Source organism: Arachis hypogaea, chromosome 12, assembly GCF_003086295.3.
Source record: "Arachis hypogaea cultivar Tifrunner chromosome 12, arahy.Tifrunner.gnm2.J5K5, whole genome shotgun sequence".
NCBI classification, from domain to species: domain Eukaryota; kingdom Viridiplantae; phylum Streptophyta; class Magnoliopsida; order Fabales; family Fabaceae; genus Arachis; species Arachis hypogaea.
Window position 1 is genome coordinate 92,670,026 of NC_092047.1, and position 72,089 is coordinate 92,742,114.

The 72,089-nt window shown below is 32.8% G+C and overlaps 4 protein-coding genes across 6 annotated transcripts; 3 read left to right on the plus strand and 1 right to left on the minus strand.

Annotated features, from left to right (window-relative positions):
* The first annotated feature begins 8,128 nt into the window (after positions 1–8,128).
* On the plus strand, positions 8,129–31,273 carry LOC112727719 (retrovirus-related Pol polyprotein from transposon TNT 1-94). Its single transcript, XM_025777595.3, has 6 exons — positions 8,129–9,332; positions 9,458–9,522; positions 17,996–18,058; positions 18,166–18,279; positions 24,372–24,456; positions 24,547–31,273. Exon 6 carries the CDS (start codon positions 26,551–26,553, stop codon positions 30,556–30,558), a length of 4,008 nt encoding a protein of 1,335 aa, XP_025633380.2. The 5' UTR covers positions 8,129–9,332; positions 9,458–9,522; positions 17,996–18,058; positions 18,166–18,279; positions 24,372–24,456; positions 24,547–26,550; the 3' UTR covers positions 30,559–31,273.
* LOC140172824 (probable disease resistance protein At1g61310) lies at positions 24,564–25,772 on the plus strand. Its single transcript, XM_072208339.1, has one exon. The coding sequence runs from the start codon at positions 24,564–24,566 to the stop codon at positions 25,770–25,772; it is 1,209 nt and encodes a 402-aa protein (XP_072064440.1).
* On the plus strand, positions 30,952–48,590 carry LOC112727720 (uncharacterized). 3 transcript variants are annotated; one of them, XR_011868724.1, is made up of 12 exons: positions 30,952–31,085; positions 31,397–33,065; positions 33,865–34,119; positions 34,299–35,015; positions 35,839–36,660; positions 37,319–38,056; positions 41,571–42,371; positions 42,545–43,285; positions 43,494–44,327; positions 46,932–47,007; positions 47,950–48,039; positions 48,334–48,548. XR_011868724.1 is itself a non-coding variant. In XM_025777597.3 (11 exons), exons 2-10 carry the CDS (start codon positions 31,431–31,433, stop codon positions 46,956–46,958), a joined length of 6,570 nt encoding a protein of 2,189 aa, XP_025633382.2. In that variant the 5' UTR covers positions 30,952–31,085; positions 31,397–31,430; the 3' UTR covers positions 46,959–47,007; positions 48,334–48,590. The 3 variants fall into 3 exon arrangements, 2 of the variants coding, with proteins under 2 accessions (XP_025633382.2, XP_072065586.1); XM_025777597.3 differs by lacking the exon at positions 47,950–48,039 and having other exon boundaries at positions 48,334–48,590; XM_072209485.1 differs by lacking the exon at positions 48,334–48,548 and having other exon boundaries at positions 47,950–48,198.
* Positions 48,591–62,544: 13,954 nt separating this feature from the next.
* LOC112727721 (uncharacterized) lies at positions 62,545–65,877 on the minus strand. The gene is made up of 5 exons (XM_025777599.2): positions 65,634–65,877; positions 65,409–65,505; positions 64,532–65,004; positions 63,523–63,802; positions 62,545–62,844 (listed from the first exon to the last, which is right to left on the minus strand). The coding sequence occupies exons 1-5, from the start codon at positions 65,637–65,639 to the stop codon at positions 62,825–62,827; spliced, it is 876 nt and encodes a 291-aa protein (XP_025633384.1). The 5' UTR covers positions 65,640–65,877; the 3' UTR covers positions 62,545–62,824.
* Between the last annotated feature and the right edge of the window lie 6,212 nt (positions 65,878–72,089).

The following is a 72,089-nucleotide window of genomic DNA, read 5'->3' on the forward strand; positions in this document are numbered from 1 at the left end:
TTTAAAAAGTTTATTTTTATTAAAAAATATCAATAAAATACTATTTTTTTTATTCTTTTAAGTATGTTTACTCTTAAAATATTATTAAACATATTTTTTTTAAATAATAAAAAAAATAATACAAGATATATGATTATTATTAATTGAAATAAAATATAAAAAAATATTTACTTATCTATTTATTTATTTTTGTGGATCCACAGATATGCAGATACATACATGAAATTCGCAATCCGATCCGATAATCTTGCGGATCGAATCGATATACGCAATTTTCAAATCAAATTTGGATAAATATCGCGGATATGCGATTAGATCCGATCCATAAATACCCCTAAGTACATGATAAATAAAAATTAAGTGATATTTAAATTGATTTTTCAAAATATTTTATAATATAATAAAAACATTTGCATAATTAAAGAAATTAATGATTTATCTTTTGAAAATTTAAACATTTAACTACTCAATAATTTGTTTTCTAAAAAAACTAAAGAATTATCTAAATATTATAAAATTTAAAGACCACTTTATCAGCTTTTTTGTTAAAAATTATTTATCATACACAAAACTTGTTTAAAGGCTAATTAAAAATACAAAAATATTATTTGTACACTAAAATTAGCCACTAGAATCAGTTACTAATGTATTTATGTATAAATATATGTGTAATTTAATTTATTTTTAATGTGTATTTATATTCCAGCATACATTTTACACTGATGACTGATTTTGGTGGCTGATTTTGATGTGCACATAGTATAACTCTTAAAAATATTACTCCAACAAATGAATTTTAGTTACTCTATTGGTCTTACCAAATTTTTAATCAAACTTTTAATTAAAAAAATATAATTAAATTTATATTAAAAAAACTTTATTTCTAAAGTTACTATCGTTATTTTAAATGAAGAAATACAATAATTTTAAAATATTTAATTTTAAAATATTATAATATTTATTTTATTACAATAATAAAAATAAATATTTAAAGAATATTTTATATTTTTTTATAAAAAATAATTACTAAAAATTTAATTGAAATTATGAAATTTTAAATGATAAAAATTTAATTAAAAATTAATAAAAATTATAAAATTTATTGACAAAGTAGTTTAAACTATTTCAGAAAGTAAAATTTTTTGAAAAGATATTTATGTTTTTATCAATTTATATTTGATAAATTAAAAAATTTATATATTTGTATTTGTAGGTTTTAAAAGATAAAAATATTTATAAAAATATTTAAAATTCTTTTCTTTAAAATTAATTTGTAAAAATCTAATTTAATTTTTTACTTTATCCTAAGAGTAAACACCCAATCCGGTCCCTGTCCAATTTTCATAAGGACAAAGCGATCCCTGTCCAAAAAAAAGGTACGTCCCAGCCCCTGTCTTTGCATTCCGTGAGACATAGCGGTCCTTCTGTGCCTTCCGGCGTTGAAAACAACCGGAATAAGCATACATGTCACTTAACGGTGATGAGCTGGCTGCCAAGTGTCCTTGAAGTGCCAAGCTGTCAATTTAAAAATGGACAGGGGTCGATCTGTCCCTTTCTCCCAAATAAAAACGCTGTCGTTTTGTGTGGGATGGGAGGTTCAAATGCTGCACTGCTTCACTATATACTCTGAAAATGTATCACTGTGTTTGACTGTAAACCCTAGAACAGCATGGTTCATAGTGAAGAACGTGGGTCGACATCAAATCGGCGAAGTGGGAGAGATGAAAACGAATCAAGTTGGAGTTTGAAGGTTACTGGGAGTGTGGGATCAAGGTGGAAGAAGAAGTGGGTTGCCCCAGAGTGTAATTGTGGAATTTATGCAATTTTGTTCATGTCTGGAACCGATATGAACCCAAACAGACTATTCTTTCGATGCCCATATTTTAAGGTAGGTTTATTAACAATTAAAATTTTGTTCACTTTGTTTCTCATTGATGGTCATACTTCAAGGTAGGTTTATCAAGAATTAAAATTATGTTCATTCTGTTTTTCAATAGATTCATAATAAAGAATATTATTTTGTAGACTCCAACACCTCATTGCAAATACTTTTATTGGCTTGATGATTATGTTGCATCATTCAATGAGGATGCTACGAAGACTCTTTTGTTCGGAGGTTTGAAGCTGAATCAGAATCATAAAGAAGATCATTTTTCTGCAGATGATAACAAAGTTAGGGAGCTAGAGGAAAGATTGGTTGGCTTAGAAATTGATTTGAAGAAAGCTAGATTGAATTTTAGTCAAATTAGATGCAGTAGTGTTGGATGTGTTATGTTGGCATTTGTTGCTGGAATTGTAGTTAGAAACCTGTTTAGTGGTGTAGTTTAGAGAGATCAAATGTTGCTTCTGGAGTACTGTGAAACATGGTGATCTTGGTTGCTAAGTTGGTTAGGGTATGGCATTTGTTGCTATTGATCACTTTTGATGAATGAATATAAATATAATTAAGGTGGTTTTGTTTTTATATGTTCGTTTATTCAATTTTAAAGACTGCAGTAGTATACATGATTTTGTAATAAAATAAGGAATTATGAATTTGTTGAACAAAGTAAGAAGCCATCTGTTGAAAATTGAAACTTAAGACATGATAACATAATAATAGAATAAGGGAATCATCATAACAGCCCTTAATAATATAGTTATCCAAAAGAGTATTCAACCAACTATATCACTGGTTGCATGTCTTAGCATCTAATTATATAATAACAAAAGCAAGGGCAACACAAGGTCCCTAATCAACATAGTTGTCGTAGCAAGTAATCTGATAACCAAAATAAACACAGTGTCCACAAGTTATTGTCCAAATTATCTATTCTTCCTAGTTCCAAACTTTTAAACTATATCAACTACTCAATTCTTGTCAGGAGGCCTAATCCCTGGAGTGGGGATGAACTTAAAAAGTCTTGATGCAGTTCCTGATGTTGCTGCAGCCATGGTCTCAGCTGATACTCCTGTTGATACACCTTGGTTCGTTGGAGCAGTGGGTCTCACAATTGGTTGCTTCTCCCTAAAGCATGGTGCAGAGTTGGTGTTGAATTTTGTTGCAGGCTATCCTCAGAGAAGATCATAGCAAAGGTCATAATTAAATTAAATAGAGATTACTAATTTTAACTTAGGACCATGTTTTACCTCATCTGCTTGGGGTGCAGACTGGGAGACATTAATTTCCTCCTCTTGACCATGGTTCGCTGATTGTCCTGTTGCAGATGTTTTGGGAAACTTCTTTTTGTTCTTTTTTGCCTTAGCCTATCATAAATGGTAACTGTTAGGATAACAAATAAATTAATGTTATGCCAAATAAAGACCCTAAATTAGCATAAACTCACAGCAGCATCTAATGTAGTTTTTTCAGCATTGGCAGTTGACTTGTTCTGTCCTGTTTGCTGAACCTGTTTAATCATCAAATCACAAGATTGGAACACAAGAAGGCTCAACTAATTAGTACACTTAATTCCTTAACTATATATATATATATATATATATATATATATATATATATATATATATATATATATATATAAGACAGTTAGCATATTAAATATATTTTGAAAGTGAGTCATCACTTGTTGGATTATACCTGCTGAGTGTTAGCTTGGCTTGACTCTACAAATTGCAAAGGCACTTTCTTTGCCCTTCTCTCTTTCTTTGTCATAGGTTTCCAATTCGGGTCTTGAGGTGCATTGGTACAAGTCTTGTAGTAGTGTCCTAGCTTACCACACTTAGAGCAAGTGACCTGAAAGGTTTTTCTACATTTGTTTGGATTCATCTCTTTCTCAACCGGGTCTGATCTTCTCTTCATCTTTGGCCTATGAGCAGCTCTTTTGATTGGAGGAGGAAGAGTCTTAGCAGCATCCGATTGTACCCAGTACTCTTCACTATTAACCGGTTTGATGCAATGTGAGTATGTAGCTCTTACTGCTTCCATTGTCAGCCACTTATGCACAAAATTTTCAGGCCTAAGGCCCATCTTAGACATGGCTGCCACTGCATGTCTACAAGGCATACCTATAGACATGAATTCAATTTACCACATGCAATCAATCCTCTGTAACAAATATACAATTTTACAAGTACAAAATAGTATTCAAAACAAGTTTACCAGTTAGCTGCCATAGGTTGCATGTGCATGTTCTTTCTTCAAGATTAACCCCAACCTTGTGATTTCGGCAGTGCACTTCAAAAAGAACTCTCTTACTATCTCCAGCCCAGATAGCTTTCCATTTTTGGCTTTTTGGCTTAATGAAGTCGTCCAGTCTTTTTTGTTGCACTGGAGCTAAAGCGCTAACATGTTTCTCTAGCTTCTTTTTGTGTGCTGCCATCTTTCGCATTAGATAACATCTTAAGTCCTCGCACATTGTCAGTATTGGCTTACCCCTGTATGCCACTATCTTAGCGTTCCAAACTTCGCACATATTATTGGTGATATTGTCAACCTTGGGTCCGGGACTAAAAAACGCCTTTGACCAAGCAGCTGGATCAAACCTATCAAGATATTCCCAAGCTGGAACACTGATCTGTTTCAGCTTTTCCATAGCTGCCTTGAACTCAATTTGTGTGGTGCAACGTGCACAATCCCATACAAGTTGTTTGGTCTGTTGGTCCTTAAATTGCTTGATGAAATTCTTCCAAATGTGTAGTACGCAATTCCTATGAAAAGCCCTTGGAAATATGTCCTTTAAGGCTAATGCCAATCCCTACCAGAAAACCAACAATGCAGGCCAATAACCCAATTTGGACCAACAATGCATATCAATAAATAAAAAAGGCCATCAAACAAGTTCAGTCCAACAAATCATATCAATAAATAATTAGGTATGAGATTCTCACAATTCAGACCAGCAATGCATATCAATAAATAAAAAAGGCCATCAAACAAGTTCAGTCAAACAAATCATATCAATAAATAATAAGGTATGAGATTCTCACAATTCAAACCAGCAATGCATATCAATAAATAAAAAAGGCCATCAAACAAGTTCAGTCAAACAAATCATATCAATAAATAATAAGGTATGAGATTCTCATAATTCAGACCAGCAATGCATATCAATAAATAACAATGAATGAAATGAAACAACTATTTTTTAATACCTTTTGCTGGTCCGATATAAAGTTCCAGCCCCTTTCCGTGCTATCACCTAAGTCATGCTGAAGTTGTGTTAAGAACCATTTCCAAGTGTCCTTACACTCATTCGGTACAACTGCATATGCAATAACAAAGAAATGGTTATTGCCATCTTGACCCACTGCAGATAGTAGCTGACCGCCATAATAGCCCTTAAGAAAACAACCGTCTAATCCAATCAAAGGCCTGCATCCTTCTATAAAGCCCTTCTTGCAAGCATCCAAGCTTATATATAGTCTATCAAACAAAGGGAGAGACTCTGGCTGAGGTATCACGTCTAATCTTGCAGTTGAACCAGGGTTTGTCCTATGCAGTTCCATCAGGTAATCCCTAATCTTACCATATTGTGCTCCTTCGTCGCCAATGACCTCCTCTCTAGCTGCCTTAAGTGCCCTGCTTATCATTTTACCACTCAGTTGGATGTTGTAGTCTTCAATCATGTATTCCATAGCTTGCTTTGGCTTCATGTCTGGCTGAGTAAGAAGCCTCTTAACTAACTTTGAAGTTACCCACTGCCTATCAGCAAGGTTGCTGCTGAAATCCCTCCCACAATTATGCTCATTGAACAAAGTTTTTACCTGATAACATCCATGTGCACTATTCCATGATGTCAATATTAGCCATGAACAATTTTCACTTGCACAGGCTGCCCTGACCCTCTGCTTCTCATTCTTTAGATACATAACATCTTTACCCTCATATACAAAATAATCCTTCAGCGCATTCTTGAATGCTTCCATTGTAGTGAAGGTTTGTCCAACTTTAAATTCAACCTCCCCGTACTCAGTTTCTTCATTAAAGGCATCATATGCAGTCCTCCCTTCATCCTCAGATGACACTGGGCTGTTGAAAGCTTCACTTTCATAATCATATGGCTTGTCATCATCCGAATCCAATTCCTCAATAGTTGGCCCAACACTCCCGGATGTGCCACCCAAACTAGTTCCAATGCCACTTAAACCACCACCTATAGTGTCAGTCTTACTTCCATTATACCTTTCATCTCTCAGAATATGCTTTCTTCTAGTGCCTTTATACTTCTTAGAAGGCCTTTTTTGGACAGAATTTTTCTTAGCTGTGTCCATACTATCCTTTCCACCTGAACCAGCCCCAACCTCCACATTTGGGCCAGTCTTATCTTGAACTTTTGGGCCATGTCTAGCTTTCTTTTTAGGTGAAAGTCTCTTCTTCTTCTTCTGAATATTTTTTTCCTTTTCCAAACTCTCATCACTGCTGTCTGTATCCTCAAAACCAGAAGGAGGAGGCTTATAAGGCTCATCTTCTGTGGTCTCGTATCCATCATCTGAAGATGATGATGATTCATTCAGCACAACATTATCACGCTCCACACCATCATCAACAACTTCAGGGACATCTATCGGGTGATCAAAGTAAAGATAAAATTCACTGTTGCCCTTATTTCTCTTCTGAGCATTCCTCAGTTCGTTTATCTCAGCATCACCTTTAATAACATGTAGCCCAGTTTCCATGTCATCAGCAATGTTGTCAAACCAATACATCTCCTTATATGTTGTATACCCTAACTCCTTAAATAAAATTTCTAGATCAAAAAAGTTAATATAGTCTAAATCCATGGGTGGATATTTATGTACTTTTCCATTAACATAACATAATACCCCCTCTGAATTTCTCTTGAAACTTCCTCCATGATAAAATACAGGAACAACCATAAAATCATCCATCTGAGATAAACAAAATAAATGATATTTTATATTACAATCTCTATATAAATAATTGTGATTTTAATTGAGTACATATATATTTTAATTGAGTACATATAGTTAAAGTAGGTATATATTCTAATGAAGTATTACATATATGGAGACACAAGAAAAAAATTTCAACATCACTACTATGCATGATGTAATATAGTCAAAGTATGTAGGTATACATTTACTGGTTTCTTGTTTCACGGAAAAATCAAATTTTAATAGAGTACAAAAATATTTTCTAATGTATATATTTGCCTTGAACTTTAATAGAAAATTGCTGTGAACTCTTTTATAAACACTAATCATAACAATGTTTATATATATATATATATAATATTAAAATTTGAATAAAGATAATATATTTGTCAGATTTGTTGTTATATATAGAGTTTGTGATTTTAATACAAGCAAATTGATGCATTTTGAATACACTTGCAAACTGTATATGAATTCCATTGAACCCTATTCTCTATATGAATTCCATTGCAGGAAGGGAAAACATCTATCTCTCTTGATGGTAAAATTTCCCAAAATTAGCAACATTGAGCCCTAACCAAACTCTATCTTTGTTAGGCAACACCAAGCCAGAAAACAAAAAATGCAAACACTCACAAACCCAAAACTAATTAAACAATACACAATGTAACTAATATTTTATTTGAATAATTTGTTACTTACCTTGAAGACTTGCACAAGAAAGTTCTGTCAACGTCGTCAGAGAGTCCGTTAGTAGTGCCGTCTGAAGCTTCACTTGGAGCGTTGTCAGCAACACTGTCAGCGTCTTACTCAGCTCCACAGCCAGGTAGAGCGTTGTCGTTTTGTCGTCTTCAGAGAGTCTTCAGAGGGAACATGAAAAGATTGTGGGTTTTCTGTAATTAGGAGAAAGGGAAGAAGGGTTAAATGGAAACCCAAGGCATGTACTCTACGCACTATTTCAATCCCCCACCTAAAACGACAGCGTTTTTATTTGGGAAAAAGGGACAGATCGACCCCTGTCCATTTTTAAATTGACAGCTTGGCACTTAAAGGACACTTGGCAGCCAGCTCATCACCGTTAAGTGACACGTATGCTTATTCCGGTTGTTTTCAACGCCGGAAGGCACAGAAGGACCGCTATGTCTCACGGAATGCAAAGACAGGGGCCGGAACGTACCTTTTTTTTGGACAGGGATCGCTTTGTCCTTATGAAAATTGGACAGGGACCGAGTTGGGTGTTTACTCTTATCCTAATTTAAAATTTCAATCTTGACACACATCTCGAGCAAGGTTTATGTTCAGTGTTTATTTATGTTCCAAGGTTTAAGTAAGTAAATCACTGAAAAAGAAGAAAGTTTGCCGTCGAGTGTTGTGCTTCCCGTTTCTGTTTTGAGTATCCAGAACTTTCCTTTTCAACTTAAACGTTCCACACTTCCACCATTGCTTCCTGTTTTCAGTTCTTAGTTCTTACAACCCAAAATCCCCCCTTAAAATTAAGTTTTTAATGCAATCTTTGGTGTCGTATTTCTCTTGATTTGTGTTGCAGAATTTGTCTTTCACTTTCTTTGATTCGTTTACCTGTGAGTTTATTGTTTCTCAATCCATAAAACCCACCAAAAAAAGAAAAAAAATTCTTATATTTTGAAACCGATCGTAGCATTAAATCTGTCAATCGTATTTTGTTTTGGTTCGGAGTTGTTTTTTATTTCACTCTTGTAATCTTGTTTTTACTCCCAGCTACTCTTTCGTCTGTTCTTCAGTTGATTTTGAAAAAGAAAAAAAAAAGCGTCTTTCCTTTTTGCTCTTTCAACTTTTTCTTGAGTTTATTGTAATTTTGTTTGAGTCGTCTTTTACATCCCTTTGTTTTTTACTTTTTAGTTTACTCCTACTTACATTTTCGTCTGTTCTTCTTCCGTTGTTTTTGAAAGAAAAAAGAAAAAGAAAAAGAAAAAGAAAAAGCGTCTTTCTTTTTGGCTCTTTCACTTCTTGGAGCTTATTTAACATTGTCCATTTTCCCACTGCAGTGTTTATATTACACGTTTTAGCATATCCCTCCGAAAAAAGAAGAAAAGTTTGCTGCTTTTGGTTTTGTTTCCTGTCTGTTTTTAGTGTTCATAACTTTCCCTTTTAACTTCTCTGCTCCTTTGTTGCTTCTTTTTATTCAGTTCTTACTACCCAAAATCCCCTCTTTAAAAAAAAAAAAAACTTTGGTGATTTTGTTCTCTCTTGATTTGCGTTGTAAAATTTGTGTTCCACTCTCTTTGTGTCTTTTACCCGTGAGTAATATCGTTTCTCAGTTCATAAAACCCATAAAACAAAACAAAAAAAAAAGACGACAAAAAGAAAACTTATATTTGGAATTTGGCAATCATTTTGTTTTTGTATTGGTTCGGAGTTGTGGTCAGTGAAAGTTGTTTGGCCTTTTGCTTTAAAAAGTCTTCATTGCTGCTGCCTTGTGTCGATTCATTTTACATCCCCTTATTTTGTTTTAAATTCCAGTAAGTGTTTCATTTGCTATTCTTAAAAAAAAAAAAAAAAAGAAAAAAACAGGAAAAGAAGAGTGTCTTTCTTTTTTCTCTTTCAGCTTCAAGAAACGATAAGTTATTGCATTTTTATTTGTCAGTGGTTTTGGGGTTCGGTGAAGGAACTAGAAAAAGGAATCCCTAAATCAGGACCAAGTCATCAGAGGTAACATATTTCTTTCTTTTTTTTTTTTTTTTGAATATAATTTTAGGTGGTGTTTAAAGCTGTTTCTGGATGGCAAAGTTCTTAGTTTCTTGACCAGAGTTTTGATGCACGACTTCAATAATTATAAAGTGATTCCTTTTTTTTTAGATTTTATATATTTAAATGTTTTTTTTCTAATCCAATCCATTAACCTTTACTATTAATTCATTTGTTATTTTTAGTGGTGAATAAAAATATTAAATAATAAATATTTTTATTTAATTTTAACATTAGTGAACTCTTAATTATTAACTAAAATGATTACTCTACTTTAACATTACAAAAAAAGGAAAATTATTTCTCTCTGTATCTCTAGAACACATGGTCCCTCTTAAGTCTTAATCTCTTACTGGTCTGGGTGAATGGCAGGGATGACAATACTATTAAAATTTAAAACTCACGGTACCATTTGTTCCTATTTGTTCAAGACGAATAATTATTGTTCTGGTATGAGATAGATTTGTGCGGAATGGGACGGGTCAAGATTAAATTTAGATAATACTTATCGCAGCATATAATATATATATAATAATTAATAAAAAAATTAATAATATTTTATTATTTTTAAATTTTTATTTTAATTAATATTATATATGTGATAAAGATTATATAAATTTTAAATTTTAATTTTATTTATTAAATTTTAATAATTATAGGAGCAAAACAAATACCTAAAAAATAGGGCAATTTTCCAAAATAAAATGATTGGATGAAAGCTTTACCAAATTACAACATTTGGAATTTGGTTACCAATTTGCGTTGAATCAATTTATATAGAAACCGTGGGAGCCAACCACGGATTCCAGATGCACATAAACCGTGGGAGGCAGCAGGGTTTTATGAGTTGGAAATGCACAATGTAAACCGTGGTAGGCAGCCACGGTTTACACTTTATTAATGAAAAGCAGAAACCGCTGGTGGTAGCCACGGTTTATGAAGAAGAAAAAGCATAAACCGTGGCTGGCAACCACGGTTTATGAAGGGCATTCAATGATCATAAAACCTTGTAACCTAGCACGGTTTATGTATAATGAAAATCTATATATATTCGAGTGAGAATGTAGTTGCTGAGGAGATCATTATCACAATGTCAAGTGAGGGAGAGAGTGTTCTTGTCTTAGTGCATTGCTCTGGAAAAATTAAAAAAAGCAAAAAATATGGTGTGAAGTTCACTGATAGAGAACCGTTGAGTGTATTTGTTAGTTCGTCAAACAGTTTGTCAGATTTGAAGAGCACCATCTTGCAGAAGCTTGGAGTTTTTGGGAGCAAGGTTGTGAAGAAGATCTTCTACAAGATTCCCATCGCTGTAGTTTCCAGCGGTGTGATGTATGATACATTCGTGTTAGGGGCTGACGAAGATATTAGGGTTCTATTTCATTGCGTGAGGAGTTTTCCTGAGCTCAGAATACACGAGTTGTATGCGAAGTTGGAGGTAACTCTGGATAGTTCTGGGGCATCGAATCCTGTTCATAGCTCGACTGCCGCTGGCGGTGCGTCTTGCTCGGCGCCAGCAAACCGGTTTTCTGTTCCGCAGGTTGCCTCTCCTTCTTTTGCGGCTGATCTGGTACCAGCGGTTGCAGTTCCAACTGCACGTTCCCCTAATGAAGGGGTCCTGCAACAGGCATTTCTGGGGGAATCAGGTCGTGCCACAGATGATGAACATCAAGAAATCGGGGTACCTGATCGAGTAGAGAATGCAATGCGGGACGATGACTCTGGCGAGGAGCCTGTAAATATATTTGGGGACAGCGACGATGACACTGGTGCCAATCCAGAAGCACAAGAAGGTCCTTCAAGTTCCGGCACACAGCATTACCCTCCACACTTCTCGACGTTAAACTTGGAGGCTCTGGGTGAACATACGGCCGGAGTTGCTACAGTAGGTGGTTCGTCAACCGAATTTCAGATTGGGCAATCCTTCCAGAGTAAAGAAGAAGCTGTTCTTAGTGTGAAGGACTACAGCATCCGTCGAGGTGTTGAGTACCGAGTGATGGAATCGGACCATTTGAAGTATCATGGAAGGTGCAAGGATTTCGGCAAAAGTTGTAGTTGGCTGATTCGGATTTCGCTCCGTGCACGGAAGGGAACTTGGGAGGTTAGGAGGTACAACGGTCCGCACACTTGCTTAGCAACATCTGTTTCCAGTGATCACCGTCAGCTTGATTACCACGTTATCTGTGCGAGGATTTTTCCGTTGGTTAGTGCGGATGCTGCAGTACCGATCAAGGTCTTGCAACAAGCGACTGAAGCTGATTACGGCTTCAAACCCAGTTACCGGAAGGTTTGGAAAGCAAAACAGAAGGCAGTTGCACAAATATATGGAGACTGGGAAGAGTCTTATGCCGAATTGCCACGTTGGATGCTAGGCGTGGAGTTGACGATGCCCGGGACAGTTACTGTGTTGCAGACGTCTCCTGTTATAGTTGGGGACCAGATTGATGAGTCAACAGTGTACTTTCACCGTCTGTTCTGGACATTTCCACCTTGCGTTGAGGCCTTCCAACATTGCAAGCCGCTTGTGAGTATTGATGGTACCCACTTGTACGGCAAATATGGAGGCACCTTACTGCTGGCGATTGCACAGGATGGGAACTCAAACATCCTCCCCATAGCATTCGCCCTTGTGGAGGGAGAAAATGCCGAGTCATGGGCATTTTTCTTGTCCAACTTGAGAAGGCACGTGACTCCACAGGAGGGTATCCTTGTTATCTCGGATAGGCACAACGGTATCAAGTCTGCACTAGAGGATCCCGTGAATGGTTGGCTGCCCCCACGTGCTTATCGGGCGTACTGTATCCGCCATGTGGCAGCAAATTTCAGCCTTTCTTTCAAAGGTAAAGATGCGAGAAGAATGCTGGTTAATGCTGCGTACGCAAAAACTGAGGCGGAGTTCTATTACTGGTTCGACATCATGCGTACAGAGAATCCGGCAATGTGTGATTGGGCGAACCGGATGGAGTATGAGAAGTGGACGCAACACCAGGATAGCGGTAGACGGTTCGGGCACATGACAACAAACATCAGTGAATGTGTGAACTCCGTCTTGAAGGGAACTCGCAACCTCCCGGTCACGTCGTTGGTTAAGTCCACATACGGAAGGCTTGCTGAGCTATTCGTTATCCGGGGACAAACAGCAGAGGCGCAACTTGGAGCTGGACAAGAGTTTTGTCAGGCATTCGTCAAGGGTATTGAAAGGAACATAAGAGAGTCAAGGTGCTTCACCGTCACGTTGTACGACAGGCACCAGTCGGAGTACACGGTTGCTGAGACTACACCGACTGGAAACTTCTCCTTGGGTAGCTACAGGGTCTCGCTGAAGGATCACACATGTGATTGTGGGTACTTTCAGGCCCTCCATTATCCATGCTGTCACGCCATTGCTTGTTGCGCCCACTCCCGGCTTAATTGGGCAGCATATGTGCATGAGGTGTATCGTATGAGTGAGGTGTTCAAAGTTTACAGTAACGGGTTTGTCCCGCCCATACCAGAAGGGCTATGGCCACCATATGCCGGGCCTACTATCATTCCTGATCCTAACATGAGGCGAGCCAGGGAAGGTCGGCCGAAGGCAACTAGGATCCGTGGTCCCATGGATCGATCTGCTGAGAACCAGCCCAAGCGCTGTGGGCTCTGTCGACAGCCAGGTCACACGCGGAGGAACTGTGGCCAGCGAAGAGATACTGCTGGCGGGGATCATTAGGTTGTATTATTTAGGTTGATGCTGGGTTATCAATGTATGTTTAATTTCAGTCTTATAAGTAGCATTGTTGTTATTCACATGTTTATGTATCGTCCTGTAAGAATATTTGTTTCTTGACTTGGTATATTAAGAAAGCCTAATTTAGTGTTAATGTCGTTGTATTGTTTAGACAAATAAAGTAGAAACGACTACATCATTAATCATACTTAATAGTAGGATACATCAATTTAAGATACAACACCAGAAAGCATAACAAATGTTTAAACATTAATCCAAGTACATAACGAAAGAAAGGACATAGACAAATGGGACATACATAGCTAACTAATCAGAGTCCTCGATCGTGTCACTGTCGTCATCCTGCAACTCACCAATAAGGTGACCTCCAGTGCCGCATAAAGGAGCACGACGAGCCCTCCGTGGTCTCTCATCCACCTGTGCCACCTGTGCCTGTGGCGGAACTACGCTGAAAGCCGAAGCTGGGGTACCTCCCAACGCGAACCATGGGTCCAACGGTGAAGGCGCAGGCTCGTTCAGGTCAACCGGCAAACCTGGCTGTACATCCTGAACATGTGGCTGGTGCTCGGCAAACTGTGAATGTCCCTCATCCATCTGTGGCCTATAATGAGTGCCATCATCCTCTCCCAAGATGTCTGCTATATCTCTGAAGAACTCTGACTGACTCACAGGATCATCAATGTCCATACCGACGGCCGCCGTAGTAAAGTCGGCGAACATCTGAGAAGAACCCCCCACCTCGTACGTACCCTGATCCATCCCAGTGCCCACAACACCAATGTCCTCACCAACAACATCCTGACCACTGTGATACTCTCCAGATGGTGCTCTACCACGGGCACGTCCACCACCATCCCGCTGACCATGTCGTCTGGCCCTACGTCTCGGAACACGATGATCAATATCACCTCCCTGACCACCAACACCCTGCCCCCCATCTAACTGGTCGGCCAGCCATCGCCACTCTCGATCCGTAGTACGTGTGCCGATACGCCTACGCCTGTCCACGCGGCGGTTGTCCGGTCTGTCGACAACCTGCACCATAGGAGGTGCCTGCGATGACCCTCTATGACGAGCCTCCTCAGTCAACACAATAGGCCTGGGATCCTGAAATGCAACCTCTGGGGATAGAAATCGGTGCGCCACACGACACCACCAGTCCAGGTACTCAGCTGATGGCCCAGGATCAGCAACTCGGTCAACGGGTAAAACTGAGGCATGCCGATCCTGCCAATGCTCATGCCACTCCCGATAATATGAGGGGAAACACCTATCTCCACCCCTGCCGTCCTTCGCATGAAGCCAGTCTATGTTAAGCGGCAAACGAGGGAGATGCTGAACCCCGCCGAACTGAGGCATAACCCTATCCACCTGGTGCCACTCAATCGCAGCAAAATAAATGAGACTGGTAACTGCCGTCCATAGCCTGCGGTGCTGGTCTAGTAGTATCTCTGGATGAACAATAGCTGCGACATCCGGAGTGGAATAGGGCTCCCACACGATCTACATCACGTAATGAAACTTTACGTAAAACAAATTCTATAACAGGCAAAACATAACTGAATGAACTACAAGTAAATTACTCACATCATGCACACGCAATCTATCCAAAGAAAGGCGTGCAGCCACCACTCTCTGATCTACTGCATCGTTCCTCGGTAGATACTGAGCCCACCTACAAGTTCAATTAAAAGAATGTCATAACATCTAATGGGACATGTAAATGAACAATTTCAAACTCTAGCATCATATTTCTTTACCTGGATGCAAGTGGAAACCCGAATATGTTGAAATCACTTGGCCTCAGACAAGGAAATCTCCAGAAGATCCAAGACTGTAGAAGCTGAAGTGGCCCAGCCAAGTTGACAACATTTCTGTTTGTTCCACGACAAAGACATCTGTACAACCACGCCAGCGCGGCCGAGCCCCAGCTATATCTACCCAAGTCATCCAACGATGCCACATAAGGCAACCAGCGAAGGTGGACACGGTTGGCGTTCTTGTCCGCAAACAGCTGAGATGACAACAGCATCATAATATAGGCCCTCGCGTATATACGCACGATGTCCTCAGTAGCATCTGCTGGCAAAACCCGAAACCGCTCATGGAACCATGTGTAGCACACTGTCATCTGCTTCACTTTATTCTGCGGAGGTAACTCCCCAAACAGCTCACGGAACCACACCCATGCCGGTCTTCCATTTTCCATGAAATTCTCAAACTCACTAAGGCACCCACTCACAGGCTCACCATCAATCGGTAAACCCAGCTGATAGGCCACGTCCTCCAAGGTGACCGTACACTCCCCAAAGGGCATGTGAAATGTGTGGGTCTCAGGACGCCACCTCTCAATGAATGCGCTAAGTAGAGGCTCATCAACCCAGAACCACTGACTGTTCAGCCTAGCCAAGTGATATAAGCCCGCCGTCTCTAGATACGGTATGATACGCTCGTGTAAAGGCATATTCTGTTGTCTTCTCACACCACTAATAACCCTAGCAGGCTGTAAAAAGAAAGATAGCGAACTCTCAACAGACAACAACAGCAACAATTTACAGTAATATCAATAAAAAACCCTAAGCATAACAATAATAGAGAAAATAACACTAACAATACTACTAACACGTAAACCTAAAAAATTATTTCTGCCAACAATATAAATTACAAATTCAATAAATATAAAATACTCACTATCATGATAACAGCAAAAAATTCTATTATAACTGTTAAAATATTAATTTAACATTTACCATTAATGATAAGAACATTAAACAAAAAATAATAATAAAAAGCCGGTTTAACCAACCTCTTGGTCGATAAATCCAGCCACATGCGCAACGCGGTTTAACCGGTACATCCGGTCTTCTTCTTTCATCGGTTCTCCACTAAACCGGTTCAACTTCTCAAACCAGCAACTTAACAAAAAAAAATTTTTTTTCCTCTCTCACCCACCAACCTTCCCCTCACTCACAAAACTCACAAATGATCCGCCCTCACCAGCCACGGCTTTGCTATTTATACTACTCACTCATAAACCGTGGCTGCCTCTAGTGGTTTATGTTCGAAAGCATTTACTCATAAACCGTGGCTGCCTACCACGGTTTATGCTTCACATTCTCTTCACGTAAACCGTGGCTGCCTACCACGGTTTACATACAAAATGGTTTGATCATAAAACCTCCCTACCTCCCACAGTTTATGTGCATTTGGAATCCGTGGTTGGCTCCCACGGTTTCTATATAAATTGATTCAACGCAAAATGGTAACCAAATTTTAATTGTTGTAATTTGGTAAAGCTTACATCCAATCATTTTAATTTGGTAAATTGCCCTAAAAAATATATTAGAATTTAAGTTTTTACTGTCTATCAATAAAACTTGATAAGACAAGTTTTATGTAAGTTATTGTAAGTTTTATTTATTAAATCCACCCCTTTTACCACCGCTAGTGAATGGTTGGAGGGAATCTTGCATTATTTGTTTTTTTTCCCTGTAATAAATCATTAGGGGTATTTTTTAAAATAAAAGTTATGGTAAAATTTTTTATATGCCAATAAAAATAAAAATAATTTTTAATAAAATTTATTAAATCAGTATTTTTTTTGAATTCATAAATAATATGTTCTTTAAAAATTTATGAAATGAAGAGTTTAAATAATATTTAAATTTTTTATATCACGAATATTTAAAGTACATATAAAAAATTAAAAATACAATCTTTTATAAATTTAAACTAAAATCCAATCATTTTTATTTTTGATATTTTATTTGAATATAAAAATTATCGACATTTATGTTCCATAAACTATTAAATTTTGTTAAGGTTTTCAAGTTCGTGCAGCATGGTAATTTATCCATGGCTACAGAACAAAATATTTATGCACTAGAATTTGTAGGGTAAATTGGTAAAATCCTAAAATGGTACGGGAAAGTGTATATCATTGACAAAAATATTCCATGAAATACGAATGATAAATAAACTGTTAATTTGAAATTAACAAAAAAAAATTAATAAATATTATAATTTTTATAATTGATAAAAAAATTTGTATTTAACAAAAATTAATCTATTTAATCTGAATTTTTGTGACAATAAAAAATAAATATTTAGGTGTCCAAAAAAAATGGAGCAATTTGATTTTTAAATTTTTTATTTTTAGAAAAACTGGGTCATTCATTATAAAATGTTTTTTTTTTAAATCAAGTGATATAAAATTATTAAATTTAAAGGTAAAAAATTTTTATTTTTCTAATAATATTTGTAAAAAATTATATCAAAATTTGATTTCTAAAGTCTGATTTTTTTATAAATAAATAAATTAAATATTTTATTTACTAATATATGTAATTTGAGGAGTATTTATCTAAGATAACATTTTAAAAAATATAACTTAGTATAATTATATATATTGATTTTGTTTACATTATAAACGAGTAAACGAGATATGTAGTATGATTTAAAAATACAAATATTATATAAATTATATATATTTATAAATAAATTATTTGATTTATTTATTTATAAAAACCCTAAAATCTTTATTTAAAATATATTTAATATTTAATTTTTTTAGTCACATTTTTAAATCTTTTATAATTTATTTATCATTTGCATTTTTTAAAATTATTTTTTGTGAATTATGTAAATTAAGTAAATTTTTGGATACTATTTTATAGTTTACTAAAAATCATAAAGTCTTTTTGCTTTTGGTTGCAGATTATTGGCTTCTAATTTTGACTCCTTTCATCTATATCGCCAGAGAACTGTGTTGAAATACCTGTAAGATAGCTCTTATTTATCAATATTCTTTTCTTCTATTATCGAAATAGATTTAAGAATAAATTACCATTTTTCAACCTCTTATATTGATTCTTTTAATGCAACAGACAGAAAAGTGAGTCTTGAATTGTTCGGTACTTCGGTCTTCCAAACAAATAAAAAATAATAGAAACTGGTTCCTCTTGGTTTCCCGGTCACAACACCAATTACCATAATAGAAGGTAATGGTTTTTTTTATCATCTGTATGTTTAGCTTAAATCACCATCATTATATCGTTTTATAACGTAATTATCTGATATCTATTATGTTGTGTCAAATATATCTTAAGTAAATTTGTTTGATGTGTATAATTAATTTTGTGATGATATTTTTTTGTCTAAAATAATTTAACGTGGAAGTATTATACTAAAATTCTCATTCTCACTTTTCACATAACAATAAAAAATAAATTTGTGTGCTCATCAGGATTCTAAAAGTCAAATATGTTATCCAACTGTTTTAGTTATTAGTTATTAATTTAGAGATTTATATTTGTAATATAATTAGAATAATAAAATTATAATAAAATAATTTATAAAATTACAAACAAATATAAAAAATATAAAAATAATTTAATATAAATCTTAAAAATACATGACTAATGTAAATATACAAACAAGTAACATAATAGTATAATACCAAAATTAAATAAATTAACAATTAATTCAATTGTGTATCACAACAACAATAGACAACAACAACACAAATTAAAAACTAAACGTCCAAAGAAACTCAACAGTAATTTCAAAACACTCAATAACAGTAAAAGGATGCTTGGAAACGTTCGAAAAAGAGAGAAAAGCACCAGAGAGGGACTACTGGCAATGAAGCAAAAAAGTAACAAAGACGAGGATGCTTGGAAGCACGACGACAGGAATCAACAACTGCGTAAGTCAAAATGGTGAAAACTCAATGTGAGAAGCAACTGAACAACGTGAGAGGGAGAAGCGGGGAGGATGACAAATTGAGATACTAAGAAATTAGAGTCTGACTAATTGTTCTCACTAACTCCCAAACCAGGGACGTGAGACAGAGCATTACAAACAAATATCAGTTAAACAATATCACTTGCAAAATCGAACTAAACCAACACCAAGCCGATTAGACCCTAAGGCTCAGCCTTGCCAACAAAAGAACCAAGCAGGGGACATAGAAAACAAACATAAAACAACAACTTAGGTACAAACAATCATCACCCACACTATCTAATGAAGCATGAGAAAACACTACTATAGTGAACAATTTTCAGCTTCATATCTTATCCAAGTTAAATTCTTCCCCTTTGATTATAAAGTTATGTCTAGCACGCCAAATGCACCAAATAACAATAAACAAATACTATCATCCATGCTTCCTTATCCTCCTTCTTACGTTGCCTACCCATCCATGCATTATAGTCAACCCAAATCAACAATAAAAAAATACTATCATCCCTTTCCTCCCGAGATGTATTAATTCCTTCCAAAGACTTTTATTCCTTAATAAAGCCACTTACCGCCACCCACCTTCCTTTCATGATATGTGTGTTTTCAATAAAATCCTCCCTCCATATACACAACAAGCCTCTACCTTGGTCCATCCTACATTCCTCCCACCCCAATATTTTCAACAAATCTCTTATCCACCGCATCTTTTTTATTTTCAATAAGGCCAATAAAGTCCAACTTATTCTTCCTACAAACTATATTCACCATGACACCATTTCAATCATCCCTCTCCCCTCTAACACTCTAATATTGATGATAATGCTAGAAAGGGGTTGAATTAAGTTAGTTTTAAAATTGAAGTTCTTTGTTCTGTCTTTGCGAAAATAGATTATGCTGGAGATTTTTTTTTTTGTTTTATCTCTAAAACCAGAACAGGGAAGAAGAGAATCAGACAATCATGTATTTTAGTTCGGTTTCTTTGTGCAATGAAACCTACATTCAATCTCCATCACAACCATGGTGTAATTTTTACTATAATCAAACTGATTACATATACCAATACTAATGAATTACAACCTAATTCATCTAGCATCAACCACTAAACTTCTAACCAAGCCTAGTCACTACCAAGTGCTATCTCAGCTTGACTAAGGAAAACAACCACCAAGTATTATCCCAACTTGACAAGGGGAATCAATCCTAGTTCAACAATAACCAAATACATAATTTTTTTTTTTTTGTCTTTTTTAATGTATCTCTCTTGCATTTTTTCTCTCATGCCGTTTTAATTTTTCATCTTACCATGATTTACCTGTTTCTCAATTACAGGAAGATAAACATCAGATAGTCATAACAATGAAATCTAAAATAAAGTACAAAATTAAAGGAAAATGATTCTACATGTATGAGATGGCCTGTTGTAGCCGTCTTCCTTGGCATGCATTGCTTTTTCATTTTGTTCCATCACTTCTGGTGTCTTTGTAGCTGCTCCACTAACCTTTATTGTTCATACATTTTATTTTTGTTCTACCAACTTCTGATTTTTTTATCCTTTGCTGTCCTTAGTATTGTTGTCCATGTTGTCTCTTGTTCATCATAATGTTGTCAAATATCTCATTTTTTTTTCTCTCTCTTAGCAAATGCAGAACCTTCTCTTTTTATATCTTGATTCCTATTTTTCTTCATATGCATTGGACTGATGCTTTTATTTTTGCATTGTAAAAGTTTGCTGAAGCAACATGAGGTGGGTTGAGATGAATATATTTGGCCTGCAATACTCATTAATCCATTATCGCACTTTTGGACTTTTAACCCAATAACAATGTTTGTCATTATATTATCAACTCAAAATTAATTCTAACTCAACAATCTCTTTCTTGATGACAAATATGATAAAAGAGGATAAATAAAATTAATTTAAATGGAGTAAAAACATTTCACTTTGATGATCATTTGAACTGAGTTAGAATGTGAAGTACTTTCTCTCAATGTTAGCATTTCTCCCCCTTAATCATGGTTTCTTTTTAAAATAGAGAATGCTCAAAACAACCAAAAACCATCACCAAAGAAATATAGCATAGCAAAAATAGCACAGAACAAAAAATTATTTAACACAAGTACAATTATGCAAAGGATGCAGCAAATTTAACAATGAACACTTCATGCAAAGAGCATCAAAGGACTCATAATAGATTTCTTTTCTTTTCTCCCCTTTTTGTCATCAAAGAAGAAAAACAAAAAACCTGCAAAAAATTGTTAGAGGATAATAAAAGTAGTCATAAGAAGTAGTCAAAGTAAAGTATTAAAGTATTTACAATCATCCAACATAAACAAAATAAAGAAAGTCTAAAAAGTCTCTAAACAAAATTAGAGAAAATTTGAAGTGTCTAGATTAGAGATAAGATAATTTAGGCATTAGAGTTGGAGTCATCCAAGGCATCATCATTCTCATTGTCAATAGTATTGGAACCAATTTCAATATCTTCAACAAAGTTTTAGAGAATGTAAATGCGGCCTTTGATCTTCTTGAGTGCAGTTTTCGCCATTTCTTCAGCTTTCTTTCAGCCCCAAAGTTAACCAGAAGATCAGACAGGTTCACAAATTCTTGAAGTACATCATTTATTATGCCTGTTAAAATCTGAATTTTGGCAGAGTTTGATTTCAAAACCAATGGTACAGGACATTGTTCATGATCTTTAGTCTTCTCATCAGTGCTGCATGCTTGCTTGCAGTTCTTTTTACTGCACCAACCCCTTTTATAAAAGTTATACTATCGAGAGATTTTGGCACCAAAATCAACATTATAATATTAAAAAATTTTAGTGAGTAGCATAGCGTAAGGTAAAGAAATTTTAGAATGAACACAGTCATGCATATGCCTTAACAAGAGATAAGCAAATGAAATGGGAATTTTAGAAAAAAAAAAAACATAACCAATGCATCGCAGAATGAAACAGGCTAAAAAGAGCCATTTTGAGGTAGGATAATGTGATTCACAATCTTGTGCAACTGGGCACGAACTGGTCTAAGTGATTTGTGAGTGGGAGTGGTACCCTCAAGAAGAGGAATATTGACACAGATAGTGCCTAGGGCTTCAAAGTAGGACATATTCGGAGACTCATCCCACTTTCCAATGATAAACACATTGATGTCTCGTTGTTGGTAATCTAGGACTTTACTAAGATGATATTTGTCAAGAATAATGGTACAACCCATAACAAAAGAAGTAATCATCTCTTCTTTGTAGGACATGTTACTGTAGAATTATCTCACAAAATCAGAGTAGACCTTTTGTACGAATGGAAAAGATGGGAATTCATCCTTAAAAAATGGGGTGTATGAGTGGAGAGAAGTGTGAGAGATGGTGCATGTAATGCTGCATTAATATAGACTGAGTAGTGCAAAGGTCTTAACTTAAAAAAATTGTAAATATTTAAAAAAAAAATTGTTTTTCAGCTGTAACCACAAGTACATGCAGCACACCGTGCATAAGGAAAATGCATTTAGTTAAATAAAATTAATGTAAAAAAAAATTAAATGCAGTTCAAAAACTGTACCAACAAAATCAGACAATCATGACCCATTTTTAAACGAAGAAGCGAACACAAAGGGTCCACAAGATTAAAAATGTCCACTGAGTTCCAAATAGCCAACTTAGATAATTAAATCCACTCATTATCTGTTCAAAATTATTCATAGCGACCTATGAGATAAAAACACTGAATCAGAGCATTAGAATGATAAAAAAAATGAGAAGAATTAATAATACCTAAAGCAGTACGCAATTTGTAGAATCTCTCTTCAATAAATGGTTTGGTAAAAATATTAGTTAGCTGATTTTTGTGATTTAACAAATTGAATATCTAAATTTTTATTTAACAAATTGAATATCTAAATTTTTATTTTACACATGTTTTCTAATAGAATGAAATCCAAATCTAATGTACTTAGTTCTAGAGTGCAAAGCAGAATTTTTTAAAATGTTTATAGCACTTATATTGTCACAAAGTAATGAAACATTAGAAGTATTCAGCTTGTAATCAGCCAACTGTATTTTCAACCATAATAATTAAGAGCAACATGAAGAGGCTGTAATGTACTTAGTTTCGACAGTGAACAAGGCAACTTGCCTTTTGCTTGACCACATGTGCTTCTTCTATTAACTCGATTCCCAACAAAATCTACATCGCAATAATTCACTAATAGAAAAAAATCAATTTTTAGATACCACAACCCATAATTAGTGTTACCAAGCATATATCTAATGATTTTTTTTTTATTGTTGAGAGATGAGATTTGTTGGACTTTAATTGGAATTTTAAGCATATACTAACACTTTAAATGATATCATGCCTTGAAGATGTAAGATACATTAAGAAATCAATCATTTTTTTTATATCTTGTCTCATCTTACATCTATAGCATGCTCATCTTTATCTAACTTGATATTTAGATGCATAGAATTTTTTATTGGTTTAGCACATTTCGGTCTAAACCTTTTGATAAATTCTTTAGGATAAGTAATTTTTTATGACATTAAAAGAAAAAGTTATATATATATATATAAAATAAATCAGTAGTACCATCGGTATTAAATTTCAACATCAGAATCAAATATATATATATATATTCTATATCAAATTATTAATTTTAAATTTTATATATAACCAGCTAATTAAATACATAAAAATTCCCAAAGTGAAATCAAAACCCTTTTTTCTTTTTATTAAGGAAACTCAAACTATAACACAAATATAAAACATTAAGATAACCTTACATACATCTGGATCGAGATATGTAAGTTTAAAATAAAACCAACTACGTTAAATTAAGTCTAAATATCGATATAAATCCAAATTAAAGTTTTATATAACAACAAACATATTAAACTAAGTGAAGATAAGTTAGAACTTTTACCAACAAAGTGTGTTCAAATAAATTCAAGCAAAAAAGGCGTGTAACAATATTAAAATTTAGGGTTTAGCCAATATGTATTTTAAGTAAATGTTAAGATTATTATTAGTAAAAGTGTTTAATTTTCTACTTTACTAAATGTAAGAGTTAATACAAGTTTTTAAATCTTTTACTTTTATAAATACGTAACAAATATTCTGATACTTAACTTTATACGTTTTCTATAAAATCTTTCTTTGATAATATTAACATTTGTTTCATAACTAAATCCTAAACTTGTGATTATGTAGTTTTTGTTAATGTAACTATGGTAATTGTTTCCTTTACTTGTTTCGCTTACCATCAATATAGATTGTTTTGCTTACCATGGCCATATCTATTGTCTCCGATTTGAAACGAGTAATGACTAGTGAGCATTTATCATGTGTAACAGGGAAAAGGTGTCTCTTAAAGTATTTGATTTTTGAAGCATATATCGATTACTGTCCGTATTCGCCCAATCTAACTCCAACGTAAAGGTACCCAGCGTTTAACATTTGTGTTTTTCTTTTTACAATGTTTCCCAAGAACTCTTTTCCTCATTCAAAATTTTTCTACTTTGTTTGTAGTTTCAACTCTTGAATCAATGGAAATTCTAAGCTCTGTTGCTGGAAAAGTAGCAGAGTATACTGTGGCACCCATTGGAAGGCAATTCAGCTATCTAATATTCTATAAAGCCAATTTTAAGGAGCTAGGTAAACGTGTTACAGATCTTGAGGGCAAAAGAGACGAAATCAAGCAACGTGTTGAAGAAGAAAGAAGGAATGGGAAAACAACTTTTGATGTTGTGCAGAATTGGTTGAACAATGTAGATGATGCCATTGGAGAAGCAAATCAGCTTCAAAATGATCCTCGTCATGCGAAGGTTGGGTGTTCCAGATGTTCATTTCCTAATGTGGTGACACGTCATCAACTCAGTAGAAAAGCTACGAAAATTGTCAAAAATGTTGTTGATATAAAGGGAGAAGGGAACTTTTCCGCAGTAGCTTATCTTCCTGCTCTTGATGTAGTCTCAACATCTACCACAAGGAGTAACAAAAACTTGGAGTCAAGGAAATCTATTACGGAGAATATCATGCATGCTCTACGAGACCCCAAAGTAAGCATGGTGGGAGTGTATGGGCTTGGTGGTGTGGGTAAGACCACTCTTATGAATGAAGTTGCTCAAATAGCTAAGCATGAGAGGTTGTTTGATGAGGTGGTCATAGCCACTGTGTCAAAAACTCCAGACATCAAAACAATTCAACGGGAGATTGCTGATCAGTTGGGTCTTCAATTCAGGGACGAGAGTGTTGCTTGTAGAGGGAAGCGCTTACATGACAGAATTAAAACAGAGAGATCAATCTTGATAATATTGGATGATATATGGGCAAGACTTGATTTGGAGATGCTCGGAATTCCTTCTGGCAGTGAACATGGTAGTTGCAAATTGTTAATGACTTCTCGAAATAATGATGTGCTGCAAGTAATGGATGTTCAAAAGGATTTCAAGCTTGATGTTTTAAGTGAGGAAGAAAATTGGATCATGTTTGAATCTCTGGCTGGCGATACTGTACATGATATCAATATAAAAGGAACAGCAATTGAAATTGCAAAAAGATGTGCAGGTTTGCCTCTTCGGCTGGTAACGGTTGCGAGGGCATTGAAAAATAAAAAACTTTATGCCTGGAAAGATGCATTAACCCGGTTAGTGTTGGGTTTTTCTCTCCTTTGTGAGGCCCAAGCCCAACATTTTGAGGGTGTCTCTTGCACCCATTGTGCCACAACCCTAGTTCAGATTTTTGGGGGTCATTGAGAGTGAGAGAGAGTAGCCACCAAGTGAGAGAAAAGGGAAAAACAGAATTCCCGTTTTTGCCCAAAGCAGTAAATTTCTAATGTCAGTTTCTGAGTTGTTCACCGTTGGATCGGCTTGAAATTTAAACTGCATGTTCCTATCATCTTGTTCTTCATTCTGGTCGGTGGAGATGTTGATTGGAGATTTGCAGTGAGAGAAATTGGCTTCGCAAGAGAGAAATTAGGTTTCCCGTTTTTACACAGAGCAGCAATTTTGGAACGGCAGTTTCTCATTCTTTCACCGTTGGATCGACGTGAAATTTGAACTGTAGATTCTTCACATCTTGTTCTTCATTCTGGACGGTGGAGATTTTAATTGGAGGTCTGCAGAGGGAGAAATTGGCTTCGACAGTAGCTCTGTTTTTTGGGTATATTTCATCTTCTTGCTTTTCATTTGTGAGCTTTGGTGCTTTGATGTTTTGGCTGGTTATATGCACATTTTTGTGCTTTGTTTGAGACTCTCTTGTACCTCATTTGATTATAGTGGAGCTATTTCATTGGTCTGGACGACTCGTGGTTTTTACCTCTCACATTGAGGGGGTTTTCCACGTTAAAATCTCGGTGTGTTCTTATTATTGCTTTACTTGCTATATTTGCTTGTTATAGTTGCTGCCATATTGTGTTGTGAGTGCTTCCATATTGTTCTTGTATTGGACATTTGTGTCGTTTCCGCTGCTAGGCTCTATCATACTGGCATCAGAGCTTGTTGGTATTTTTCTGGGCTTGTGAGTTTGTGAACAATGGAAGCTAATACTAATACTAGTAGGATGATCACTCTTAATGGTCCTAATTATGATTTGTGGAAGTCAAAAATGGAAGATTTGCTTTATGTCAAGAATTTTCATCAACCAGTTTTTGGTACAGAGAAGCCTAATGATAAATCTGATGATGATTGGACTTTGTTGCATAGACAAGTCTGTGGATATATTAGGCAGTGGGTTGACGATAATGTGTTGAACCATATTATTGGAGAGACACATGCTCGGACTCTTTGGATTAAACTTGAACAGTTGTATGCTCGAAAAACTGGGAATAACAAGATGTTTTTGATCAAGCAGTTGTTGGCTTTGAAGTATACAGATGGGACATCAATGACAGATCACTTGAATAACTTCCAAGGAATTATGAATCAGTTATCTTCCATGGGTATCAAGTTTGATGAAGAGGTTCAAGGATTGTTACTTCTTGGCTCCTTACCAGACTCGTGGGAAATTCTCAGAATGTCATTGTCTAATTCTGCTCCTGATGGTGTAATCTCTATGGATCTTGCCAAGAGCAGTGTTTTGAATGAAGAGATGAGAAGAAAGTCACAAGGTACATCGACTACACATTCAGATGTTCTTGTTTCTGAGTCTAGGGGGAGAAGCAAAAGTCGAGGTCCTAAAGGTAGAGATCAAAGCAGAAGCAAGTCTCGAGGAAAGTATAAGAACATTGAGTGTCATCATTGTGGTCAAAAGGGACATGTGAAGAGATTTTGTTGGCAGCTAAAGAAGGAGAAAGCCAAGGCAAGTAAAGACAAGAGCAAAAATAAAGATGATGGTAGTAATGAAGACAAGGTTAATGTAACTCATGATGATTTTCTTGTTGTTGAGGAGTTTGAATCTGTTAACCTTGTTGATAATAGCACTAGTTGGGTGATTGATAGTGGTGCTTCTATTCATGTTACATCTAGGAGGGATTTGTTTACATCTTATACTCCTGGTGATTTTGGTGATGTGAAAATGGCTCATCAAGGTGTTGCAAAATGTGCTGGTGTTGGACAGGTTTGCTTAGAAACCTCCAATGGTACCAAGTTGACTTTGAAGCGTGTGAAGCATGTTCCAGATATTCGGTTGAACTTACTTTCTGTTGGTAAGTTGTGTGATGAAGACTTGGATAGCTCATTTTCTCGTGATAGTTGGAAGCTCACCAAGGGTTCCATGGTTGTTGCTAGAGGTACTCGACACTCTACTCTTTATTTAACTCAAGCAAAGATTGTGAAAGATGTTATTAATGCTGCTGAGTTTGTTGATGAAACTGATTTATGGCATAAGAGATTATGTCATATGAGTGAGAAGGGTATGAATATGTTATCCAAGAGAAATCTTTTATCTGGTTGTAAGGTTGCTTTGCAAAAGTGCAACCATTGCTTTGCTGGGAAACAAAACAGGGTTTCTTTTAAGAGCCATCCACCTTCAAGGAAGCCGGAGATACTTGACTTGGTACATTCTGATGTATGTGGGCCGATGAAGACAAGAACACTTGGAGGGTCTATCTATTTTGTAACCTTTATTGATGATCATTCTAGAAAATTATGGGTTTACACTTTGAAGACCAAAGATCAAGTTTTGAATGTGTTCAAGCAATTTCAAGCTTCTGTTGAAAGAGAAACTGGGAAGAAGTTGAAATGCATTCGTACTGACAATGGTGGTGAGTACTCAGGTCCATTTGATGCTTATTGTAAAGAGCATGGTATAAGACATCAGAAGACTCCTCCGAAGACTCCTCAGTTGAATGGCTTGGCTGAAAGAATGAACAGAACACTGGTTGAAAGAGTTAGGTGCTTATTGTCGCAGTCTGGATTGGCAAAATCCTTTTGGGGTGAAGCTTTGAGCACTGTTGTTCATGTCTTGAACCGGACACCATGTGTTCCTTTGCAATTTGAAGTGCCAGAGAAGGTATGGTCAGGTAAAGATGTTTCTTATGATCATTTAAGAGTCTTTGGATGTAAAGCTTTTGTTCATATTCCCAAAGATGAGAGATCTAAGCTTGATGTAAAGACTAGGCAGTGTATTTTTATTGGCTATGGCATGGATGAGTTTGGTTACATGTTTTATGATCCTGTTAGCAAGAAGGTGATTCGGAGTAGAGATGTTGTCTTTGTTGAAGACCAAACATTGAAGGATGTTGATAATGCTGAGAAGCCAATGGTTCAGCCTAGTGATGATTTTTCTGACTTGGATATTACTCCCTCTATGCCTATGGTAGAAGATGGTAGAGTTGAAGCTCAAAATAATGAGCATGATACAAGTGCAGGTGAAGATGGAACAATTGATCCGATACTTGATGAAGTTGGTGATGATGATCAAGATGAAGAACCAGCTTTGGAAATTCCTGCAAATGCACTCAGAAGGTCTACAAGAGAGCGGAAGCCTTCATCAAGGTATTCTCCACATGAGTTTGTTTTGTTGACTGATGGGGGAGAACCTGAATGCTTTGGAGAGGCTGTTGAAGATGAAAGCAAAGCTCAATGGCTTGAAGCTATGCAAGAAGAAATGAAGTCCTTGCTTGAGAATGATACCTATGAGTTGGTGAAGCTACCGAAGGGTATGCGAGTTTTGAAGAACAAATGGGTATTCAGAATCAAGAATGAAGAACACAATTCTAAGCCTCGGTATAAGGCTAGATTGGTTGTTAGAGGCTTTAGCCAGAGAAAAGGTGTTGATTATGAGGAGATCTTTTCTCCTGTTGTGAGGATGTCATCCATTCGTGCTGTGCTTGGATTAGCAGCGTCTCTTGATTTGGAGATTGAGCAAATGGATGTGAAGACAGCTTTTCTTCATGGTGATTTAGACAAGGAGATCTACATGGAGCAACCGGAGGGCTTTGTTGTTAAAGGAAAGGAAGATTTTGTGTGCAAGCTTAAGAAGAGTCTTTATGGGTTGAAGCAAGCTCCAAGACAGTGGTACAAGAAGTTTGAATCTGTTATGGGGAAGCATGGTTACCGTAAGACAACTTCAGATCATTGTGTATTTGTGCAAAAATTTTCTGATGATGATTTTATCATTCTTTTGCTTTATGTGGATGATATTTTGATTGTGGGCAAGAATGCTTTGAGGATTAATGAGTTGAAGAAACAGTTGAGTAAGTTCTTTGCTATGAAGGACTTGGGTCCTGCCAAACAAATTTTGGGCATGACTATTACTCGTTATAGAGATTCCAAGAAGCTTTATTTGTCACAGGAGAAGTACATAAAGAAGGTGCTTCAAAGGTTTGGCATGAATGATGCCAAATGTGTTGCTAGTTCTTTTGCTCCTCATTTTAAGTTGAGTACCAAGCAGTGTCCAACCACTGATGAGGAGAAACAAGCAATGGATGAAATTCCTTATGCCTCAGCTGTTGGAAGCTTGATGTATGCTATGGTGTGTACTAGACCAGACATTGCTCATGCAGTTGGTACTGTGAGTCGTTTTCTCTCTAATCCAGGTAAAGAACATTGGAATGCTGTTAAATGGATTATGAGATATCTCAAAGGTACAACTAACTTGAGTTTGAGTTTTGGTGGTGAGAAACCTTTGCTAGTTGGCTTTACTGATGCAGACATGGCAGGAGATATTGATTCTCGAAAGTCTACTTCAGGTTATTTGGTCAAGTTTGCAGGGGGAGCTATTTCATGGCAGTCAAGGCTACAAAAGTGTGTTGCACTTTCTACCACAGAGACAGAGTTTATTGCAGCAACTGAAGCATGTAAAGAGTTGTTGTGGATGAAGAAGTTTCTTGCAGCACTTGGTTTCAAGCAAGACCGTTATGTGTTGTTGTGTGATAGCCAAAGTGCTATTCATCTTGCCAAGAATTCTACTTTTCATCCAAGATCTAAACACATTGATGTTAGGTATCACTGGATACGGGATGTGTTAGATTCAAAGTTGTTGGAACTTGAGAAAGTTCACACTGATGACAATGGTGCTGATATGATGACAAAAGCATTGTCAAGAGAAAAGTTTGAAACATGTTGTTTGATCGCCGGAATGGCGAGAGCCTCCACCTAGTCGAGAAGGGGGAGATTTGTTGGGTTTTTCTCTCCTTTGTGAGGCCCAAGCCCAACATTTTGAGGGTGTCTCTTGCACCCATTGTGCCACAACCCTAGTTCAGATTTTTGGGGGTCATTGAGAGTGAGAGAGAGTAGCCACCAAGTGAGAGAAAAGGGAAAAACAGAATTCCCGTTTTTGCCCAAAGCAGTAAATTTCTAATGTCAGTTTCTGAGTTGTTCACCGTTGGATCGGCTTGAAATTTAAACTGCATGTTCCTATCATCTTGTTCTTCATTCTGGTCGGTGGAGATGTTGATTGGAGATTTGCAGTGAGAGAAATTGGCTTCGCAAGAGAGAAATTAGGTTTCCCGTTTTTACACAGAGCAGCAATTTTGGAACGGCAGTTTCTCATTCTTTCACCGTTGGATCGACGTGAAATTTGAACTGTAGATTCTTCACATCTTGTTCTTCATTCTGGACGGTGGAGATTTTAATTGGAGGTCTGCAGAGGGAGAAATTGGCTTCGACAGTAGCTCTGTTTTTTGGGTATATTTCATCTTCTTGCTTTTCATTTGTGAGCTTTGGTGCTTTGATGTTTTGGCTGGTTATATGCACATTTTTGTGCTTTGTTTGAGACTCTCTTGTACCTCATTTGATTATAGTGGAGCTATTTCATTGGTCTGGACGACTCGTGGTTTTTACCTCTCACATTGAGGGGGTTTTCCACGTTAAAATCTCGGTGTGTTCTTATTATTGCTTTACTTGCTATATTTGCTTGTTATAGTTGCTGCCATATTGTGTTGTGAGTGCTTCCATATTGTTCTTGTATTGGACATTTGTGTCGTTTCCGCTGCTAGGCTCTATCAGTTAGATGGTGCCAATAGTGGAGACATGGATGCGGTCACTTATTCAGCACTGGAATTGAGTTACAATTGGTTGGAATCTGAGGAGATGAAGGATGTACTCTTGCTTTGTTCCGTAATGGGATCCTTTTTTATTCCAGAGTACATAGTGACATGCGCCATGGGTTTAGACCTATTTAAAGGAATAAACACACTAGCCGCTGCAAGAAATAGGTTATTCAGAATACTTGACACCTTGAAGGCCTCTTGTCTGATGTATGAAGGTCGTATGTCTTCTTGTCTGTTGTATGTGCATGACATTGTTCGTGAAGTAGCTGTATCCATAGCAAAACGGGATCGCCATGTTTTTACAACAAAGCATGGAGATGCCTTGAAGGAATGGCCGACAGAGGGATTTCTAAGAAGCTGCTCCCAGATTGTCCTGGATAATTGCATCATCAATAAGCTTCCTGAAAAGTTAGATTGTCCTAATCTTTTGCTTTTTGTATTGAATAGTGCTGATCGTTCTCTGGAAATCCCTGATTCTTTCTTTGAGGGAATGAAAAGCCTCAAAGTGTTAGAATTGAGATGCATAAACTTGCCTTTGTTACCAACATCTATTTGTGGGCTAACTAGCCTTCAAACATTGCACTTGTTTATATGTGTTCTACAAAGTATGGATGGAATAGGAGCTTTGAAAAATCTAGAAATTCTTAACCTCTGGTGTTCTTCCATGATAAACTTTCCTAGTGAAATTGGTCAGTTGACTAAGCTAAAAATGTTACTTATGTGCTACTCTGGAGTTGAAGTCATCCCGCAAAACATCATATCAAGATTGATCAGTTTGGAGGAGTTTTACATGAGAGGTATTTCAATTGATTGGAATGGTGAAAATTTAGTCAGCAAAACAAAAAATGCCAGCCTTGATGAATTCCGACAGTTGTTGAACTTGACAGCTCTAGGATTAGAAGTTCGTGAGGCTTGCATGTTGCCAAGTGATCTGATGTTTGATAAATTAGAAAGGTACAATATAGCTATTGGAGATGTCTGGGAAGGGTTTGATATTGATGATGAAACACTGAAGACGTTGAAGCTCAAGCTTGAGACCAATATTCACTTGGAGCCCGGGATCAAAGGATTGATTAAAAGAGCAGAGAATTTGTATTTGGATGAAGTTGGAGGCATTTCGAATGTACTCTATCAATTGAATGGAGACGGATTTCCTCAACTGAAGCACCTCCACATCCAAAATAATGCCTTAATTCAGCACATCATTGATTTTAAAGAGAGGACTCATGTTCCATCCCCCTCATTTCCAAACCTGGAAAAACTGGTCATTCAGAATCTCGATCAGATGGAGAAAATTTATGATGGGCCACTTGCGAACAATTCTTTTGCCAAGCTCCAGGCCATCAAAGTTGAAAACTGTAATAAAGTGAAATATCTTCTCTCTGTTTCCATAGTTAAAAGCATGTCTCAGCTTTCAGAGCTCGAAGTTTCTCGATGCAAACTTATGGAAAGGATCGTGTTTGAAGATGGTGATGCAAGTGTAATGAATGACGAAACTGTTGAAACCATTCAGTTTCCATTGCTCCATTCTCTAACTTTACAACATTTGGATGAGCTTAAAAGTTTCTTTTCTCATCAGCCAACATCTTCTGCTATACCCCTTTTTAACAATCAAGTAAGTGTTTTACCTTCTATTCTTGTTTCAAATCTTTACGCGCATACAGGTAAGTCCTAAGATGATTATTTTCAATGATAATTAGGGTTTTTTAATTTATTTATATATTGTATTTTATGAAGAGTATCGGTGGATCTGAATAATTATGACTAAGCATAAATAACATATCTAATCAAAAGTAGTATTAACTATTAAGTGGTATCTTCTGACTTCTAAAAGATTGGAAGACCATTTTGCTTAGTTGTTATACTCTGTAAACTAATAAATATACTTATATTAATTTTTTAAGATAAAAATATAATTTTTTTTGTTAATATTTTTTTATTATATTTCTATATAGCATATTAAGTTAATTTTAATGTCAAGAAAATATACAATCATCAATCATGAACCAAATTTATAATAACTATGTATTCAATTCAATAAAATTGAAAATGCATTTCACTTATGTGTGTGTGAGAGAATAGCTTAAAACATTTTTTAAAATTATAGTAAATAATTATTGATCGTCATGAATACTACTAAGTACTTTTTATGGGTACTAAAATCATATTTTAAATGATCATAGAAAATTCTCATTTTCCTTGTACCGTAGGTATGCGATTTTTTTTTGTTTTTATGACATTTCATTTACTTGTTTTAGTTATTTCTTAGCTACTTTTATTAATTTTATTTTGTTGCATTTCTTTTCAATTGTTAGTTTATTACATAACCCCTACAAATTTTGAAATAGCATTGAATGCTAAGGTTTTTATAATCTTTCTTTAAGCTTTTGTTAACATTTTTATATTTCACGTAGGTTGCATTTCCTAATTTGGACACTTTGAAGTTGAGCTCACTCAATTTGAGCAAAATTTGGAAGGATAATCGACACTCTTTTTACAAATTGAGAAATTTGATTGTTGAAAATTGTGATGGTCCAAAGTATTTGTTCTCATCTACTATGGTGGAGAGTTTTTCCAACCTCATAAAGCTTGAAATAAGTGAATGCCATCTAATGGAGGAGATAATAGATCCGGTAGACAGGGACAACAATATTATCACGCTAGAAGAGGTATGATAACTAAATGGTAACTATTGTTTTGGAAAAAAAAAGAATAGGACTTTTGTTCCAATACTATGTATCAAATAGACATCGTATATTTTTTCACTGGTAACTTCTGTTATTGCTTATTCTTTGTTAATAGTATAATGATAGAAGTTATGTATGGTTTTTAAATTTTTGAATGATAGGTTCGATTCTCCAAATTGCAAACAATTATCTTAAAGGACATGAAGAGTTTGAAGAAGATATGGTACAAAGAATTTTCTAAAGTGAAGACATTACAAGTCAACAATTGTGAGAAAATTAGAGTAATTTTTCCTTCTTCGATGCAGAAAGCATATAATGATCTAGAGGCATTAATGGTAATCGATTGTGTTTCAGTAGAAGAGATATTTCAACTGAGTTCTGATGAAAATTGTAATACAGAACGAACACAACTTAAAAAAATTACTCTAAAAAAATTGCCAAAGCTAAAACAAATATGGAGCAAGGATCTTGAAGGAGCTCTTTGCTTTTGCAATCTAGAGGAAATATATGTAGAGAACTGCGAAAACTTGGAATTTGTATTTCCATGTTCAGTAGCCACAAGTTGCTCGCATCTTAAAGAACTTTCAATTAAATGGTGTGGAAACATGAAGCAAATTGTTGCATTGAAGGATGAACCGACGGTCTCAACTACTTCCTTTGAGTTTAACCATTTAAACACTTTGTTGCTTTGGAGGTTATATAATCTCAAAGGGTTCTATGCAGGAAATCACACATTAACATGTCCATCTTTGAGAAAATTAGATGTTACACTATGTGTGAAATTAAATTTGTACAGAACCCTTTCTACAAGTGGCCATCAAAAGCTTCCTGATCAAGCATACATTGTTTCAACGGAGCAACAGTTGGTAGCTGAACAGGTATACTTTTTTTATATTACTACATATATCAATTTGCATGAAAGTCCAATGCATATAAACATGGTTCTGTTTTTAATTTATAATTTTTTTTAAAGATTCATTATTACATTGTACATTGAAAAATTGCATTGGTACCGTTATGTCTAAGAACACATAATTTTTCTCCTTTCCAAAATAGCATTCTCAAGCATTGGTATATATGTACGAAAGTTAAGTTACAAAATGTTACAAGAAAAATGTTCGAAATTAAATTCTTTATATATGCAATTAATTATTTGAATAGTTCGTTGGTAATTATTGGTATAGAATTGAGGAAATAAAGTATTTTGGCACAATTCCAAATTTTAAAAACGAAATTGCTTTAAAAAAAAAAGAATTCTAGAAACGAAATGGAAATTATAGTAGCAAATTTGAAGTCTACGATGTGAATAAACACAGTAGATTTGTGCTCTTTATTCTCTTCTTTCGTTTTTTTTTTTTAATGTTGTCTATTCTTTTTTACAAATTACGAGACAGACTAACATTTTAAGATTACTAATTACTACGAATTAATAAACGCTAGATTTGCTTTCTTTATTATTTTTTTGAAGGACATCGAAAAGGGAGTGGATCCTTTCCATTGAAAAAAAATTGGATGGTGTCCAGTGTAGGATTTCACCCTTCATTGTTTTCTCTCTCCTATTTAATTTTAGTCCCACTTATAAAATTAAAGGTGAAAGATCATACTTTATTCTCTGAAGTGTTAAAAAAAAGGAGAGGATCTATTTCCCATTGAAAATAGTATCTTATTGTAAATGTAAATTCTGTTTTGTATATGTTCAAGGTAATTCCTAATTTGGAACACTTGAGAATAGACGAAAAGGATGCTAGCAAGATATTTCAATCCCAAAATATAGGTCCTTTCTTCAACAAAATATCATCTCTTAGTCTGTGTATGTATGAGGACGAAGGTTCTACTTTTCCCAATCAGGTTTTGCAGAATATATGCAGTTTGAAATCGCTAGGCGTTGAGTGGAGTTCCTTTAAGAAGATATTTCAAGATAAAAGACTTGGAGAGAAAAAGAATTGTGCAAAACTCCAACGGTTAACACTGCATCAATTACCAAATCTTCAACATATATGTGAAGAAGGACTGCAAATTGACCCAGTTCTTGAGCTTCTTGAATCGTTATGTGTTGATGGATGTTCAAGTTTGAAAAACCTGGTTCCTTCCTCTGTTAGCTTTTGCTATTTGACCTATCTTGAGGTAGTAAATTGTAATAGTATGATAAACTTACTTTCACCTCCTACAGCAAGAAGTCTAACCCAGCTCATAGTAATGAAGGTAATACAATGTGATTCACTTGAGGAAATAATATCCAAAGAGGGTGAAGAGATGACAAATGACATCATATTTTTCTGTTTGGAAACTTTGGTGTTGGATTGTTTACCAGGACTCGGTAGGTTTTGCTCGCAAAAGTGCTTTCTAAGGTTCCCATTGTTGCATGAGGTACTAGTTAGAGAATGTGCTCGCATGATGTACTTCTCTGAGGGGAACACGACAAGCACACCAATGCTTCAAAAAGTACAAACATCAGAGAATAGTAAAGAATTTTCTTGGAAAGGAAATTTGAATGGCACCATAAAAAACATGTTTGAAGATAAGGTATGCTTTATTTTACTAATTGAATTTAATTTGCTTCTTTTTCTAGATTGGATGCAAAATGGCTAAGTTTGTTGTATAATATCTGTGGCTTTAAATAAGAAACCAGAACTGAAGGCTACCTATTATATTATTTACCCCATTTTTTGCCAAAATGAAAGGGAAAAAAGACAGAATAAAGTCAGGGGCATAAATCCTTGTTCTAAATCGCATTAACATGTCTGGAAAAAAAATATATTAACATTGAATTTTAAAGGGGACCTTTTTTTCTCTTTTACACGAATATTAAAAATTTATTTTTTAATGATATAAATTATTAGAAGATGATGTATTCGATGCTCACATTTTTTTACATGAACATATTGAAATTATATAAATAAGAATAAGAATAATGGTCATTATTTATGTTCTTGTTCTCGTCATTTCCAACCATCTAAACAAAAGGTCAAAAGTATAACTTGATTAAACTTGAAAATACATAATAGTTTGGCCATTTTGAATTTGCATTCTTAGTGTGGCATGTCGTGTGTTTGTATTTTCTATTTGATATTCTTTTTAAAAAATATAGCTTAATAATTAAAAAAAGAGAATAGTATCATCAAATACAAGTAGTGTTTGCTTACACAATTATAAATTTACAAACTCTACTGAATGTACACAGGTACGTAGTTTCAAGGATTTAAATCTATCAAAATATCCTGAGCTAAAAGAGTTATGGTATGGTCAACTTCGGAGCAATATATTCAACAATTTGAAGAAGTTAGTGGTTCACAATTGTGAGTTTTTAACCGATGTGCTCTTTTATCCAAATTTAATAGATGCGCTTGTGAATTTGGAAGAACTAGATGTAAGAGACTGTAATTCTTTAATGGCTGTGTTTGATATTGTGAAAGAAACATTTGCGGAAGAAATTGTGGTAAAGAAATGTTCTCTTTTGAAAAAGTTAATTCTTTGCAGTCTTCCAAATTTGAAGCATATTTGGAAGGAAGATCCCAACACAACTTTGAGCTTTCAGAATCTATGTCAAGTCTCTGTTATGGATTGTCCAAGCTTAAAAAGTCTCTTTCCACTCTCTGTAGCTATTGATATGGCCCAACTTGAAGGCCTTGTAGTATCAAGATGTGGGATTGAGGAGATAGTTGATAATAAAAGACAGACAAGGGAGATGATTAAATTTGTGTTTCCTCATTTAAGGACCTTGTGGCTACAAAAGTTGCTTAAACTGAGGACATTCTTTTCTAGCATCTATTCTATTCAATGTAAATCTTTGATAGATTTGTTTGTGGTCAACTGTCCAAAATTGACGCTATTTCAGACAACATATCTCAGTTGCCAAGAGCGAGCTTCGGATGATAAAATTTCTATCCCAATGCATCAACCTCTTTTCCCAGTTGAAGAGGTATGGACAGTTAATATTTCATCTTAGATTCTGTTTTTTTACATGTTGAAATTTTTTTCTTAAAATCAGTATTAATTTTTTTAAAAAGAGTAAAGTATCGTTTTTGTTCCAATGTTTGGGGTAAATCCTATTTGTGCTCCTAACGTTTAAATCGTCCTATCTGTATCCCTAAAGTTTGTAAAAGTGATTTAATGTTATCCTGTCGTCAATTACACATCATGAGCGCTTTAGTTTGAGTTTTAAAAACCTCTTTTTGAAGTTAGAATATAAATATTTGGATAGAATCGATGATCTACTCCGAAAAATAGCTCATCAAATGTTGAAACTAATTCCTACAACATTTACATAATTCACTTTTCTAAAGACATAATTGAATCTAAACATAAATAGTGGGTATAATATTAAAATCGACCACATCCAAATGAGACCTAATTGAGAATGAATACATCTAAGTGAGAATAATTGAAAAATATAATCTGATTTGTTAGTATAATTAATAGTAGGATAACATTGAATCACTTTTGTAAATGTTAAGGATACAAATAGGACGATTTAAACGTTAAGGATACAAATAGGACTTACTCCAAACATTGGGACAAAAACGATACTTTACTCTTTTCTCGTTTATAGAACAATATTTTCAAATTGATGATTGGGAATATCTTTTATTTTTATTTTTATCTAGCACACTCTATACATGCTAAATAGCTTTTGTTACCAAGTCCATGAAGATAAAATCTAAATTTCCTAAGTTATTTTAGGCTAAATTAATTTGTTAGTCTTTATATTTTTTTCATATTTATAATTAGGTTTCTATACTTTAATAGTTTTTAACATAGTTGTCAAAACCGAACCGGTAATCGAACCGATCAGGTTACTGATTTACTGGTTTATTGGTTCAACCGATAAATTACTGGTTCAACCGGTAAAACTGCTCTCACATAAATAAAAAATATAAAATAGTCTAAAACTTAAAATTAAAATTTGAAATACATATTTTTACTAACATTTTAAAAACAGTTAAGTCAAATTTTATAAATAACTAATACAAATATAAACATATAATTAGTTCATACTACTATATAGTATCTTAATTAGATACAATAAGAATAACAATCTATGAATTATATCCAAAGAATAATTTCAAAGTCTAAATATTTTTATATAATTAAATAATTATATAAATGTTTTTTTTTCAGAATAGGTAATTTTTATTTTATTTTTTTATTCATTATCATTTTTTATTTTAAAATTAATTAATTTGTACTTCAATTAAAAAATGAGTTAAGTATTTCCATGTTTATATATATATATATTTATTAGTTAGAAAGAATTGATATATATATTTTAAAAAGCATTTAAAATGTCAAAGAAATAGGTTAGTCCAGTGGTTGTTAACTTGGTCTTCATTCCAGAAGAGCTAAGTTCGACTCCTATTGTTTGCAATGCATTTTTTCTAATTTCACACCTGCATGCTAACGTCATCGGCACGCAAGTTGACCATTGACCACGTTGTTGACCGGACCGGTTCGATTCTGAACCGTGTCAGTTTTGACCGATTTGATCGGTTCGTACCGATTTTGACCGGTTCATTTTCTTAAGCGATTAGAATACTAAACCGGACCAATATAAGGTCCGGTTCGCCGGTTTTACGGTCGAACCGGTCGGTCCGGTCCGATTTTTACAACTATGGTTTTTAATTAGGTTTTTAGATTAATTTTAAATTTGTAATTAGATTTTTATTTTCTTTTTGGGTTCCTCGCTCGATATTCGGGGCTTCATTCCGATGCTTAAGCGAATCCAAGTCACTTGTGACGTGGATCAACTCCTGTTGGTGTGTAATTAGTTTCTTATTAATAATAAACGTTACAAAAAAATATTTTTAAACATTTCACATTATATTAATAAATATGTCTCAGCATAATCTGGAAGTTAAATATTTTTAGAATAGTAAAGACCTAATTACAAATTTAAAAATTGGTATAGAAACCAATTAAAATTAAAACTTTTAAAGTATAAGGAGTTAATTACAAATTCAATAAATTTATAAAGTCTAACAAAATAATTTAACCATTAATCTATACATTAATTCGAATAACATGTGTATAAAAATGTACAAATATATTATTAGGTATGGTAGAAACTAAAAATAATTAAAAATCTAATTATGCATAGTAATGTAAATGTTATGTAACATTAAAGAAAATAAAATGGTTTAACTCGAATTCTAGTAATCATTTTTTACATCTTTTATTTGGTGAGCATGTAATGTTTCATATCTGACTTTTTGTTCTCTCTTTCCTAATATCCCATTAAAACTACCCCTTTTTTCTTTCTGTGTTGTGCTACTAGGAGTGAATTCTGAATTCTCCAGAAATACCCCTACTATGTGTTATATACGGTTATGGATTTTTAATTTTTTTTTATAAAACATCAGTGATATTTTATCTTTATATAATTAAAAAAAAGTTTTATTACATAACACCAGTGACGTTTTTGGCTTTACATAATTAAAAATATTTTTTTATTATAAAATATCAGTATGTTTTATCTTTATATAATTAAAAAAAATTATTTCAAAACATCTTTACATAATTTAAAAACAAATTTATAATATAACTAAATATTATACTACTACTATAACAGTGTAAAATACTGAAATAACTAAATATTCTCGTATTTTATATAAAAATCTGTAATATATAAAAAGTTGGGCCTTAAAGCTAATGCTCAACATAAATAGCTTTATGCAATAAAAGAAATTATACGAAATACATTAAGAATGTAATTTCAATGTATCATTAGTATAAACGAGTTTTACATTTACATTAGACAATTACTTGTTAGTTTTTATAACTATTAGGGGAATAATCATCCACAAGAAAATATATTATTAAAGGATTCTGTAAAATGATTTACACGATAAATACATCAAAATAAATTCAAATATTCATTATTATAGATTTAGTTACATGTAATCCATTGAAATGCATTCGTGTCAAATAATTAAATGTCATTTATTATTCGGTATTATTTTTGCTTACCTTTACACACGTGACACGTCTTTTTTAAGAATATTTTATGTAATTTGTAGTTTTTATGGTTTACAATTTCTAATACCGAAAATCCGAAATTATTTTGTCATATGTATAGTATATTATTGAAATATGACATTTTTTTTTGTTTTTTGCATTGATGCATATAGAAGCATTGTATATGATAATAGTGAAATAGTGTGAAAAAGATAAATATACCTAAGTGAGAAAATTAAATGGTCAAATTATACTATTTCATGTTAGATAATTAGAGATGTTTTTATTTTTTGTTGTTTAAATTTATATTCGCAAGATAATTAATGGAATATAGATTTCTTTAAGTAGAGTATTAAGGGATCAGCAAGTTCCAAATTTTAATAAAAGTGCTAGCCCTTAAACTTTCTCTTCCCTAAACTTTCTCTTCTATATATTTCTAATCATATTTGGGTGATAACTTGTATTGCTTTTTTGTTTAACAGGTACTTCCAAACTTGTATACTTTGGCAGTGAACAATAATGATGTTGAGGTTATATTGCAAAGCATGTATTCACAACACCAATACGACAAACTTGAACTTCTTAGGGTGATCCAATTTGAAACAGAAGGCACCACATTCCCATATTGGTTTTTGGAAAATACGCAGAATTTGGAGACACTAATTGTAGAATGGAGTTCTTTTGTAGAAATATTTCATGATCAAAGCATTGCTAGTGAGGAGGGACAAGTCACAATTAGCACACGGCTAAGGAACCTTACTCTAAATGAGCTACATGACCTTGGTCATATATGTAAAGAAGGATTTGAAATTGACCCTGTTCTCCAACATCTTGAACAGATAGATGTTGCTCAGTGTTCTACTTTGGTAAACTTGGTGCCTTCCTCTGTTACCTTTACTTGCTTGACACATTTGGAGGTAGTAAACTGCAATGGAATGATCAATTTGATAACATGCTCAACAGCAAAGAGTCTTGTCAAGCTCACAACAATGAAAATTGAATCATGCAATTTACTACAAGATATAGTGAATGCAAATGAAAATGAGGAAGACAAAGAAATTGCATTCTCCAGCTTAGAGACACTAGAACTTGTGTCTTTACCAAGGTTGCGTAGGTTTTGCTCATGCAAATGCTCCCTTCTATTTCCGCTGTTGGAGAATGTATTTGTGGAAGGATGCCATCGAATGGAAGTTTTCTCTATAGGAGACACAAGCACACCAAATCTTCAAAAAGTTCAAATAGAAGATTTGAATGGAACAATAAACAAAATGTTTGAGGATAAGGTTTGTCTTAATTAAATTTCTGCTATATCTATCATTGACAATGATAAGGAGAAATTATAGCAACAAAATCCACACACATACATGCTTAAAAGTTGTTTGACAATACTTTTTCTTGTAACTATGTTTTTTCTTTTTAATTTTCTATCTGCTGATATTTAAATTTTATTGAACAGGTATCATTTTGTATATCCAAACATTTGACCCTGTCTGATTATCCAGAGTTGAGAGATTTTTGGTATGTCAAAGAATATCATAATTTATTTAGCAATTTAAAATCTCTAGTGGTGCAAAAATGTGACTTTTTATCAACTGTTCTTTTTACGTCAAACACATTACAAGTTCTTCATGAATTAGAAGAACTGGAAGTAAGGAATTGTGATTCATTAGTAACACTGTTTGATGTGAAAGAAATGAAGTCTAATGGAGCAATGGTGAAACAAGCTAGCAAATTGAAAAAATTAAGCTTGTCTAGCTTACTGAAGTTAAGGCACATATGGAATGCAGACCCTTGCGAAATTGTGAGTTTTGAAAACTTGTGCACAGTGGATGTTGTTGAGTGCAAAAGTCTCTTGTATTTATTTCCACTCTCAGTATGCCTTGATCTCCCATATATTGAAAAGTTGAATATAGAGTCTTGTGGAGTTGAAGAAATTGTTTCAGTGGAGAAAGAATCAACTGAAATCAACTTTACCTTTCCTCACTTGAGTTACTTGAAATTTTTTCAACTGGAAAAACTCAAGAGTTTCTATATGGGAAGATTTACTTTAGAGTGCCCTTCATTAAAGACATTAAATGTATATCGCTGTGAGGCGCTACAAATGTTTACTTTCAACCATTCAGTTCTCCAACAGCCTCATCAGATAGAAGAAATTCATGATGCGCTTATTCCTCAAGCACTCTTTTCTATTGAAAAGGTAATGTCTCGTCTTAGTTACATTGTAGATACTATGTTTTATTATGTTATTTTGTATGTACGTTTCATCTGCATTAATTAAAACCAAATAAAACAAAAGAACTATACTTAAAAAAAAGACTAGGACAATAAATGATTTTTGTTTAACTGAATTTTTTACTTTAAATATGATTTTTTTTTTTTTTGGCTTTGGATGTTTGGTATTTCAGCTAAGCCGCAACTTATTGGAAGAATTGGCACTAAATGGCAAGGATGCATTGATGATAATCAATGGCCACATGGAAGAAGCTAAATTTCCAAAAGTGAAGGTTCTTCGCATGCAATGCCTTTGTGACACACAACTTACTTGTTGGAATGATTTACCTGAAATATTTCCCAATGTAGTGGGTCTTCAAGTAAGACAAAGTTCTATGCAAACATTGTTTCCCGTTGAAGGAACTGCTCATTGCAGTACAAGAATTGCTCAGCAAGTGACGTCATTGGTGCTTTTTGAAATGGAACATCTCAAACATATTTGGCACGAAGAATCTCTATCTGATCAACCTGTCCCTCAAAATCTTGAGATTTTAACTGTTCACACTTGTCCTAATATGGTAAGCGTGGTGTCATCTTCAGTGTTATTCCAAAGTTTGAAAGAGTTGCATGTTGAAAACTGCAAAGGGATGACTCATTTGATAACATCCTTGCTTGCTAAAAGGCTAATGCAACTAGAAATGCTGACAATAAAAAATTGTGAGATGATAAAGGATGTTGTGAATGTTGATGATGAAGAAGAAGAAGCAGAGGAAGATATCATATTTGAGAACTTGCAATACTTAGAACTCTTTGCTCTGATTAGTTTGAGAAGTTTTTGCTATGGGAAACATACACTCGTATTCCCATCTTTGACTCAGTTCATTGTCAAAGGATGCCCTCAAATGGGGATTTTCTCACCAGGATCCATTGTAGCACCAATTTTGAGGGGAGTTGAAGTGGAAAATAAAAGAAAACGATGGAAAGGTGATCTTAATACTACTATTGAACAATTATTCAAAGATAATCAGGTATGCAATAAATTCTAAAGCTATACCATTAAATTTATTTATCTTTGGTTATAAATTTTAAAAATTGTTGGCAAGTGTGTGATATGTAGTTAATGGATGATAAAATATGCCAATTCTATACCGACCCTTAAATTTTTATTTTATTTCTTTTGCTTTACATTAATTAAGTGATAAATAGGAAGAAGGCTACGATGGGAGTAGATTCTTTCCAATGAAAAAAAAAATTGAATAGTGTCAATTGTGATTTTTTACCTTTCATTGTTCTTTCTTTTATATTTAATTTTGGTCTCACTTATAAGGTTAATGGTGAGAAATTACATTTCATTTCTTTAAGTGTTAAAAAAATTAGAGAAAATCTATTTCCGGCTACTGATCTGGTTGATGATTAATAATATATGGAGCATAGTCTTGATTACAAAATTCATTAATTGTAATTTGTTAATCGCATAGATAATGTCATCGAAATTTTGTAAAATTCTCATTCTTTTGTTCTAACTGTATAATCAGGGGCGAAGCCAATTATAATTTTTGTTAATAAAAAATTATTTTTTATAAAGATAGTCCCTAAATTATATTACACAGCTCTTTTTTTAGGAAATAAAAATTAGTTTTTTTTTTCAAATTATAAATACAATTCATTAATAATTTAGTGTAAGTCCATAAAAAAAAAGTTCAAATATCTTTGTATTGTATTAAAAAAAATTGAAGATTTTTGATGACCTTGAAAGGGGTTAAATCTATGACCTTTTTTAAAATTTGATTAATAAAGTCTCAAACTAAAATTTTTAACTTAGCTTCTGTTTGGTCTGCATATATGATTATGCAGGAGATAAATTCATTTTGTCTTATAAATTGTGAAATACAGAATAGAAAAAGAATAGAAGAAGAAGATACAGCAATATATTCTAGTTCAGTTGCCTAATGCAATGCAACCTATATCTAGTTTCCACCACAACGTTAGTGAAAATTTCACTATCTTTTCAAATATTACAAACACCAATTTCCTAGGACTCAACATAATCCTATCTGAAATACACAAGTTTTAACATAAACTTGACTTACCTTTGTAACTACCTAGACTCAACACATTAAGTGCTTATCCAACTTAGTAAGGGATATTTTTTAGGTACATGACACAAAACAAAAATATAACTAAAAGAAATCTAAAATCACTTTTGGCTTTTCTCTCCAAGTATTTCTCTCAACCTTTTCTCTCAATTTGTTTTTTCTCAATGCCTCTCTTTCTTGCCTTTTAACTTCTGAATGAATACAAAAAAAGATATCACATTGAAAAAGAAATACAAATAGTAAATAATGAAGAAAATGATGATTCACAACCTTAACTCTATGTGCTAAACCCAATTTCTGAACTTAAAATATTGTTCTTCATCTTGGTGGAGTGCTTCCCTTAGTGTAGGTGCAATACTTCTAAGATTTCAAACTCTATTTGTGAGATTTCTTTTTTCTCTCTCATTCAGGTTTTCTCTCATTGAACTCAAAATGAAAAACTAATTTTTTTTTTCTTATCCTTTGCATACTAAAGGAGAATTTCTTCAACAATCTTCACTTAAACTCAAATAAGGAAAGATTTTTCTGATGTAGCCTTTAGATGTGATATTTGCTTTAGAATTTTAGCTTTTTTGACTTTCTTCTTTTTAGCTTGAAAATGGTAACCCCACTTTTTTATTTTTGAACCCTAATTAGATTTTTTCTTTCTTGCTTTCTTTTTGAATTTTACGTGGGTGAGAGAAAAGAGAGAAAAGAGAATTTGGTTCAATAGCTTATGTTTAGATTTAGATGCAAATAGAGTTGCATTTTTTAGTTAGCACCCCTTTAAATAAGTGAATGGACTTGGATCATTAATTGGACTTTAAACTTGTTTTTAAGCTAGCCATGATTTTTTTCTTCTTGCTTATTTTGGCTTGATGTTTGCTTTTGTTTGTGATAGAAAATTGTTAGTGTAAGTAATAAATATTCCTATGAGATATGAGTGTATATAAGCCTCAAGTTTGTTGTTGGGTTATTTTATTTTATATTAATTTTCTGCACAATTAAACAAACTAAGCATACACTTAATAAGATTTTTAATTTAATAATAATATTTAGTCATTATCAATTAATTTTTTATTATTTTTTTAAACTCAACATTTGTTATGTTTTGTTTATTTAGTTTTTTCGTTATTTAACTATTTAATTTAATTATAATTTTATATTATCGGTGCTACAATATTAGTATTATTGTTCTAAATTTTAAATAACTTATTTTAAATTAAAATATAATTTTATATTTTATAAAAATAATTAATTGTAGTTTACACTTAAGTATATTTTTAATTATAAAAAATTATTTGACCATTCGAATTATGACATTTCCTAAATAATTAGTCTAGCTACTTCCGCTACTGTGTATAATATACATATTTAAATTTAATACAGTTAAACTAGTTTGATTTTTCTTTTGGTATACATCTTTCATTTAGTATTCTCTTATTTAATAAGTTCGTATATGCTTTAAATAAAAAACGGTAGTTAAACCGATAAAAATCAGCGATAGAGTTACATATTAAGAGCATATATTTTGATTTTATTATTTTTTGTGAACAGGAAGTCTCACAATTTAATGAGGATTAAGGTCATTCGAAAAGTCAGCCTACTCTATTTGCACGCGATATGCATGGGTGTAAGTCTTTCTTTCTTTGAATCACAACTTAGAAAAAGTAAGGAGAAGAATGTATGTTTTGAATAATTTAAATAATAGATTAAAAAAAAGTTAATTTTAATTTTAAAATTTAAATTTTAAATTAATTAAATTTATTTATATTTAATTAACTTAAAATATAATCTATTATTCACATTGTTCATAATTTTTATTGTTTATCCAGTTGATGAATTGCACAATTTATTGAGAATTTTCCAGTTCATTATTAGTAAATTCTTTTAAATATACAGCATTTGGTTTTCAAATACTTGGTTATTTGTAATGGATTTTTTTTCTCACCCTTTAATTTTATAAGTAGAATCGAAAGCTATATCTAGACAGCACAACTTACAAATATATTTAATACTTTACTGGATATACAAGAGTAGCCATCATAACATTTAGGAGTATTATGGAAGTCTCTCTATTATTATCTGATAGGTATTATTGTTGGCTATATTCATTTATAGTTTTATACGTAAGGAGACATACACAAAGTTGTTAAAAAAAACAAAGTAGATTACTTTCGATGGTCATTACATTTTTAAAAGGTACTCAAATTTGTTTATGGTCAAATAGTGGTAAAAAAAAGTTCTTGACAATAATACTTTTTTATCAATATCTGGTAACTATTGAAGAAAAAATCATTGTTGAATGTTGATAAAAGTATTGTCAAAAAAAAATTTCTTTTATGATTTATAGCTATCAAAAATACTTTTGAATTTTTTTTCTCTTGCAATTATTAAATCAAGTATATACCGATTAATAAGAATATTAAACACTTTTTTAGATACTTGCTGACTGTAAAAAAAAAAGTCATAATTAATATAGTGTTTGTTAATTAATAATACATGAAAATACTAAATCTATTGTTTAGTATTGTTATCTTTTTTTATGTGCCTACTAATGCTCTCTCTCCCTTAGACCCTCGATATCCAATCAGCAATTCAGCATCAATCTATCTATGTGTCACTCCTTGCATTGGCTTGATGTTTCCATGAAGACCACCAAACAGTACTGCAGTTTCAAATTTTGAAATATTGGAATTAGAGACTTAGTTACAACTCTACTCTTAATACACAATATTAAGTATTAAACATCTGAAAATTAGTGAATAATAAATTCATGATATTACCTTATTTTTATAAGAATATGAATATCAAATTATAAACACCTAAGAATTGAATAAATATAACAACTTTTTAAGGTTAATTCAAGCATATCTTTTTACCAAAACTAAATAAATAATTTTTTTATCACAAATCCTACATGGACTTTTATTTACCAATTTATTTATTTGTTTCACAGATAAAGCGACATGTTACTCTAGTGAAAAGGCTTCTGTCTCAGTCTCACAGATACTCATTATCAGAGTTTTCTCCTACACTAGCATCTTCTTTGAATAATTAAAAAAGTGCAAAAATTATCGAGTAATTGTAATCAATTGAAGATTTTACAACTATTAGAAAACCCAAACCATAGCTATATGTATGTTAAAATCGTATGCATTACTTTTTTTTGTTTGTGCTCCGTTTTTAGTTATGCATGAAACACATAAGTTTCGACATTTTGGACTTAAATAATTACTTCTTAGTTGTTACTTATCCTAAGAGATTAACTGAACTATTGAAGCTATGATCAAGAGTTTAAATTAGTCTATATGTATGCTAACGGATCTTAAATTATGATTTATGAAGAGTGAAAAACATTTTGAAAATTGGCTTTATTTTTTAAATAAAAAATTTATTATTTACTAATTTAAACAAGAGTACAAAAATATACTATTTTGTGTATTTTTTTTTTTTTTTTTTTTTTTTTTTTGGTCAGTGGATTGGACAACCCCCAATCCTAGGTACCCCAATGGATTGGACAACCCCCAATCCTAGGTACACAACACACCCACACACTCCTCACATATTTATCATATTTTTTCCACAAATGCAACCTCTAGAGTTTGAACTCTAGACCTTTAGTAATGGGGAGGGGGTGAAATGCCACTGAGCCAAGGCTCTTCGGCCTATTTTGTGTATTTAGTTGTGTTTTTGCGGTATAAAAAACAAAAATAGAAGAATGCATTTTTGCACTTGAAGTCCACAAAAATAAGGCAAAATTTTCACTTGCATTCCATGCCAACAAAAAATAAGAAAGAAAAATTTCCTATTTTTGAATATTGGGCCAGCAAAAACAGAGAAAAAAGTTTCTCCCCTTAGTCCTAACAACCCACTCATAATAATTTCTTTCACATTTTTATTCTCTCTCCCAACTCCCTCTGCATTCCCATTTTCTCTTAACTAATCCTGTTGTCTCTGTCTAGTTTGGGAAGTTTTTGCCATGGGAAACTTTCCATCTTTGAGATGATTTATTGTCAAAAGATGCCTTCAAATGGAGGTTTTTCTCAAGATTATCATCCATTATAGCACCATTTATCACTATATCAGAGGAGTTGAAGTGAAAAATCAATGAAAGTGGTGAAAATTAAAGGTGATCTTAACGCTATACTATCGAACAGGTATACGCATTATACTTAAAACCTAAACAGCTAATTGTTTTTCTATTTCATGTGCCTAGTTATTATCTTTAAGAGGTGGAGTAAGAAATTTGTTTTCCACATTGAAGTTAAATTAAAGTCCTTAACCTTGGTACAGTGAGCAATCTATATAGTTAAATGATCACAAAAATTATAGGTACCAATTCTGTATCATCAGCTCAGTCACTCTACCTAATCAAATTCCTACAGCTTTAGAATATATTGTTCTAGATCATGATTACAGACCACTTGTAATATTTTGACCTAGCATGGATATGAAGGGGCGTTGACTCAACTTATTATTATTAACATTTCTTTTCTTAAGAAAAACTTTGCATAGTTTTGTTACAAAGTTCATTCACTGTGATTTGTACATCACATAAGAATATTCAATATCATTGAAATTATGTTTCAAAAAAATAATTTCTTTTTTAGCTGATTTTATGATTTGCATTTGTATAAGGTCATAAGATTTTGTTTTTTACTTTTATTTAGATGTATGCTATTCTCGTTGACTTTTCTAGACTTTAAACTTTATATATGCTTTAAAGTAAGAGACTTGTTACACATACAAATCTTTTTGTCATACAAGTCTATACAAGTCAACCCAATCCTAATAAAAACAACTCTTAATTTAAAGAGCGTGTAAACACGCGCTTCCTCAACTTTGAATAGTGTGAAATGATAAACGATTCTTCTTCAACGTTTGTATTCTACGTTCTTCTTCCTGCTCTTTCTCCTTCTTCTTTGCATTCCTCCTCATTTTTCTTCGCATTCCTTCTTCGCGTTTTCATCTTCATCGTTGTTCTTTTTATTATTGTTATTGTTGCTGTGTTTTTTCCCCTCCTCTATCTATTGATTTTACAACATTATGTATTTTTTTTTATTTGTTCTCCCAAGAAGAATTATAAGAAAACGAAATAAGAAGATGAGAAAGAAGAAGTAGTAGAAGATGAGAATGAGGAAGAGGAAGAGTTTTGAATTATGCAGAACTTATCAATATAAAAATACACCCAAATATTTTCATGCTACACCCAAATTTGATGCAAATACAGAAAAATGTTTCCTCTAATGTTGCTTTTTTTTTTCTTCTTTTTTTTTTCTTATTTCTTTCTTTCTTTTAATTAAATGAATGTAAGTTCATCCTCTTTCAAATAATTTTGCAACATTATGTGTTTCTTCTTCTTTCTTGTTTGATTTTTTTGTTTTTATTCTTGTTAAGAGAGTAAAACAAGAAGAAACTTGAGAAGATAAAACAAAAAAAAAGATGGATAAAAAAAAAGAAGATAGTGATGATGATGATAAAAAAAAGAAGCAGTAGAAGATGAGGAGGAAGAAGAGGAAGAGTTTTGAATTATGCAGAACTTATCAGAATAAAAATACACTCAAATATCTTCGTGTTACACCCAAATTTGCTGCAAATACAGAAAAATGTTTCCTCTAATGATGCATTTTTTTCTTCTTCTTTTTTTTCTTATTTCTTTCTTTCTTTTAGTTAAATGAATGTAAGTTCATCCTCTTCCAAGTAATTTTGCAGCATTATGTGTTTCTTCTTCCTCTTTGTTTGATTTTTTTGTTTTTATTCTTGTTAAGAGAGTAAAACAAGAAGAAACTTGAAAAGGTAAAACAAAAAGAAAAAGTTAAATAAGAAAAAAAGCAGCAGAAGATGAGAAGAAGAAAGAGGAAGAGTTTTGAATTATGCAAAACTTATCAGAATAAAAATACACCCAAATATCTTCGTATTACACCTAAATTTCTTGCAAATTCAAAAAAAATGTTTCATCTAATGCTATATTTTTTTCTTCTGAATTGAACCACATCTCAACCACTTGATTGGATTCAAAATAATAATCAATTTCGTTCTGATTCAATTGACAATCTGAATTTGAATTGTTCATTATCTTCAACAACGAAATAAGTAATGATGGAGGAGAAAGAGAAAAATAAAGGAGGAGAAGAAATTCCAATAAAAAAAAGGAGGAAGAGGAGGAGGAGGAGGAGAAAGAGGTGGTGCTGATGATGATGATAATGAAGAAGAAGAACGTACAGTAACAAGAAGAAGAAGAAGAACGTGTAGTAACGATAGCGCGTGAATATAAATGACTTGCAAAGACTTGTGTGGAAAAAACGCCTATATGTGGAGAATAATTCTTAAAGAAAAAGGGTACACCAGAACCTGTGTTATTAATTATACATTACTATCTTATCAACGGGAAATCTTGCATTCTATTGAGAGATGTGACACTCTACCACACAGAATTTTACACCTAGGATGTAAAACAGAGGTGGCAAGGTGCTATGACCTCTAAAAATAAAACATATATATAATAGTTAAAAAGAATTTATATCTAGGAGCCTTTTGAAAGAAAGTTAATCAAAAGCATTAAATAGCAAAGCGCATCACTCTCGTAAGCAATAAACGTAAACTGGATAGGATAAGAGTAAAATAAAACATAAATACATAAAAGAATACAGCTTACAGAACCTGTTTCTCCAAATTCAACCTCTAAGAGGGATAAAACATAATATACATTTATAGTGGAGATATAAAGTATCTACATATATATATATATATATCAAAAACCAAAATAGAAACCCAAAAAAAACTAGAATCCTTCGCATCAGAACTTTCCAGAGTGCCTAAGCGAGGTGCCTCTCGTCCTGCATCTGAAAACCATAAAATACATATGGGATGAGAACCAGAGGTTCTCAGCATGGTAACAGTACCCACATAACTAACATATAAGGTCCTGGAAAAGTCAGAGACAATCCTAGAACTTTCGACAAAAAATTCAAACTTAAACTAACATTGAAAACCATAAACCGGGTGAGGTATCTAAGGATTCTAGATTTTATCTCAATTTCTAACTTAATCCCTAAGTTCATCGTCTTTTCTCCAATCCTTCAAGAACACTAATGCACAGACAAACAATGAATATAAAGAAAACACAAGTAGTTTACAGTTACAATAAACAGAACATATAGCAGTTAAGCATGAATATCAATTACGCAAACCCAAGAATGCAAAACCAAACAAGTCACTCAAATGCATATAATGCATGCCCTTCCTACTGGCCGTGAGCTCACGTGTTGGTTACTTTGCCAGAACTCGACACATCCAGTAGCTAACCCGGATATCGTCCTCTCAAAAATCGGTAGGCGGTACACCACCATGAACCCCACCATTGCGAGAGGTACACCACCACGAACCTCGCAAGATCTTCAATTGGAAAACAACACACACATGTGGGCGGTAAACTACCACGAACCCCACATAACATTTACTTTTAAAAACATGTGGGCGGTACACCGCCAAGAAACCCACATAACATTCTCTTTTGAAAACACGTGGACGGTACACCACCACGAACCTTACATACGTCTCGACACTGGGCAAGTGGTAAACCACCATGAACCTTGCCAGGTCAAAGCTCAAAACAATTTCATTTCCAAATTTATTATAAATCATTCATTCATATCCATTCATAATCATTCAAAATCATTCACCAAGGCCAGATTCATCATATACATATCACATTTATACACTTCTCATTTATAATTCACCACCTCTTGGACTTTCTTCATCTCCAAGTTACTACTCCTCCCTACCTTCTACTCACCACTTAACATATAACTGAGGTTTAGGGGCTAAAAGAGTGAAAATAGAGGTTTAGAGGTTCAAAATTACATTTTAAAACACAAAACTCACTTTGTTGAATTCAGGGGTCACGCGTACGCGTGGGCGTGTTTTTTCTGCTTGCGTATGCAAGCACCCTGCTCACGTACGCGAGATGCCCAACCCGAAAGGGTTGGTCACGTCGTGTGCAGTGGTTGCGTACGCAAGATATGCAGTGGCAAAAATGCTGAATGCTGTAGAATTTCAATTTTTTACATACTAAACTTCCGACGCACATAACTTTTTTGTTTTAAAATATTTTTCATCCGTTCTTCGAACGGTGTAAACTTCATGAACCCAATGTTGATATGAGACAAGTTTGAAAAATATTAGGGATTCGAAACCCGAGTTATAGTTCGCCGAAGTTCGGTCAAAAATTAACCTTTCACAAAAATTTCACAAGATTTCTAAACCTCAATTTTCACAACACTTCAATTCCATCCTTTTTAAAACTTACCCAACCACATCAAACCAAGTCCCAACATTATTCAATACACCAATTGCACTAATTTTATAAATATGGTCACTTCCACACAGTAATTCATTCCCAACAATAATATAATCCATATCAACAACTCACATATACAATATATATATATATATATATATATATATATATATATATATATATATATATATATATATATATATCATCAATACCATCCACTTTCTCGTACCAAATGACAAACAACTTAGCCAATCCACATTCAATTCAACATAATATATGACGAGTGGATATTTTATACCCTTTTTGGTACTATTTTCTTAGTATTTTTAGTATATTTTGTTAAGTTTTATTATGTTTTAGTAGGTTTTAGTGTAAAATTCACATTCTGGATGCTACTTTGAATTTTTGTGGTTTTACTATGATTTTAGGTGATTTTTGGGTGAAAATGGCAAGATTTGGCAAAGTCTTATTTAGAGGCAAAGAAAGGATAGCAGATGCTGTCAAATCCTGACCTCCGTGCATTCCAATGAGCATATCTTGAGCTACAAAGGTCCAATTGACGCGCTCTTAACGGAGTTGGAAAACTAACTTCCAGAAATTTCCAGAAATATATAATATTCTATACTTTTCTTAGGAGAGGACTGCCCAAAACGGGTGTTGAACGCCCAACTTAACCTCTTTCTGGCGTTTAACGCCCAAGAAGGATCAACCTCCCAAGTTGAACGCTCAAAACTGGTGTTCAACGCCAGCCAAGGAGCAGAAACCAAAGGTGAATGCCCGAACTTGAGTTAGACGTTAGGCATCAACCCAAACACTCACCAAGTGGGCCCCAAAGTGGATTTTAACACTTCTTAGCTTATTTTATTTTATTTTTTTTGTAATTTTTAATTAAAAACAATATCTTTTAGGTTTAGTCTTAAAGTTTTTATTATAAATAAGGAACTTCCTTCCTCCTAAGGATCAGGCCTCCCAGGAGGGAAGAAGCACAGACACATTTTTCTGTTTTCTCTGTAAAGTATGAGCAACTAAACCTCCTATGTTAAGGAAAGGAGCTCTGCTCATTCCCATAGATTAATATTATTACTTTTCTACTTTAATACATGTTTGATTCCATTCTATGATGTATTGTCGTTCTTCATCTTTATGAATTTGGGGTGAAACAAGAGTATGACCCCTTATTTTACATGAGCTCTTGTGAAGCCTTAACCGGATAGTATTGAGCTGCTGCTTGAGAATACATCATGGGTTCCAACAAGTTATCTGGGCTAATTGGGACATGTGACTAGGGGTGGCAAACGGGCCGAAACCCGCCGGGTCGGCCCGCGTAACCCGCCATAAAAGGCGGGCTGGGCTGGAAAATTAGGACCGCCAAATAGCAAAAGCCCGCCTAACCCGCACCGCTTAAACCGCGGGTTTTGGCGGGCTTTGGCGGGGCGGGGCGGGCTTCCCCGCCGGGCTTAGTTTTTTTTATCAAGGGGTATTTTTACAATTTTTTTTGCCAAAACCCAACTTCCCCCACCCCAACTTACAAGAGAATGATGATGAAAATTGAGTGTTTTGGATTATGTTTATTTTGTTTTAGAGACTATTTATAATTATGTTTTGAATTATGTTTATTTTACTTTGGGAACAATATTTATAATTATGTTTTGGATGAAAACTTGGTTTATAATTATGTTTATTAGATATTTATAATTACAAAGACTTTAATATTTGTGAATATAAAAATTATAATTTGTTTATACTTTTAGAAATTATAATAGTTAAAAGTAAAAAATAGAAGAGATTTTTTTATACTTTTATATATATTATTTAATAGTTAAAAGTAAAAAAAAAAAAAGATATTTGGCGGGCTTAGCCCGCCGGCCCGCCAACCCGCCGTTAGGCGGGGCGGGCTAGGATTTTGGGACCGCCTCACTAGGCGGGGCGGGGCGGGCCAGCCCGCCAAAGGGCGGGCTTCTGGCGGGGCGGGGCGGGGCGGGGCGGGCTTCCCCGCTTGCCACCCCTACATGTGACATATAATCTCGTTAGTCATTGGTAATTGAGGTCTCTGTGGCACTAAGGCTAGAATCATAGAGCTTCATTCTCCAATCCGGAAGATCCGACCTTGTCTGTGGCATTTTGAGTAGGATCATCAAAGATTGAATTGCATGAGCTTCACCCTTGTCCATATTGACTGACCAGTTCTGGCATTTGGTTTGGATCAGAGGAGATTAATGACCACTATCCCTGGCTTAATCACTTACAGCCTTGCCATTGGATGAATCACTCATCATTAAAGTAGTCAATAAGAAGTATTACTTCAGAAGAACAAGCATCTTCGAAGCCTTAACTGCTTTCTCACTATTGTGTCGACGTCAATTCTTAATTGCTTTTGTTATTGTTTTGTTTATGCGCCTACAACAATAACAATCAACTTTCTATTCGTCTGACTAAGATCTGCAGGATAACTACAGCTTGCTCAATCCAGCAATCCTCGTGGGATCGACCCTCACTCACCTGAGGTATTACTTGGATGACCCGGTACACTTACCGGTTCAGTTGTGCGAGTTCTAATTTTGCGCACCAAGTTTTTGGCGCCGTTGACGGAGATTGTTCGTGATTGACAACTACCGGTTGTCTTGCTCCTTAGATCAAGTACTTTTTATTGTTTTCTTGTTAATTATGTTTCTTTTTTTTTCTTTTTTTTTCTTTTTTTTCGAACTTTCTTGGTTTCTTTTCTTAAAATTTTTAAATTTTATTTAAAACCCTTTTTCTTTAAATTTTCGAAAATCTTGTAATCTTTTTCATTCTTAATTTAAAAATTTTAAGTTTGGTGTCCCGTTAGTAATCTCTTTAATTTTATTCTTTATCTTGTTTATCTTTAAATCTTTATTTTATCTTTTTCTTTGACTTTCAAAATTTTGTTATCTTATCTTGTTTCAAATTTAAAATTTTAAATGTTAGTATCTTGTTAGTTTTGCTTTCTTTTAAAATTTGAATTTTTAAATTTTTAAATTTTTAAAACTTATCTTATCTTTAACTTAAATTCAAATTTTAAAAAATTAGTATTTTGTTAGTTTTTCTCGTTTTCAATTTTGAATTTCAAAATTTCTCTTTGACTTTCTCTTCCCAATTTTCAAAACTTTTCAAAATCAAATCTCCAATCTTTAAATTTTCAAATCATATCTTATCTTGTTTCCTTCTCTTGATTTTTTCTTTTTAATTTTAAAATTTAAAATCTTTATTTGACCTTTTCCTTTTTAATTTTCGAAAAATAATTAAAAAACCAAATCTTCTATCTTTGTTTTCAAATCTTTTTTATTAGTTGTTTGCTTTATCTTGTTTTAATTTTTAAGTTTGGTGTTTCTTTAGTCTTTCTTTCAAATTTGAATTTGAAAATCTTTATTTAAAATTTTCCTTCTAATTTTCTTGATTTTCAAATTTTGTTATTTTATCTTATTTTTAATTAAATTCAAATTTTAAAGTTTGGTGTTTCTTTAGTGTTTTCTCTTTCTTTTCTTGAATTTTGAAAATTCTTAAACCTCTTTCTTTCCAATTTTTTAAAATTTTTTGAAATTTCTAAGTTAAATTTATTTTATTTTATTTTATTTGTTTTTGAATTAGTTTTCTAATTTTTTAATTTTTATTTTATTATTTTTGAAATAAAAAAAATTTGGATATCTCACCGGGAGTTCTCTAAACTTTGACATAGAGACTCCCACTTTTCCTTGTCTCTTGTGAGGTTTAGGAATACCAAAATCACTATGGATCCGAAGGAAAATACACAAATCAGGAGAACTCTAGGCTCTTACCCAGTTTCCACTCCTGACTTCTATGGAAGGAGTATTAGTGTACCTCCTATTGAAATAGATGAATTTAAGGCCAGCATAGACCTGATCATGCTAATGCAGCATAATTGTCAGTTTCATGGACACCATAGGAAGACCCCAATAAATTTATCTCTAACTTCCTCCAGTTCTGTGTCACTGTAGAGACCAATGGAATGGAGCCTGAAGTCTACAAGCGAATACTCTTCCCATTTGCTCTAAATGATCAAGCAAAGCTATGGTCGATTTTTGAAACCAGAGGAAGTGTGAACACTTGGGATAAGACAGTTAGCAAATTCCTGAGTAGGTTCTCTCCCTCGCAGAGATTGACTAAGCTAATAATAGACGTTTAGACTTTCAGGCAAAAGAAGAGCGAGTCCCTCTATGATGCTTAAGAGAGGTACAAGCTTATGTTCAGGGACTGCCCCCCATATGTTCTCAGGTTGGGAAAAGATAGTCATCTTCTATGAGCCATCTCTGAGATGGCTAGGAGGTCAGTAGATCCCTCTACAGGTGGTTCTCTGCACTTGATAGAAACATACGAAGAGGCAGATGAGCTCATTGAGATGGTTGCCAATAACCAGTACTTATACTCATTTGAGAGGACTCCAGTTAGGAAGGAAGTCCAAGGGTGGAGGAATCACTCAAGCAGGATGGAAGTTGAATGCCCTATGGAGAGTAGAGTGGATGTTGAACGCCCAGAGAGAGGGGGGCAATGGACATCAATTCAAAAGACATCCCCCCAAGCGTACTGACAACCCCTTTCCAATTACTCTAGACACTCATCCTGCATTACCTAAGGCCCCAGAGTACAGAGCCAAACTGCCATATCCTCTGAAACTTCAGAGACCTCCTAACACTCTTCCCAATGACATGGAGTTGAATCCAGAAGAAGAGTGTAAGGCCAACATAGAGACCAAGGAGGCTGAGCCTAAAGTGGTACACACTGTTGAGGAACTAAATAAAAAAGAGGCTCAAGAAGAGGCTGGAAGAACACTATTACACACCCCTCTTATGGGAAGAAAGTCTGAAGTACCACACCCTGAGAAGCTCCAGAAGGAGACCAAGGACGAGCACTACTCACAATTCTTGGAAGGCTCTAAGAAGTTGCAAATCAATATTCCTTTTGCTGAGGTTTCGGAGCAAAGATCTTTCCCTGCTGCATTCGTGAAGAGCTTGCCCATGGAAAAAGAAGCAGAGAAAAGCATAGAGGGTGAATCTGCGGGTTTATCATACTCTACTTTTGTGATTTGTTTGAATCTGCGGGTTTACTTTGATTTTGATGAATTTTTTTCTGCAAGCGAAGCTTTTTGTTTGAATCATTTGCTTGGACAAAAATTGAATCTGTTCTGTTTTGCTCTGTTCAAGCAATTTGTAATTCAATTTGACCTATTTGTTTGATAATTATTTACAACTTTCATTGTACGAAGAAATATAGGCACAACAAGATTCACACATCTCAGGGGTTGAGGGACAGAAGGGTGAGGCTTTCAAGCGAAAAAAGGGGTCTATTTATTCTAAATGCAGAGATTCAATCTTAACGTTGAACAAATAAAGGATATATCTGATCGCTCTCAAGAATTTGTTGATAAACTTTTTGAAGAATAAAAAAAGCTTGAAAAATTTGCATCAGAGGCTGAGCAAACACAATTGAATTGTATTGCTGACGTTAAGAAGTCTTTCGAGGTTGTGATGTAAAATATTAATATTAATGCACTCTTTCTATGGTGTCTTATGGTGGTTGACCTATTCTTTACAGGAGCAATCAAGATCAGATTCAGAGAAGCTTATTGCGGATAAGACCAGCTTAGTTTATGATCACATTCGTTGTCAAATGGATATGGTCCGATTTGAGTATTACTTAGTCAATGTTTCTTAGTAAATCTTTTTTATTTGGGTTGGCAGTTTAGTTTCTTATGGATGATGGTGAATTATTCAGGTGGATGAAAAGTTTGTTGATCTTAGACATAGCAGCATTAAAAACAAGACTTTCTTGGATGAACATGTGTCATCAGTAAGAGAAATTGTGTTCCATGCAAAAAGAAAATCAGTCGAAAAGTTTGACGTTCCAGGAAAAATGGAGGGGAGAATTTACCGAGAAAAATCTGTCGGTAATTGGTAAAAATTTGTCGGTAAATTATCGACAGAAATAAACAAATAGTAACATAAAATTTAATAGTATAAAGTGAATAGTGTAACAGTTATATACAGTTGATATATAATTAATTTTTGATGGAATCCAATTTTAAGATTTGAACTCATCATTACTGTCATTTAATTGTATAAATGAAATCATTAAACAATAAGAATATAGCACATAATGAAATAAAAATTCAATTGACATGGTTGTTTATTATATAAAACATATATTGAGGTTTGAATATAACTAATAAATCAGTAAATATTAGTTACACAAAATATAAATACAAAAATATATGTGAATAAAATAAATAATGTTATTTGTATAAGTAGAGAACTTTGAAAAAATTAACAAAATTGATAGGTGAGTTTGTACTTTGATAATAAGGAGATTCTACATCACCTGTTTGTAATAGTTATAGACATAGAGAAGAAGAAAAAAAGAGACGAAAAAAATGAAATTTACGCTCTGCATATTTGGTATTAGAGTTATAAAATGGGAAAGGGGTCAAATTGAGTCTAAATTAGAATGAATCTGTGTCTCCTAGTCGTTGGAACTATCTAATGTGGTAAAAAATGATTACATCAATACTCCAACAGCTAATTCAGTGTTAAAAACGAGGCAGGGATCACTATAGTGTTCAAAGCTCTATTTGGGGGGACTAATATAAAAAATTTTGAATCTCGAAGATCATTTCAGATAATTGCATGTATATGAGGGACTATTATAAGGATTTATTTCATTTTGATCATATACTGTTTCTCCAAAATGAATAGATAATAATGGTATTCCAAATATTCTGTAGAATAAAACTTGAATGAGAGCAAGTGATTTTTTTTAGGAAAGTATCGTTTTTGTCTTCAACGTTTAGGGTAAATCCTAAAATTATCCCTAATATTTAAATCGTCCTATTTAAGTCTCTAACATTTTAAAATTGTCTCAATGTTATCATGTTGTTAGAGATCTGTTAATAGAATTGATAGCGAAACGAAATTGAGATGATTTTAAAATGTTAATGACTTAAATAGACAAAAACGTTAAGGTAAAAAATGATACATTATTCTTAAAAAATTACCAAATCAAGTAAAATGAAAGTAAAGTTTAATGGAATAAATTATATTACGAATTCAAGATTTTTCTTGATCATAGAATACTTCTAGAATGATAGTAGATAAACTTTCGAAAAAAAAAGTATGATATATATATATAATAAAAGTATAATTTATATTTTTTTTCTAATGTAGCGAACTTCTTTAATATTTAATTTAAATAAACTTTACTCTGAACTTAGAAATAAATTTTAATTTTATCCTTCAATAATATCAATTTTTTATTGACGTAGTTATTCAATTATTTTTTAATCACATGTAAGTAAATTATACTACTTAATCACATTACTTTCATTCTAAATATTTTTTTTAATTTTACTCTTAAAAAATTTTACTCATAATAAAATATTTGTAGAATGACTAGTACATAAATTTACAAAAAAAAAAAAATGAAGAGCATGATAAATATACAATAAAGTATAAATTATACCTTTTGTCTCTAATGTACCAAAATTTTTTAATGTTTAATTTAGTTAAACTTTATTTTTAATTTTAAAATAAATTTTAATTTTATCCTCCAATAATATCAATTTTTTAGTTAGATAATTATTCAATTATTTTTTTAATCACATCTAAATAAATTATTCTTAATCATATTACTCTTATTTTAAATAAATTTATTTTTTTAATTTTATTCTTAATCACATTACTTTTATTCTAAGTAAATTTATTTTAATTAAAAAATAAATTAAATAATTATATGTCATAAAAAATTGAAATTATTAAAAAAATTAAAATTTATTAAGAAGTTAAAAATAAAGTTAAAAATAAAGTTACATTAAATTAAATATTAAAGAAGTTTAGTATATTATAAAAATAAAAGATATCATTTATATTTTATTGTATATGTGTATGTACTTTTTTTCTTATCCAAAAAATTTATATACTAGTCATTCTATAAATACGAGTAAAAATCTTGAATTTATAATGTAATTCATTTTGTTAAAATTCTTTATCATTTTATTTAATTTAGTAATTCTTCCAAGAATAATATATAGTTTTTTTTTCCAATATTTTTGTCCTATTTAAATTCCTAACGTTTTAAAATCATTTTAATTTTATCCTACCGTCAATTCTTTTAATAGATCATTAACGATAGAATAAATTGAGATAATTTTAAAATATTAGGAATTTAAATAGAACAACTTAAATATTAAAAATAATTTTAAAATTTACTCAAAATTTTAATAACAAAAATAATACCTTACTTTTTTTTTTCAAACCGATCAACTTCTTTTTTCAGTCAGTGAAATATGTAGGGATGGAACAAAATTTGCCAGAACAGCAAATTTGGTCATTTTCATAAAGTTTGCCTAAGAATCAGTCGAACTACAACTAATATCATCAAATTCGTCTTAAGTCTCGACAAACTACTGCATAAAGTTCGCCTAGCTAGGATCACGGCAAACTTGCCCTCATGGCCACAAAAGAAAAAAGCGGATCCTGAAAAATAAAATTAAAATAATTTTTTTAAAAGTATTTTTTTTTTTATTTTATAGCAGTAAAAAATTTCAAAAATAAAAGTTGGATAGGTGTAAAACTACATAACATATATAGGACAAAACTATAATTTTATCTCTTCTTTGATCTATAAAGGGAAGGACAAGTCTCTTTCATCATGCTCTCAAATCCCACTCAAAAGCTTTTGTCCTAATCTCATCCTTCAGTATATTTTATTATAAATCTCAATGTTAAAAAAGAATGGGATATCACTCTCCCAGTAATAAAGTACATTGGTATAAGGTGAAACGCTTCCTAAACTATTTATTTATTGACATAATAATGAAGAGTAAATTCTGGCACGGAAATAGAATGTCAAAAGGTATGTATATATTATTCATTTATATCCTCATAACGTACATTAGCAGACATTTTATTTTAACAATAATAACAATAATAATAATAATAATACACTGGACATTCCCACTTTATAGATCTGTCTAGTATATTAAGATCATTAAGAGTTGATGTTACATTTTTCTCTCCCTTAGGTTGTCAATTAATCTCCCTAACTACTTTCTGATGAAAGCTCGCCCTCGATGTGAAATTAGGCGTGCCTAAGATATCTTCCTTGTACACATTTAATTTCTTCATAGTTCCAGCACCACAACTGCTCATCAAACAATAATATATACCAAGTGTCTGTGTTAGTGTTACCCAATATTAATTAATTAACAGGCAACAAGTATATCACTTAATCATTATATAACAACCATAAAAATAATCATATTTAATTCATATATTTTATTATAAAAAGTCCTGGAAAAATAATAATGCATATATATTGAAAAAAATCAAAATATTGTATTTATATTGATAGAGTCTATAGCGTCTTTGATTTCTGTGGCTAGAATGACTAAACAACTTTAACATTTAAAAAGCATTGTTAAATAAAATCAAAATTATATTTTTTATATTTTAGTAATATTTTTATTTTTATTTTAAAATTAAAATTTTATTAAATAAACAAATATTATTTTAATTGTAATAATATTTTTTAAATATTGCTAAAGTTATATAGCCACTACAATCATTGTAAACATAGACATTATAGCATGCACTATTTATATATTCTCTTTCCCAATTCCTAAAAGGCAGATATTAGCATTAGCAAAATTAAACAATAATGATATAATGTTCTATATATATAATAAAGAGAATACAAGAGAATTGGTGTCTGATTTTTTATTATTATTTTATATGTAATAATTAAAATATATAACAATATCTTGATTAATTCAATAATAATAATAATTAATCCGAAGGGATAGAAGCTATGGTGGCTTACATTCAGAGTCAGTAGTGATCCAATTTTCATGTCTACAATTGTTGGTATAACCGCACCCTTGAACCGAAACATTAATATTAGAATGTGCAATGTGTGCTCTTTGATTTTCAATGAAGGAATAAGAATCTGTTGATGTTGCTGATGAGTATACAGAGTATGTGGTGGAGCAACGTTCCATATCCAATGAGAAACTGATCTTTGGTGACTCAATGCCAACTTCATCATCTTCATTTTTAACTGATGATGATTTTGTGGTCCCATCTCTTCTGAACTCTAAGACCTGACAAGTATTTGATCTAACATGATTTGATTTTCTTGAGTTGTAATTAAAGTAAGTTAAGAATGTTCTTTAGCGAAGTTTATATATAGACTAGATTTCTCAATGTTTTATCCGGATTTGAAAATTAAAATAAAGTATATGTTATATTGAATACAGTAGTTATATACATTTGATAATATTTTTTAAATATTGTCAAAATTAAAATAACATTTTTAAAAATTTTGAGAATAAACTAAAAATTAAAAATATGAAAAGGTGTGATCTTGTAGCTACAGAAATCACCATAATTATAGCTATGATAGACTTTAATTTAAAATAATATCACTTTGTTATTATAGAATAGGTAAGATTCATAATAATTTATGATATAATAATATCTATATATAAGAAAAATTATTAAGATGAATAATTTTTAATATTTTTTGTTATTATTTAATTAATATAAATATTAAATTATTTTTAATAAATAAAATTTATTAATTAATGTAAATAAATATAAATTATATTAATTTAGATGTGTAAAGTTTAGTAAATATAAATATAAATTATATATTTTTTATATACAAAATTTTTATAAATATAAATGTAAATTGTTACTAGGCAAGTGTTGATAAAAAATAATAATATTTAGTCAACAACTAAACATATAACATTATATAATACTAAGGTAGGTATGGAATTTGAAGTAGGTATATAGAAAATGAATGATATCTTATCCAAGTTATTTACCTTTTGTCCATTGAATTTCCTTCTACTCTTATCTGATTTAGCAGCAGCCGCCCATCTAAGAATCTCTTTCATTTTTGAAATACTCTTCTTCTTGTTCTTCTTATTTTCTACGGTTTTGAAATGCTGCTCACTTCTTTCACTTGAGTTTGTTGATGATCCTTCAGTTATTGGCAAAACCTTCTTATTCCCAACATTCTGAGAAGCAGAAGAAGAAGAAGAATCTTCATTCTTGGTGATTCCCACTCCTCTTGACAATTCCTCTCTCTTCATCTTCATTGAGTGAACAAAATCCCTTCTTTTATTCAAGTTCAAGGTTCGGTAAAAACAAGCCTTTGGAATATCTTTTCCACATATAAAAGCAAACGCTTTCAGTCTGATGCACCCAATCTTGCTCTCTTCAACTCTCTTTGTTCTTTTGTATCTTCTACTATAATGCTTCAATGCAACTATATCTTTTCCTTTACCTTTTTTATCTAAAACAAAATATAGAAAGACATAATAAGCATCCTCAGTAAAAATATATGTGTTGTTTAGCTTATTTTTAATATATATTTTGTATTCTAACATGCATTTTATATGTGATTAATTTGATAGCTAATTTTTTTGCGCATAGTATAATTAATATGAAAAAATATGTGTCCTGATTACAAAAGTATTTAGTGCTACCTTCTTTAAAATATTAAACATGTTGTATGGGGTATGCTTTTTTACAAGTGTGAAAAATATTACATATTTTTTAAGAGATGAATATAATTTATCAAATAATGATAATAAATTAAAAAGAAAGACATTTATATGTAAAATCAGAATTCCTCATCATGTTGCACACAAAAGCTAAATCTTATATATGAATAAGATTTGTAAGAATTGCACTTACAAGTGGTACTGGTAGCTTCTCTTTTAGTTGGAGTATCAGAAATGTTGCACTCTCCTTTTTGTTCATGGACCCTCTTAAACAATACCCATTGAAGAATCTGTTATTTATGAACCAAAAAGAGAGCTATTAGCCTAAATGAGGGTAATAAAATGCATGATTCATTCAAGATTCCACTATCATATCACATGTTAATAGATAACAAACTAAAGCACATATATAGTGTACCTGCATGGCTAGCTACACTCTGAATATATATATTAATATTAAATAAGTGTGTCAAGGTATTTGTTGTAAGTTTAATTTGATAGTCAAAATAAACAAAAAACAACTTTGGAGATCTATCTGAGCTGTCTTATGATGCCTTTGATTCTATATGAAGACAAAGAAAATTTTGCGGTTAATTTGAGGAATGTGATGGGACAACTAGGAGTTTAGTAGGGAATGGTTGGCTTATGATTCTAAGTAACATGGAGCTTATAGTATATTATATATATTATATAGTATATAGGTGAAGCAATTGGTGATTTAAATAAGCAAGATGTTTTGAGACTATGTAGCATTGTTCTTAGCCATACACTTGTATGCTTGTAAATTTGTGAAAAATTGTTTGGACCCCCACCAATACCATCTTGTGTGGTTTGATTAATTGGAGAGTAAATAGATCAAATATTTTTTTTTGGTTGCCCATTATATCTCCAATCCGACAGGTCAAGAACTAACACTACAAGGAAATAGAGTTATTTTAACACTTTATTTTTTAATATCATAATTAAATGTCAAAATTAATATATATTTTTGACAAATATCACAAATGTCAAATTTTTTATGTTTTCTTGATGAATAATTTGACCGTAGAAAATTATTCCTCAATTTCGATACTCATTTGTTTTCAATTTACTCCACTATTTTTCTTTTTTTTTGGGCTCTGTTAATTTTGACATCACACTGCTCTCAGTTTAGGATTATACTACTCATTCTTTATCTTTAAAATCTCAATTTATTCTTTAGTTTCAAGATCTCATTTCATTCTTTGTTAAAATTTTTTGTTGAAAATATTTTATAGTCAATAAGTGTCAAAATAAATAGTATTTTTGACAATTAATAAGCATCACAGAAAATATGTTCTCAAAATTTTCTAACAAATTATTCTTGACAGCCAATATTTATCAAAATAAGATTTAAATTTTTTTTACAATCACTTATATGTTAAAAATTCTATTTTTGACAAAATTTTTATTAACATATTTTCATAGTTAAAATAATGTCAAAATTTATTTTTTTGACAAATTTTAATTTTCTTGTACACATTATAACCCTAAAAAATAATCTATATTGTTGTAGTGTAATTTGTTGTAGATCTGATTTTTATTTAAGGGTATTAGACCAAATATTTATTTGTGCTTGTTTGTGCGTTATCAAATTGATAAAAAAATATCTTTTTTTAATGAATTTTTTAAATATATTTAGCAAATTTTTAATAGTAAAAATAAAAGCACTAGAAAAATAAAAAAAAAGAAACATCTTTTTTGAGAAGTTACAATTTACATCTTTTTTAAAAGATCTTTTTTCTTAAAAAAAGATGTTTTTCACATAATAAATGAACAAAAAAGTATTTTTATCTTATTTTACTCAAACATAATTGATAGACAAAAAAAAATCTTTTTACATGAGATATCTAAACATAAAATTAATTTTATTTTTATAAAAAAATTGTTAAAAAAATATTATTTAATTTTTTTTTCAAAAATGAGGTCTAAATAAACCCTTTATTTATTTATTTATTTATTAGGGTTTCTAAAGTCGATGCTGATTGCTCATGGTGAAAAAGTATAAAAGGATAGCTAAAATAGAAAAAGTAGCTACTTCTTCAAAATTTTTATCAAATTCTTTTATTTTAGAAGAGCACAATCTATCACTAATTAATAGACTTTTTAATTATCTAAAATAGATTGTGCTCTTAATTTTGCAAATTGAATAGACTTCCTCCTTATAGATCTCATAATCTTGCTACAACAACAAAGAATAACCAGAAGCCTAAAGTAGGTTCTCCAATTTTCATCCCCACCCCAACATCACTAATATTCTAATAAGTAATAACCCATTTGCCTCAGAAATATAATGAATGCAACAGCACAAAATAAAAAACAAAACAAAGGACAACGAACAAAAACAAAGGCAGCAATCCAAAGCCAACGCCATAATTCTTTCCAACAGCAACAACCACGCACAAAGCAAAATCAACCACACCTATCTCTTGTAACAGCTTTCCACACACCATTTTTAAATCTCTTCTTTTCCTTAAAAATGATGATGGGGTGAAGGAACTAGTGAGTGGACTATTGAGGGAAAATTGGATATTTCGCCATCTTTGATGAGTTTATGTTAATTTTGCTTGATAGCTTACATTTTTTGTTAATCAGTGTAAGTTTAACAATTAAAAGCAAAGTTGAGCTAAATTATTTCACTAATCTTATAACTTATAAGTGATTAATGAAGCTCTTAGAAAACTACCAATCAAGAGAAAAGACTAAAAATGATCAATTATTTAACATTCTTAATAACTATATTCAACATCCACATATCACTAATCTTTGATCAATTATTTTTACTAAACATATTTTTGTTTCGAAAAGACTAAATTGATATAATTTTATAATCTTTCAACAATTACAATGATAGTTTTAAGTTATAATCTTTACGAATTTTTTTTTTAATAATCAATGAGCTATATTATTATATTCTTTGTGTATTTCTTGTAGTATCAAAAGGTAAATCTTTTTTCTATCCATATAACTTGATATATCCTTTATAAATCGGTTACATATTATAACTCGACTTCACATGTTATAGATTGGCCATTAATATCATATCAAAATGGGAAAGTATGGGAAACCAATGGAATATTTGTACAATGCGTACAATGGAGGTTTAGGGAGTATTAGAGATATAATCATTAGTGTTACCTTTTTCTATCAACGTAAGTTTCTGAGATGAGTGGTATCATGACATGGTATTAGAGCTCTAGATCCGAAAGGTCAAGAGTTCGATTCTCAGTGAATTCCAAAATTAGTTTAAACTTTTGGTATGTTTATTATCCTTAGTACGCGGATGGTTATTCTGAATATTATGGGTGATGTTCATTTTATAACTCATATATCCCATCGTACACATTGTACAAATAAGTCATTAGCTCCCTAGCAGAACTCTATCAAAATACTCTAATATGCTTTTATTTGCTATCAATATAATTTGAACACTGAATATTATGGGTGATGTTCATTTTATAACTCATATATCCCATCGTACACATTGTACAAATAAGTCATTAGCTCCCTAGCAGAACTCTATCAAAATACTCTAATATGCTTTTATTTGCTATCAATATAATTTGAACAAATAAACAACTACTGACACTTACTCCAATAATAAAAAGGGGTAAGTCAAAAGAAAAAAAAGGTAAGAAATTGATCTGAGAATTATTTTTTAAATTAGAGTTTATTATTCACACACTAACTTAGTATCGGAGTTTCTTTTGCAGGTGTCCACTCTCTTTGTTCTTTTGGTGTCGAGGTATAACTCATGTCAACTAAAAGCTAGAAGATAACCATCGGAGGACGAGCTATACCAAAGTCAAACTATACAAGAACAATTGGCGCCCACCATTGGGCTCGGTTTAAATTTCTTCTGGGATCCAAATTATAACGTGTACACATGACTGATCAACCTCCTCCAATGTCGTCCAAACTTCTTCGGATGGTGATAGCTACAACAAGCTAATCAGCGCATGACAGAAGAAAATCAAAGAATGACAAATCAGATAGTCGAGTTTACGAATGCTCGAATAACTCATGATGATGATCATCATGAGGAACAATAAGATGGCAAAGAGGACGAATTTGATCCAACCCATGTTTTTGAAACTCGGGAACAAGGGGAAGATCAATCAGATCATGAAGCGGACCCAGTCAACATAGCAGGACCATTTACTGCAAATGTCATGAATTTCTAATTTCCTAGAAATTTTTCATTATCAATGACTTTAACTCCTTATGATGGCTTGGTTGGTCCAAAAAAGTACATCAAAAAATTTCATTCCATGATGCTAGTAAATGGTGCTTCTGACCCTATTCTATGTCATTATTTTTCCATCTTTTTAGACAGTCTCGCACTTGATTGGTTTTTTTCTTTGTCTGCAAATTCTATTTCATATTTTCAAGAGCTAGATAAACTGTTTGACGATCAATTTGCTATATCCTTTATTTACTTGCATGATTCGGATTATTTAAGCACGATCAAGCAGGGACAACATGAAAGTCTTCGAGACTATGTTACTTGGTGCATCTACATGCTATTAAGAATAGACTTTGCTCAGAAAAGTTTGAAGAGACTATAGTTGTTGCTAAAGCACGAACCTTGGCTGAATTTCAGGAGAAAGCTAAAGGTCAAATGGAGATCGAAGAGTTTCAACAAGCTCGGAGGTCTGAAAAGAGCAACACTAACAAAGATAATGACAAAGCTCAGGAAAACAAGAAGTCTTTTCGACTAACACCATGATATGATTCTTATACACAATTCAATATTAAGAGAGACAAAATTATTAAGGAAATATTGAATAACAATCTTATTAAACCTCCTAGGAAGGCAGGCACCTACCAAGATCTGAAGAATGTGGACAACATGAAGTAATGTGCTTTTTATCAGAAGCATGGTCACGCTACTGACGAGTGCGTAATCGCCAAAGATCTGTTACAATGATTAGCTTGGCAGGGACATCTGGATAAATACATCGGTTGCCACATTTAAAGGCGCACAAAACACTCTATCAACCACTCTCCTGCAGGGCAAGTTTCTCGGGAAAAAGACAAAATTGTACATTCTCAGCCTGATCAACCTTGGGTGGTCATCAATTGCATATTTTGGGGATTTACTAGTGGTGGAATTACAAGCTTTGCTTGTAAGTGCACATACCGAGCTATGTTTTCGGTAGAAAGAGCTGTTAGTACCCGTTAACCTCCCCCTATCTTTCTAAATATAGTATTTAAGCCATCTGATTTCCACACAACTCTAACCAACTTGGATAATCCATTGGTAATATCTATCCAGTTAGGGTATTTAATTGTTCAAAAAGTACTTTTGCATCCTAGAAACAGCGCATATATGCTTTTTTATTCTACATTTTAGAAGATGAAGTTAAGCAATCACATATTAGAACATTCCACTTGTGTCTTAATGGATTTTTCATGTGAAGGCATACTTGTTCTGGGATCTATGTGGTTACAAACCACACTGGGTGAGCATCCCTTAACTAAAACATTAGATATTTAGTATCTTGTTGTTGATTATTTCAGTCCTTATAATTTAATACTTGGTCATCCTTTCTTAAATATATTTAGTGCTATAGTATCCACAATTCATCCGTGTGTTAAGTTCCATGTGTAGGACAATCTTGTTGCTACCATCCATAGTGATCATCGCGAAGCTCGACACTGCTACAACGCCAGTCAACAAACGACTACTTCCAGCTGAGCTATATGTGCACACATCAATGTTGTTGATAACTCAACCAATTTTCCACAATTATCCGAGTTAGATCCGAGAGCTGAATTTCAGGACATACCTACTCCAATGGAAGAATTACAAAAGATACCTTTAAGTAACGATCCAACCAAATTTACCTATATAGGTGCAACTTTGCAAGGAAAAGAGAAAAAAAAAGCTCCAACAATTTCTTTAACAAAATGCAAATTTGTTTGCTTGGACTCCTACGGATATGCCTGGCATAGACCCTTCTATTATCTATCATAAGTTGGCATTGAATCCATCAGTTCGACCTATAGCAATAAAGAAAAATGCAACCTTGGTATAGATAAACGACAAGCATCCTTAGAGGATACCAAAAAACTCATTGATGCCAATTTTATACGAGAAATCAGGTTTACAACTTGGTTAGCTAATATTGTTATGGTAAAAAAACATAATGGTAAATGGCACATGTTTGTTGATTTCAACGATGTAGACAAAGCTTGCCCGAAGGATGCATATCCTCTACCTTCTATTGATACTTTAGTTGATAATGCTTCTAGTTTCGTTACCTTAAGTTTCATGAATGTTTATTCTGGTTATAATCAAATCTTAATGCATCTCTCGAATCAAGATAAAACTACTTTTATAATTGAATATGGCAACTTTTGTTATAAAGTTATGCATTTTAGTTTTAAGAATGTAGGGGCTACTTATCAAAGACTCGTGGATAAAGTATTTGCTAAACAAATTGGTCACAACATGAAGGTATATGTTAACGACATGGTGGCAAAGACCAAGATTGTTCAGTCTCACGTTGTTGGTCTCACTAAAATCTTTACTCAAATACGAAAGTACAACATGATATTGAACCTAGAAAAATGTGTTTTTGGTATTTAAGGGGGTAAGTTTCTTGTCTTTTACTCACAAGCTGAGATAGAAGCCAATCCTAAAAAATGCTGAGCTGTGTTAGAAATGAAGAATCCTCAGACAATATCAAAGAAGTTCAACGATTAACAGAGAGACTTGCTGCTTTTAGGGATGGCAAAATTCCCCGAAACGCGGGGATCCCTGCGGGGACTGCCCCGAATGGGGATCCGATTGTGGGGAATTTTTCCCGCGGGGATGGGGATGGGGGACAAAATTCCCCCGAAGCAGGCG

What these genes read in the sequence shown, in the direction of transcription:
- LOC140172824 (XM_072208339.1), top strand. Translation starts at nt 24,564, where the DNA reads ATGGAAATTCTAAGCTCTGTTGCTGGAAAAGTAGCAGAGTATACTGTG.
- LOC112727719 (XM_025777595.3), top strand. Translation starts at nt 26,551, where the DNA reads ATGGAAGCTAATACTAATACTAGTAGGATGATCACTCTTAATGGTCCT.
- LOC112727720 (XM_025777597.3), top strand. Translation starts at nt 31,431, where the DNA reads ATGGATGCGGTCACTTATTCAGCACTGGAATTGAGTTACAATTGGTTG. An exon ending in AAAACATGTTTGAAGATAAG is followed by an intron (nt 36,661 to 37,318) that starts GTATGCTTTATT and finishes GAATGTACACAG; the next exon opens with GTACGTAGTTTCAAGGATTT. An exon ending in AATTATTCAAAGATAATCAG is followed by an intron (nt 44,328 to 46,931) that starts GTATGCAATAAA and finishes TTTTGTGAACAG; the next exon opens with GAAGTCTCACAATTTAATGA.
- LOC112727721 (XM_025777599.2), bottom strand. An exon ending in AGAAGCTACCAGTACCACTT is followed by an intron (nt 65,005 to 65,408) that starts GTAAGTGCAATT and finishes ATTTTGTTTTAG; the next exon opens with ATAAAAAAGGTAAAGGAAAA. An exon ending in GGAAATTCAATGGACAAAAG is followed by an intron (nt 63,803 to 64,531) that starts GTAAATAACTTG and finishes AATACTTGTCAG; the next exon opens with GTCTTAGAGTTCAGAAGAGA.